The sequence below is a fragment of the Accipiter gentilis genome, chromosome 1 (assembly GCF_929443795.1).
Source record: "Accipiter gentilis chromosome 1, bAccGen1.1, whole genome shotgun sequence".
Lineage (NCBI taxonomy): Eukaryota > Metazoa > Chordata > Aves > Accipitriformes > Accipitridae > Astur > Astur gentilis.
The window spans coordinates 8,027,885-8,098,579 of NC_064880.1; the positions used below are offsets into that span (position 1 = coordinate 8,027,885).

Consider the following 70,695-nt stretch of genomic DNA (forward strand, 5'->3'; position numbering starts at 1 on the left):
AGAGGCAGGGTTAATTAATGCAGCCTCCCAAGGTCTCCTAACATGGGTGGATGCCACTGACCTTCGTAGGAAGTCCTTGAAGGCAGAAACACGAGGCCTCTAGGCAGTGACCGAGAGAAGTAATAAATACTTTTGGGAGCACTTTAAGAGAACATTAACCTGAGCTCTCCTAAACCACCATGAGCAGCAAGGCGTAAATGGTGATACTGTGGGCTGTTCCAGCATCATCTCTTATCTCCAAACACTTCAAGCGCATCTGTGACTTCATGCTCAGGACCTGCTGCCACCGAGGAGGCAGGTACGGGAGGGGTTTGTCCGTCTGGAAGCTGGTTTTGTCCGTCTGGGGCTGACAGATGATGGATGACAAGCCGTTTGAGGGGAAGAAAATACAATTACCCAAAGTAGGCTTTTGGCAGGACATGGAGACAGCAGAGTGAGGTCGGTGAAACCTGCAGAAAGGGGATGAAAGCCTGGCTGCTCACATCCAAGGCCCTGGTTTGTTTTTGGTTGCCTCCTCAGAGACGTTGTTTGTGTAGTAATTAGCGATGTAAAACATGCATCGGCCTCTTTGTTCCCATTAGGCTTGGCTACGGCTTGAAATGATGCGCAACAGTAGCCTGTGGTTAATTTTACCAAATGTTCACTTTAATTTCATTTAAGACCAGCTGTCTATAAATCTATAGTGCCTATTTATATCGTGTGCATATAAATTATATATATATATAGATATAAAATTCTGTGCTGAGGAGAACGTAACAGATAACAAGGCACTGGTAGGAGCAATGCCCTCTGGCCCCCACCCTCCAACCCTGGGGCGATGTGTGCGGTCAAGCCTGAAGGCTCAACGTTGGCTTGATGATGATGGGGCTGACCTTTGGGTGATACCTCCTTATGGATCAAACCTCCCTGCTGTGTTCCTCCAGCCTAAAATCCCCCATGTGTTGCATGTCCAGGTCAATATTAAACACCCAGTGTGTAAAGCAGCTACTTATCGGGCAGTGCACAGCTGGGAGCCTGCAGCGAACTGTGGTTTATTTGCATCCAAGCAAGCACGCCTATGTTTAAATACCTCTAAGCAAACGAGTCCACCCAACTCTTGCTTTGCTCTTCCTTGTGTCCTCAAGGCTGGGTTTACTGGTAGTATTCAAGGACAGTTTGTCTCCTTCCTTACTTACAGGGACTGGGAGGATGCCTGCTTGATGGTAGGTGTGGGTCACGTTGCCCTGGTAGTGTTGGCCCCATGCTATGTGGTTCAATGAGTGCTGGTGGCTTCTGCCACCAGCTTTCACCATCGTGTCACATCTGAGCCACCACCACTGTTGCATAAGACCCCAGCACGGATCCCTCAAACCTGTGTTTGCGCCGTCCCTCCCTCTGGCAGCACCAGGACGGCTGGGAGGATGCTGCCACGGGGTGATGGGAAGGGCTGAAGCTCCTTGGTCCCAAAGCGTGGTGAGATGTGGTCGGCCAAGAAGCGTATGTGGAAGCGCCGGCCAACACAGTGGACCAGGCTGCCCATCACGGCGCACTGGAAGCTGGATGGGTTGGGCAAGGCATAGGTGGCACACTCATACCATAGCTTGGCCTTGGCGCTGCAGCGGTAGACGCCGATGCCCATGCTGCGATGGAGGTCAAAGCGGTAGATGAAGCCGTTAGCGCTCACCATCTCAGCTGTCCTGTCCTTGCCACCACCGGCCAGGGTGACCCTCCAGCTGTCTGAGCGGGCAGTGTAACGCAGCAGCATGTAGCGCAAGGTGCCCCCCGTCACATAGATCTCCCCATCACACACCGTGGCCGTGTGGGCCACGGCAAAGGTGTCATGGGGCAGGGGTGCGGTGAAGGTCCAGCGGTCCTGCCGGGGGTTGTAGCGCTCCACCGTGTAGAGGCACTCGCCACCAATGGCGTAAAGGTGGCCATCCAAGGCCACAAGCTTGCAGTGCGGCCGTGCTTGGTTCAGGGGGCAGATCTCCCTCCAGATGCCAGTCAGGGGATCGTAGCAGAAGACACGGTTGGAGGGTCTCTGCATCTGGCCTGTGCCCTCACAGCCGGCCACCACGAAGAGGTAGTTGAACATGCTGCACATGGCGCACCCCCGGGAGACCACCTCGGGTGGCACGTGGCAGAGGTGATGCCAGCGGTCCCCTCCGTCATCGTAGTAGCACAGGCGGCTGGTCTGGAGGCCAGGCTCCTGCACGTTGATGTCTGCCACAGCCATGTACATCTTCCCCTTCATCCTCTGCTGCAGGATGAGCTCCCGCTCACCGGCGTTGAGACGGCCGTAGATGGAGGGTGTCCTCAGTACTTGCAGGTAGTTGTCACTCATCACCTTGTAGGCGGCTTCCTGGAGGTGGCTGAGCTTCTGCGCCTTGGCTGTGCAGAGGACCTCATAGCAGTTCCCCAGGTCCAGGTGGGTGGGTGGTGGCATTTGGAAGAGGCCAGCACTGGCAACCAGCCCTGGTCGGGGACTTGCAGGTGGTGTGCTGGCTGGCACCGTGACCCCAAAACCCTCCATGGGCAGCTGGAGGTGGGGGCTGTCGGCAATCTGGAGGATGCTGTCCTTGCGGCCAGGTGATGGTGGCTCAGGGGAGATCTCCAAGCTCCCCGTAGGTGGTGGAACTATGGAGGAGGTGGTGGGATCCTGTATTGCTGAGGCTGGGTCTGGCTCCTGGGTTGCAAAGCTCTGCAGTTTTTCCTTGACCTGCTCTAAGCTGCAGTGCTGGGATGTTCCCAGAGGGATGTAGGGGAGGCACCTCTTCTTCGACACGGACTGGGAGATGGACTGGACACAGTAGTCGTAGACTTTGCCTTTGAGGCCAGAGACCGGCTGCCTGGCCCCGTCCTTTGCCCGCTGCTCGGGGATGTAGTTCTCCTCCACCTGGATCTTTGCGACCGAGGAGAAAGAGTAGGAGGTGTCTGACCCTGCGCTGCTTGCTGTCATTTTTAGACCCAGGTCCGAGGTGACACTGAGGGTCTGAACCATCCCCCAGCACCCCTTGGCCTCCGGGCTCACACTTCCAACAGCCAAATCCTGCTCCATGCTTTGGGCGCATCCATCACCTGCCATCTGGGCATTAGCGATCCCTGGGGAAAGCCCGGTGCTTGGTGCGAGCATGCCCTCCTCCCTGTGGCTGCTCAGTGTTTCGGCTGCATCCCCAGGGTCATAAGAGCTCGGCTTGCTTCCTGGCTCACTTGCCTGATTACTTCCCGGCTCGCTTCCTGGCTCACTTGCCAGCTCGCTTCCCGGCTCGATTCCTGGCTTGCTTCCCGGATCACTTTCCAGCTCAATTCCTGGCTCGTTTCCTGACTTACTTCCCATCTCACTTCCCAGCTCGCTTCCCAGCTCGCTTCCCCTCCTGGCCATCCCCGCTCCGCTGTGAGTCAGCCCTGGTTTAGAAACCATCTCCTCTCCTTCCTCCTCCTCCTCCTCCTCCTCACCCCTTGGCAGACTTCGATCCCCCTGGGCGGGCATGTGCCATGTCCCACGGCTGCTTGCTTGACCGCTCGCTTCTCCATCCCTGCCATCCCTCCTCACCTCCCCACCAAACACCCTCCTCCGTCGCAGACCTGTCGCACCGTCGCCATCCCCATCCCGGGCAGCGTTTTCCCTCTGCTCTCCTCCCGTATCGGCCGGCGGGATTTTGCCCCCGGCAAGCGAGCGAGACTTATAAAACCTGTATGCCAAAGTCAGGAGGAGCAGAGCGGCGGCGGAGAGGACCAGCTTGCCGGCCAGCTGCATGTCGGACTGCCAGGGCAGGGTTACTCGCTGGGGCATTTTTCCATGCCGGGAATGCAGAGAAGCCGATTAATGATTGCCGAGCGAGCCCGGAGCGTGGAGCTGAAGGTTTGGGGCAAGGTGACTTTGAACGGGCAAAGCTGGCAGAAGGTTTCCGGACAAGCTTTGCATGTTTGGGATGGGCTGGGCTTCAGGGAAAAGGTGCAGCCCAGAGCTGGCAGCACAGAGCCGGCTTTATTAGCTTGGTAAACAGAGAGGCTCAGAGAAATGCAAAAGGAAGCACAAAGGGAGGAAAAGTATCTCCTCCAAGCAGCCTGTTGGCGTTACCTCCTTGTTTCTTTTGCTATTTAAAAGGGATCATGCAACGGAAGGGCAAAATAAGGTTTTTTTTGCCCAGGAAAGGTCCTTCATCCCTGGGTGCAGGCACAGGGAAGGGAGGGAGAAGCAGCCCGGTGCCGGGCAGACCTTTGGTCTGACACTGAGCAGCTGCTCCACGGCAGAGGCGGGTGACTAATTTGGTAGCCTTCGTTTGTGGCACGCTAGCTAATGAAGGGTGACGGGCAATAGTCCGAAAGCTTTCTGGGGTCTCTTTGAGGCCATCTTGGAAGTGGCAGGGGAATTAAAGAGCTGGTGAAAAAGGAGCTGAGGGCATTGGGAGGGGGAAAAATCCAGTACAGAAGAGCAAATAAAGGCAGGAGTAAAACTGCAGCTGGTGGCCGCTGCATTCAGACACCTGCATCTGTGTGCATGGGGAGAGGGGTGAACTAAGGAAAGTAAATAAAAGCATTCAGACCAGGAAAATATTTGGGATGGGAAGGGATGGGAGAGATGCGAGGTGTCGTTTTGAAGTGATGCACTGCTGCGCGTGGGATGTCCGTGGGAATTGGAGTCACTGTGGGGAAACCGAGGCACGCAGGATGCCAGACAGTGTTACGCTTGCGTCTTTCTCCCTCTGGAAAGATGACGGTGATGTGTCTGGTTCTGATCTGAATTTCAAAGATTTAGGGGAATTGTTGTCCCTGTTGTCCCCAAGGCAGCCAGGTCCCCACGCCTGGACCGTGGGGAGGGGGGGAAAGGAGGGGTCCTGGGGAATGGCATCCCTCCACAACCGCCACTAAGCGAGCTGAATTCAAAGGGATAAAATTAATTTCCTTTTCCCCGAGGGGAACGTCTCGCATGCTGAGATGCATAAAGAAATGAGGTCCTACGAGGCGGCAAAGAAACAGCCTAAACGTGGGTGGGGGTGGGTGGCTGCTCCTGTTTGTATGCAGGGACTTGCTCCCTGCTAGCTTGGTCCTGATCTGGTGGGATTTGCCAGAGAAATGAACCCAGGTGATGCTAAAACAACTCCTTGTATGAAGTGTGGGTGCGATGGGTCCCAGCGGCATGGGTCATGGGTACGTGTGGTAGGAGGAGGTCTTGCCGTGGGCCTTTAACGGGTGGTGGGTGCTTGTGAGCTCACACCCGGTGTCCACAGCCTCCCAAACCACCTCCTGTGCAGCGGCTGATCTTCACCAGCCGTTGCGTGAGCTCAGGCGTTGCCTTTTGTGACGGGGAGGAGCATCTGAACCTCCTTGGGGCACGTACCTCATCAGCTGCAAGTGCCGAGATGTCCCCCTGCCAACGCTGAGGCACTGAATTTCACCTGATGGCTTCGCATGGGGACTGGGGTGGTGCCGAATGGGAGGGGGGTGGTTGTATATCTGTAGCTAGACTTGCCAGGGAAGCTCGTTAGGTGGAGGACAATGTGCTAAATAGCATAATATTTTTTTATATATATACATATATATATATATATATATAAAAAAATGCTGGTCCCCATGGTGGCTTGGCAGTTGGGGACCCCTGTGCACAACCCTGCTGTGAACAGGGAGAGCCCACCAGTATTTTTTAGGGGGATGTTCAGCAAGTTGTCACCTTGTATGTGTGCAGCGTGGGGAAATGCAGCAATGAAGAGGTTGGGGGAATGAGGATATTTAGATTAAGAGCTGGACTTTGGAGCAGGGCAAACACTGGTGTGATGCATCCCTCGGACGCATCTTGAGCTTGTGCCAGGGGCCAAAGCAGCACCGGCCAAAACCCACCCCGCCGCTCCCCTCCATCCTATTTGGCATGGGGACCCAAAATCTATTACTGGGGGGCTTGGTCTGGCCAAAACCTCGGGGAAAGGGGTATCCCTCCCACCTGCAAACTCAGAGGGTCCTGAAGCCAAGGCTGGAGCTGGGGTACACAGGGATGTGCATCAAGGCTGGGCATGTGTTTCGGGGCTCAGCTAATTGGCAAAGGGTCTGGCCACCCACGCACGGCTGTGACCCCCAGGTTTCTTCATTTCTCCCTGCCACAGTTTTTAATCTGCAAGTAGATCTGCAAAGATCCTTGCGTTTGTGAGCTGGGAAGTATGAATTATGTATGTGCTTGGTGGCCCTGTGAACCCAGCCAAAGCAGTAACTGTGCCCAGTAATGAGGTGGGGGACGAAGGGCAAGCACCGAGCAAAGTCCACCATCGCTCCTGCTGGCATTCCCAGCCCCGTCGAGCCGCAGCATCCCTGGTTTCGTGTCCCCCACCCTAATATCCCAAAGGGCTGGGGGCTTGGGTGCACCACATCCTTGAGAGATGCAGAGCTGGGCTGCCAAAACCCAGACTCCAGGTGCGTGCCAGGATGAGCGTGGTTCTCCTCGTCATCAGTGGGTTTTTACGAACCTTGGGAGGGCGAAACACGGAGCGCAGGGGGACGCAAGGGCGTTTTTGGCAGGCAGCATGCTCTGCTTGCTGTTGCCTTCACAAATGGTAGGATGGAGGGACCAGAGCCTGACTGCCGAGCTTGAACTGCGGGGGATGTTGTCGGGAAGGAGGATCCCTGTGGCAAAAATGCAGGTCTGATGTATAAATGTATATATTTATCTCTGCCTTACGGTAAGGAGGATGAGGGGCAGTGTAGGGGAGCAGGGGATGCGGCCGTGGCAGCTCCGAGCAGCAGTGACGTCTCGGCACTTGTGACTCTAATTGAATGTAATTGCCTCTTCCAAATTTTGCTAAAACCTTTTCAAAGTCCCCTGAAATTAGGGAACATCGATAACGCCGTTCCTTGGGGTTTTCAGCTGGCGTCATCCCTAAGAAGCACGATTAATTTTTTACAAGCTAATCATATCTCTTAGGCAGGTTGTCAGCCGTGGATCTGTCATCTCTCATCAATAATGAAACAACCTGAGCAGCTCTTCCCCCTCCAGCCTCCTGCATTATTCACTGCCAGGTCCTCAAACAACAGGGTGTGTGGTAGGGGGGACCCAGGGATTTAATTGATGTCTTTTGTAATTACCTGTAAGAAGGGGGATGGGGATGGGGAAACAGGGCTGGTAGGTGGTGGGTGAAGGATGAAAGGGGGCAGGAGGTAAAGGCAAGGTCCAGCACGGCAGGGATGATTTTCTTTGGACCACTGCTTTGGTGGGATGGCATCTCTTTGTGTCCTGGGGCTTGCAGGGACTTTGGGAAAGCTTGCAGGATCTCTGCCCAAAATGAGGAGAGACCCCTGTGTCCCCTCACTCATCGCTTTGGTTGTGCTAGTGATGAGAAAGTCCCAGCCTATTGCCTGATCCATCACCATGCCAGCATCCCCAGGGAAAGAGCTAAGCATCCTGAAAGCACATGCTGGGGTGGATTTGGGAGCCTCAGCCATTGGATGGAGAGGTCACGTTGCTCCCAAGATGGCACCAAACAGAGCCGGGTGATGGTGGCACTGCTGCTGTAATGCTCCTCATTTCCACGGTTCCAGGCTAAAACTGCCACATTTGCATTTAAATGGAGGTTTGGGCATCTGTAAATCCTCATTTTTCGAAGCGCCTAATAGTTGTTTAATCACATTGGGATGAGGCCCCTGGAGCAGCTCCAATCCAGCGAGGAAGGCGAGAAGCATCCACACTGTGGTTGGGGGCTCTCCTGCCTGCTCGGTAGCATGGGGGTAAACTGAGTCATGCAGATTTCCCTAAAAACCAAAGGTTTCTCTAAAAAATGAAGGTTCCCTTCTCACCCAGGGAGGTGCAATGGGCTGGAGCAGTGAAAGAGGTCAGGGAGGGAGCAGGGGTTCGGGTAGCTGGTCTGAAGGGATCCGGATGCTCGGATACTGTTGCTTTGGGATGAAAGTGGAGCCGCTGATCCTCTTACATCCCAGCCAGCCCCAATCTGTCCCCCGTTTCTTCCAGCCCAAATTATAAAACCATGTGCTTTTGCATATAGGAAGAAACTCCCGAGCTGCTGCGTGTTTGTTTGTCTCCTTTGAGGCTGGGAAATTGCTTGCAGTGAGGTTGGCAACAGAGCATGGTAGGGACTGAATCTGCTTAATAATAATTAATCATAATAGTAATAATAATGCTTAGCACTCTTACGGGGCTTTGGAAAGATGAAGCGCCACACGGCTGCTGGCTAATCCTCTAGGATTAAGAGTTCCCGGAGGAAAAGGCAGGGGACTGCCCCGTCCTTGGGCTCCTCTCCCCCCTGCATCCGCTCCCCAGGGATCCTGGCCTGGGGCTGGCTGCTCTCGGGGCACCACAGGGAGGGAAAGCAGCCAAGCAAACCTCTGGCATCCTCCAGCACTGGGCAGGATTGGGGCAAAAACCACCTGTTTTTTTTGCAAAGAGCCGTCCTGCAGCAGGATCAATGCCGTACCGGGATGTGCCCGACGGCATAGGGTACCATAGGAATGGCCAGGATCTGGCTACGCTGGACCGTTATCTGTTTCCATGGTGACAGTTAGCCCAGAGGGATGGGGAGGGTGGCACAGCCCAAACGTGGGTGCAGCGCTTTAAACTTGGCTGGTGCCTCCACGCCGGCGCTGCCCGATGGGATGTGTGCTGCCCACTCATGTGTGAGCGCTGACATTTTGGGTTGGGAGCTGCCTGTCACTAAAGATTGACCGTCCAGCCCAGGACAAGTGTTATGCGTGGTGCCTGTCTTCCAGCAAAGTCGATTTGCCCCGACTGAGGTCCGGATAAGGTCGGTGATCCACAGCTTTCGGGCTCGCAGCGCCGCTGTCCGTGTGCATGCAATCTGAGTAGGGCTTGTCCCCGACATCCTTCATGCTGGGGACACGTGTGGTCCTTACCCCAGGGAGCTGAGACCTGGAGCAGCTTGATGCAGTGGGAATGATGTAAATGGATTTTTCCAGGGGAAATCTGGTGCTTGCATCATAGACGACTCCCCCCTCCAATATCTTGCAAAGCCTCTGGGTACCCCAAAACAGTGCTGAGTAACCCAGCACAAGGCAAAACATTAAGCACAGCCTTCTACCGGGGGAGATTTTTCTTTTTCCTTTTAATTAAATTGTCTGAGGAAGCCAAGACACAGACAGAAAGAGACCGAGACTGTAAATAGTATAGAAAAAAAAAAAAAGAAAGAGAGCGAGAGAACCGATTGACAGAGGTATAAATGCCGGGTGGAGCCATACGGAGGAAGAGGAGGAGGAGGAAGAGGCAGGCGAAGCTTCACGTTAGCTCCAGGATCACTGTTAGGGTGAGCGCCAAAACTAGTCTGAAGCTGCGGTGGCCGGTGAGTGAACCTAGGCAGAAGGAGAAAAGGGATGGGGAGTTCGGGGAGCCATGTCTCGCCACTTGGGTTCAAAGCAGGATGGGGTCACCACCTTTTTTGGGGGGGATCCCCTTCCTGAACTTGCTATGGAGGTTGTGCAGGGTGGGCAGCAGGTCAGGGGTGCTGTGGGGAGCATCCGCAGGGTCCCTTTTGGTGCAAGGACATCCCTGCTGCCAAGGGCAAGGGCTTGGGGCGATGCAAGGATTGATGCTTAAAGGCTTGGGGCAATGCAAGGAGAGATGTTCTCTGCATGGTCCTTCCCTCCCTGGGGAGTTTTGGGTTGAAATACTGGTGCCACCACCACTCACCGTTGGAGTCCTCTGTTCCTCTGGGAATATTGGGGTTTTCTAATGGGAAAGAAATAGCAGAGATGGTTTTATTGGGGGGGAGAGATCAGTAAGGATTTGTGGAGGGAGGGGTGACCCCCATGGTGCCGTCGTACCGAAAACGATGAGCCGGGTGTGAGTGTCAGTGGAGCCCAGGGGGTTCTGGGCGGTGCAGCGGTACATGGAGCCGTTGAGCTCAGCCGGCACCCGCTCCAGCACCAGCTCCTTGCCGTCGTGCTCGGTGCTGCCATCAAGGAGCCGGCTCCCCACCCGCGTCCAGGTGAAGAGGGGCTCAGGGAAGACTTCGTTCTGCAGGGAGATGGGGGGGCTGTGAGATGGGCATAGGGAGTGAGCAAACCCTGTCTTGCACCTGGAGCAAGGACAGGGTACAGCCGAAATGTCCAGGGGTGCACCAATGTAGGGACCATGATGCAACCCAAGGCCAACCCCATAAAGTGCTGGCAGAGACGCAAGGCTGTCCGTTGGCATGGCATCGCCCCGTGGCGATGGGGGTGGGTGGGGATGCTGACCTGGAAGCCCTGCACCAAGATCCGCACAGTGTCTCCGACGCGGGCTCTCGTCGGGGTCATCGTGATTTTCGGGCCCTTGGGAGCAACTGCAAGGGAAGGGAATGAGAAGGGATGTCAGTCGAGCGAGGGGTTCCCGGTGCCAGTGGGTGCCCTTGGCTGGGGTTAATGATGATTTGATGAACGATCGTGGCGAGGGGGTGGCATGGCGTGTGCCAGCCCGGGGGGGCTGATGGCTTCATGATTGATGGACAGGCTGATGGATGTCCAAATGACTGATAGACAGGTAGGCAAGGACCCTGCAGGCGGATGAACGGGAAGACTGTGAGATTGATAGATGACTGTAATGGAATGCATTGGTGGTGAAGGACATATGTCGTAATCAAGCCTCTCTCTGCTCAGAAACAGGGGTCAAGAGGGATCAGGTCGGTCTGAAGCCATGGAGATGGGCACCTCAGAAAAGCACCCCCAGGACAAGGTGGCCTCGGTGAGTCACGCGCAAGTGCTGTTAGCATGGGAGACAGCCACAAAGCCTTGCTGGCACAAAATACCAAGCAGAGCCCTGTAAAGAGGAGGGGACCCCTTTTCTCATGCCAGACTTGGGGTGCCCTTGCCTGGTGCATTGTGGGGAAAAGCAGCAATGCAACCAACCATGGTGGGGTGACACCATGCTGGGTCTGTCCTTTGCTCCCAGCTGGGTCGGGGTTGTGTGGGTGTCCCTCCTGGGCCACGGATGGAATGGGACAGCCCCAGGAGCTGCCTGGTCTTTGCATGGAAGGAGCCTTTTGCAGACTCAGAGGGGAAAATGGGCAGGAGGGAGATTGTGCTTTGCCAAAAGTGGGTGTATCTTTTGTATATTCAAGTGCCACCATGGATGGGACAGGCTGAGCCTGGACAGCACCCCTGCATGACACAAGGGGACAAACAGCCACCAGAAAGCACATTGGTCTGCGGTTATGGACACTAGTCCTTGGAAAAGGCATCCATGCCCCAGGATGCTCTGCATGGACACGCACCAGAGACCACGGTTGTGCACTTCGACTGCTATATCCATGCAGGATCTGGCCCTTGGGTGCTGGAGCAGGAGTGATGGGCTGCAGGTGATTACACCATGCTATAGTCTGTACCTAAATATTTTCTGGTACTGAAGCAAGTGGTTTGTCTTGGTTTCAATATGGCTTTTATTGAGAGTGTATATATATTATATAGATATATGGAGGGGGTTAATGGGACATGTGCTGTGATGGTGCCAAAAAACTGGGTGTGGATGGTGGTGGTGGGACGCCCAGTGAGGTGCATAGGCTGGAGGCATCTTAGGGGATGAGGAGGGCTGTGGATTTGTGAGGGCAGTGTGGAGTAAGCTTTGCCATTACAGATATTGGAGCTACTGGGGGCCATCAAGGTCTTGGCCTCATTAGGAGCCCCAGAGGGTAGACACCTAAGCCTGATGAGCAACAGAATGTGTGAAAATGCAAGACTTTTAGGTTATTTTTTTGGCCAGTTGTATGCTGGGAGAGAGCTTTAATGCTCGGTAGGGAGGAACGGATAATGGAGGGTCTTCTATTAGCAAGAGAGCTGCTGCCCTCCTTGTTGACTGCCAACCTCCCGTTGACCTCCACGTTGCTGCCAACCTCCCACTAATTGAGGTGGTTGATGAGCTGAAGAGACAGAGCACTAGCATTGAGAGGCTGGTGCACACCGAATCCTGCGCCAAAGACGGGTCGAAAGCCAACGAGGCAAAGCTCTCCAGGAGATGGTGCATCATTGCTGATGCAGTGAGCCAAGTGCCCTACTTGGCCAGGAGCAAAACCCAGTCTTCTCCACCCAGCTCAAGGGGAGGAAGGCTAGAGCAGCCTGCCCAGGAGGATGCCCTGAAGCTGGAGCAGCCCCAGGGGAGAGCTCAGCCTCTTCTGATGGGGAACCAGGAGAAGGTAGGGGAGAGCCAGCCTTACCTGGGGGTAAGTTGCCCAGTCAGGGTGGGAGATTGTGTAGGGCAAAAATGAGGGGCCCCCTCACTATCTAACCTGTTCACTGGCTCCCAAGGTCACCTGGGGAGCTTCTGCTCTTCTAGGGTCCTGGGTATGCTGGGAGTCAGCCCAGAGGCCCTGACTTCAATCCCACCACCCTATCAATCACAGCTGGGGCCTCGCCAGCCCCACAGTCTGCCCCTGTGCAGGGGCCAGCCTGGGCCCTTGCCAGCAATCCCTATTGGGATGAGTTGGGGTCCATGGCATGTCCTCAGGTCTCCTGGGACTGGGTATAGATGGATGGAGGCTACATCATTATGGGGTGAAATTGTCGCCCCACCTTGCCCCAACATGACCCCAGTCCAGAGGAGCTCCTCTGTCCCATCCCCTCCCAGACTTACACCCCATAGGAGGTAACACTAAGGGGCTACCACCTTCCCACCTGCCCTGCAGGCAACCAAGGCAAAGAGCCACCAAACACCAGGTCCCCCAACATACCTTCCATCCCCAGCTCTAACACCTTCCTCCCTGCTCATCCCTACACCCAGCACAGTGCTGGCTTCCCCCCAAACCAGCCCCTCCTTGTCCCCCCTGCCCTGGTCCTATGCCTCTGCCCCTATAGACAAACACCCATCCCTTTCTCACTGAGGGGACTTCTGCCAGCACAGCCCCCCACCAAAAAAAAATCCAGGGCTGTGCCCACATTACCCTGCCACTGACATTGCTGCCTTGCTGTGATATCCCAGGAACCTCAATTCCCCTCTACTAGCCCCACACATCACCCCAAATCCCCACTGCCTGAGCCTACAACCCCCTCCCAACCCCAGCCCTCTGTCAACCCAGCAAACCCACCCTATAGCATCCCCCATGGCTGGCGGGGGGGAGCCTGCACCCCCCTCTGCAGGGCCAGACCTCGCTCCCCTTTACGGGGCACCCTGAGACTATGAGGACTTGGGGGGCAGCAGCCCCACAGCCTCTTTCCTTACCTCCCCTATGCACAAGGTGGTCTGCACCCCATAGACCTCCTTGGCACCCTCCCCACAAGCACCCCTATTCCTAGCACCCAGCCCCAGCTCACCCACCCCAAACTGCCCTTGCCCTCCTGCTCCTGCACCCCCCCTCCTGCCCCACACAGCCCCTCCATGTTCTTCCTCCCCTCCAACACCCAGCAAACCCCTTCTCTTGCCTGATGGCCCTGTGGCACCCTGCTTTAGCCTGTGGGTGTCTGAAAACCCCCAAAAGAAAAGCAAAAAAGTGCAAGAAGTGGAAAAACAAAAAGTGCAAAAAAAAAGTAAAAACTAGCAAAAAAATTGCAAAGAAAGCAAAAAAAAAAGAAAAAATGCAAAAAAAAAAATTGCCAAAAAAGAGAGCAAAAAATACTTGCCCCAAAATTGAAAAAAAAGTCTGCAAGATGTAGGCAAAAAGTGCAAAATAAGCCAAGAACCGCTCCCCCCTGCCTCCCCCAAACCCGGCTGCAGTGGCTGTGCTTACCAAGCGTCACCTCGGACTGCATGGGCATGGAGAGCGCCGGGTGCTTCACCTCGCAGCTGAAAAGCGCCTCGTTGTCAATTTGGGGGTTCAGGGTCCAGGTGAGGGTGGCCCGCGCCTCCACCGTCCCATCGCTGACGGGCGCGTGCGTGTGGCGGAAATAGTAGATGGGCTCCGCCACGTGCACCCATCGTGGGAATTCCCGGCTCACCACCGTTTCAGGGATGGTTTCGGTGACGGGACCCCGCTCGGCTGCCAGCCCCCGCGGGGGGTCCGCCGTGGCCAGGGGTCGCCCACCTCCCACCTCCCCTTCGGCCGCCAGTGATTTTGGCACCTTGGTGTCATCCAGGTCACGGTGAAGGAGGTTACGGGGTGCCCAGCTCCCGGTGCCGGCCGGCGGCTCCGGCAGCGGAGTGGCCTCGATGGGCTCCCCGTCCCGCTTGAAGTACACCTGCATGGGGAAAAAAGGGACAGTGAGCCCAGCGGGGACAGCCACCACCCTGGACATCCCCAGCATCCCATCCCCTTGGGTAGCTTTGGATGGAGCTCTTTCCTAAGGTCCCTGCAGAAAGATGCTGCAGGGTAAGATTTGGGTAGCAGGCAGCTATTTGCTTTATTTTGCTTCCAAAAGCAGCACGTATATGCTATATATTTTATATATATATATTTATGTTGGCTTCATATGTATATATGAAAGATAAACCCTCCAGGGGCTCACCAGCGGTGCGGGTTTGCCACCAGAGACCACACACACCAGGGTGAAGTTCTGTGCCTGGTAGCGGCTGAAGGGTGCCGGCGTGTCAGCAGCGAGCACCGAGATGGATGTCGGAGGAGCTGCCGGGGAGCAGAGCCGGGCATTAGCATGGCATCCTCGACACCCACCCATCTCCATCCTCGTCCCCGTCCCTGTCTCTGTCCTCATCCCCGTCCCTGTCCCCATCCTCATCCCCATCTCCATTCTCATTCCCATCCTCATCCCCAACTCCATCTCCATCTCCACCCCCATCCCCATCCTCATCCCCATCCCTGTCCCCATCCCCATACTCATCTCCACCTCTACCCCTGTCCCCATCCCTTTCCCTGTCCCCATCCTCATTCCCATTCCTGGGGATGGGAAAACGAGCCAAATCCCCGCTGTCCCCCCACCCTGAGACCCCGCAGCCCTTTCCCCACCGATCCCACCCAGATGGGGTCTAGACTTACCCATCACGTTAAGGAATATGTTCCCAGAGGCCAGGACCACTTTCTCCCGCGTGGCTCGGTCGTAAATCCCCACGTGACACTCGTAGGGACCGTTGTCCGAAATGCGAACCTCGGGGAGGCTGGGGAGGAGAGACAGGACTCATTACTTGTTCCCCCTCCATCCCAACCCCGTTTTCCCAGGGGATGCAGCGGTCGGCGTTCAGATATCACAGCATCGGATGGGGTTGGCTTTTGCCAGCGACGGGGATCAATAAACTATTAATAACTGCAAAGGCTGCAGGAGAGAGCTGTGTAATGCGGTTTAGCAGCTGGAGTTTACCGGCACTGACAGCTCCTCAGGAGGGTAAGTAATTGCATTATCGAAAGGAGAAGCGTACGGGAGGTAAAGGCACCGCCGAGAGCAAAAACCCGCGAAGCATGGACATTAAATGCCTGTGAAACACCGATGTTAAAGGCGCGGCACCGGACGTTACAGGCTGCTTGGGCAATGCAACAGCTGTAGCAAAGCGTGGCGGATAAAAAGCATCAAAAGCCCAAACTCGAAGCAAACCCAGAGCATGCTTCAATTGATATATTATCTAGAGTCTTTATATAGATATGAAAAAAACCAGGAGAGGAAGAGATGTGCAAAAGGATCAGTGCTACTGGAGGTGGAAATGCTCATGCCAGCTGCAAAGGAGCCGCTTTGCTGACCGGCAGCATCCCACCCCATCGGCCGGCAGCTTTGCATCTTGCTGGCCAGCAGCATCATCCCTCACCAGCTGGCAGCATCATCCTGCCTCGACAATTGGCAGCATCCCACCTCGCTGGCCAGCAGCATCCCACCTTGCCGGCTGGCAGCATCCCACCTCGCCAGCCCGCAGCATCCCACCTCGCCGTCCGGCAGCATCCCACCTTGCTGGCTGGCAGCATCCCACCTCACCAGCCAGCAGCATCCCACCACGGCAATAAGGACGGGGGCAATTCCTGCACGGAGCACCCGGCAAGCCACCCCCCAGCAGCTTAAACCCCCCCACTTTTCTGGACAAACCCAGGCGTGCGCCTTGCAGGGCTTCCCCAGCTGGGGTGGGGGGGGGGGAAATCCTGCGCTGGTTTGCTGGATCCTTTCGGAAAGCCCCTGGCTGCCTTCCCACGCCTCCTCCTTGCTGTGTGAGCCCCCCGCCAGCACAAACAAGCCCACGTCGAAGCGAACAGTCACTTGGCAGCTCCTTTTGATTGGCTACAATGCTTTCAACTAAGCCTCCACCATCTGTTCCAGCCTCTAACTACCCACGCACAGAGTGGGAAATCATCCATACCCTTTGTTAGCAGCACGCAGGAGCAGTTTCGGTCCCCACCAGGCTGGGGACCCTCTCCATCTCAGTGGCTGCCCCTCGCTGTGAAGGACAAGCCCTTTAGGTTTGCATGCGGATTTGGGCGTAAAATGGTCCTAACTGGGTTGGTTTGATGTTTCTGTGAGCAGTAGGGACCAGAAAGAGGGGACCCCCTAGCCCTGCAAAGCTAAAATGCTGCCTGTCATGTCCTTTGCGTCCTCTAAGCATGCTGGAAATAAGGAAAAAAATTATATAGATATTCATAAAGCAGTGCCTTATTCAACAAGGGTGGGTTTTTAATCAGAGGATGGGAAAAAAATCCAGGGTTGGATATCTCCCGGCTTTGCTCTTCACATCTGAGCAGGCGGCGTTCAAAGCCGGTATGAAAAGAGGCAGCCCCGGCAGCCCTCTGCGCCGTGCAGATAAGAGCCGTGCCGCCTGGGATAACGCTCCGTGGGACGGCACCGACGTGACCGTGCCATTACAAAGATTCAAAAAAAAAAAAAAAAAAAAAAAAAAAAAGATGAAAATACAGAAGGGTAAAATGAAAGGGAGAGAAAACCCGAGTGGAAACAGCTGGGAAGCAACGGACCCATCACCAAACCCTTCCCAATGTTGCTCCTCTTCTTCACCAGAGCCCCAAATAAGGCAGGACCCCCCCACCAAAAAAAGGCATCAATCCAACAATTCCAAAAACAAGCTCTTTTCATACCCTCCGAGAAATACCTCCTTTCTCCCCAGGCATGTTGCTGTTTTCCTCTGAAAACAGCTGTGTGAAAAGACTTTTACCACGAACATCCCCGGCTCCACGGACGATTTGCCGGCGCCGTGCCGACGATTACCAATGCTTTTAAGTGCTTGGTCCTAGGGCGGTGAAATTTTCTGCTTGCAAATTCTATTAGTTCTACAATATGTGGTGAAAGGGAGAAAAACGGAGAGTTTTGAGCCAAAAAAAGCAGCTGCTTTGCCTCGCCGGGACGGTGCAATGTCCTTGTCCCTTGCTCAAGGGATGCTTGTGGTCGGGATGTCTCGCTCCGTGCACAGGGGGATGTTTTATTCTGGTTTAATTCCCCGACTTTCCCAGTGCTCCCTGCTAGAGGTGAGCAACAGCCAAATTCAGTGCCGAGTGAAACCGCTGGGTTTATGGCAGGAAAGCAAGGCTGTTGAGTTAGGGAATGTGTAATCCGTTTGTGAGGTTGCCAAAACGTCCTCCAAACAATAATTAGTCGTGTCAGAAATTTGTACAACAACCGAGTGAGTGGCTGAGCGGAGCCCGTGCTACGTGGGGAAGCAAAACTTGAGAAGCAGAGCAGCCCCTGAGCATCTCCTGAACTGCCCCCTGAGCAACCTCTGATCATCGCCTGAGCAGCCTCTGAGCATCCCCTGACCCTCCTGAGCATCCTCTGAGTATCCTCTGAACATCCCTCTGAGAAACTTCTGATCACCACCTGAGCAACCTCTGAGCATCCTCCTGAGCATCCCCTGACCCTCCTGAGCATCCTCTGAGCATTCCCTGAACATCCCTCTGAGCAACCTCTGATCAACGCCTGAGCATCCTCTGAGCATTCCCTGAACATCCCTCTGAGCAACCTCTGATTATCGCCTGAGCATCCTCTGAGCATTCCCTGAACATCCCTCTGAGTAACCTCTGATCATCACCTGAGCATCCCCTTGAGCATCCTCAGCATCACCTGAGCATCCTCTGAGCATCTTCTGAACATCTCCTGAACAACCTCTGAGCATCTCCTGAGCCTCCCCTGAGCAAGCCCTGTGCACCCTCCTGAGCAACTCTTGAGCATCCTGAGCAACCCCTGAGCATCCCAAGCAACCGCTGACCCTACTGAGCATCCTCGGAGCATTCCACCATGCAATCTCTGAGCATCCCAAACATCTCCAGAGCCTCCCTGGAGGAGCAAGCTCTGTGCATTCTCCTCAGCAACCCTTGAGCATCCTCTGAGCAACCCTTGAGCAACCTCTGATCATCCCTCCAGCCCTGTTTTCCTGCTTCTTCTCCACTCTATATTCACATTTAAACCCATGCAGCCATCTAACATAATTGCTCTTGCTTATAATAAAAAATAGCTCTGACTGTAGCAGAAAAAACCAGCACACACCCCCCCCCCCCAAATTCAAATTCCAAAGAATTAGAAAGAATTTCACCCTTGTACACATGCTTATCCGATGGGATGCCAAGCCCTTTCCAACCTGTACGTGGATATTTGCAGGTGCAAAGCATCATATCACCTCGAGGAAACGACTGTATTTTCCCCACCATACACAGAATTTTTATTACCCCACACTGGGAAAAATGAGCTTTGAAATCCGATTGGCGAATTCTAATTTGAAAAGGAAACAAAGAAAAAAAATCTTGAAAAATAAATACTTCACACCAGCCTCTTTGCCTTGAATTAAGCCTCTCCCTGACATTTTTTTCAGGCTCCAGTTTTGTTTTTATAACACCAGCAATAAAGCAAGTGTGTAATTAGTAATAAAGCTGACACTCCTGCAAGTGATTTCGCACTTGGAAGAAAAGCAAAGACAAGCTTCCACACTGCCTGTTTTTTTTATATATATATTTTTTAATTTTTTTTTTTTTTCCCATGCCTTGTTTTTCTTTGCCCATTTTCACCCAGAAATCTCCAGTGATGTCACCTTTTCCCTAGGGACAAGCAGGACCTTAGGGACAGACCTCAGATATTTGGTGTCGGCGCATTAAGGGACAATAATTGCAATACAATGAATCCCCAACGACAGCCAAAGAGAACACGCCGAGTATCGCCATAATACCCTCAACTGCCCCCAAATGGGGGAAAAATTCCTAAAAATAGGCATTAAAAAGCAGCTGGCATGCCAAAGGAGGCAATATTGGGGTGACTTACCGCACAGTGGACTGGTAGACCAGATCCTCCCTCTTCCGATAATTTTCCATGTGCGAGAAATTGGTGGAGAACATGGCATCGAAGGTGAAGATCTTCTGCTTGATGGTGCCACCATCAGTGACCTGCAAAAAAAACCCCCATATATGAGATGACCATGGTCACTTTTGCAAATGCACGAGCAGCTTTGTACCTACTTTTTAATTTTAAAAGTATTTTTATTTTTAATACTTCTATTTGCTATCTTTTAATTTGCAATCTTTTTATTTGCAATATTTTAATTAAGATTTAAAACTATTATTTATTTATTATGACCCTGCTGAGGCTAAGAGAAAAACCCGCGTGTTTCTGCCCAGTTTTTGTATCACCAACTCCTATGTCCAGCCGCTCACTGGGGTTGTAATTTTTAAGTGGAAGAAGGCTCTTTTTAGGATTGGGGAGGACTTGTTTGTTCCCTGTGTCCCCCTGTGCCTTCAGATTTATCTCCCTCTCTTGCGAGGAGCAAAGTTTAGTACAAAATTAAGGAGGAAAAGGCAGAGGAAAGAATGCAGAGGGGTGATGGGCATTTTGGGGCTAGAACAGCTCAGATTGATCCATCAAAGGGTTAGAATAGTCTTTTTTTAACAAGGCCTGGCACAGGAGAAGGGGATTTTGGGGATTAACTCCCCCCCTAAACCAGCATCTCTAGGGAGGACACCCCACTCTTCTCACCTAGCACTTCTCCCCCACTTGGGCTAAACTCAACTTTCACTCCAAATTTTCTCTTTTCCTCCTTTTTTTTTAATGGCAAAAAGGAAAGGGAAAAAAAAAAAAAAAAAAAAAAAGCTGTCACTAAAACCACCTCTTCAAATTTATTTGCCAAGGCTGAGGCTTTTATTGCAAAGAAAATACATGCTGGCACAGACGCGGGATAAAGAACTGCAAGAAGAATTATTGGAGTTGTAAATCTCCGGCCTTGGGAACGAGGGGAAGTTTTCAAGGACGCGTTCGATTTTTCCCGACTTTTATTTACGCCCTGGGGTGGGTTTGGGAAGAAACCTTGCAGCTGTTCCCGGATCGAGAAGCTCTTCATGTATCATCTCCAAGGGTTTTCTTAGGATTATTTTGGGGGATGCAACAGAGTGGTTGCTGCAAGGAGGGATGCTCAGGGGAAAGGGGTGGGGAGCGGTGGAGGTGATACCCATGGATGCAGCCACAGGAGTTCCCCAGCACATCTGGACAGATACGGGCAAAGCAGGAAAGCACCAAATTAGATCTGAGGATGGGAATGGGGAAATTGCAACTCAAAGCATCTCTCGTGCTGCTGCTCACCCGGACCTGTCACATTCCCCTGAGGATGCACGGCAAGGGAAGATGCCGCAACCCGGTCGCATCCTCAGGGGATTACAGGCAGTTAATAGGCTCCTATGAAAAGGCGCATAGAAAATAGTCTCTCTCCAGGGATTAGACCTACTTTCAGCCTTTTATCTGTGCCCTGGGGTCAATTTTTTTGGAGAGGAGCTACATCTAAAGTTGCTGGTGAACCCACGGGGGTGCGGGAGCAGCCAAGCCCAATGTTTCTTGTTGGGGAAAAAAAGGATGATAATTTGGCAGCATCCAACAGTGATTGCCCCAAATTATGTGCCCACACCAAGGAGTGGGAGGAAAAAAGGATGGGAGGAGAGGAAAAGGCATGTTTAAGGCACCAGAGCCAAGTTCAGGCCACCCGAGGCTGCCTGCTGCATTATTTATAAACCCCAGTAAAAATCTTATTCCTGACAAAAACCCGGTGATTGCCACTGCGTGGGGAGACATTAACCTCCTGCTCCTTCCCGCTGTCGCAGAGACAGCCGCCCTCCTGCTTCTCCCCCCGTCGCTCTCACCTCACCGGCAACCCGGCAGTTTGCTGTCCCCAAAATACGCTGGCACCATTAATATTGCTGGAGCCTCTCGCCGGGGTGCTCGGAGAGTTAGATAAGCATCGGGGAGTGATGGATGGGGGACCGAGGGGAGAGGAGGAGAGGGCTTTTGGAGGACAAAGTGGGTTGTAAAGGGACAGGAGGTCTCCGTAGCACCTTGGGACATGGGGCGTCATGGTCCAGAGTCTTTCAAGCACCCTCATCCTGGGGCTGAATTTACACCATTTCCTCCAAGGAAACGCAACGAGCACTTGCTACAGCAGGAGGGAAAATACCCTAAAGGGGCTGCAAGGGGTGACTGCAATGCTTAGCGTGCTTTGGTGGGGTAGCACTGGCGTTTGCAGCATCCCCAGGCTGTGTCCAAGGCTATGTTGCAGCCGCTGGGAGAAAGGCATCATGCTGGAAACCCCCTTTTAAAACTTTTTTTCTGCCCCTCTCCCCAGCTTGCTCGAGTATCTGCATTTAGCTCAGCTGGCTGAAATCCTTCTTCCCACCTGAGCTTGCTGGACTTCTCAGTCCTGCCTTGCTCAGAGCCACTCAAAACATCACCACCAGCAAATCTGGCTTCCCAAAATAGAGAGTAGTTGATTTATTTGTCGAAACCTGGATGGGTTGATCCCAAAATGAGCACCATGACCCACCTCCATCCCCTTAAATGGCAGCACCCATGCTGGTACTCCCCTCTCCAGCATTACTAAACCACATGCACAATCAAATCGATATCACAAAAGGGTCGCACAATTTTGGGAGGCACAGCCCAGGCTCCCCGCTGCCTCCCCGGAGCCGGAGCTATGCCCTTGCCCAGCAGTAATAGAGAGTTCAATAAACTGTGCTGATCCTTGTGACCTTCTCTCCCCGCCTGAGCATGAGGAATTAAAAGAGTTCCCTATACTGACATTTAAATTATCATCTCTGAAGCACCGAGACAACCCAGCCAGCGTGTAGATGAATGGCACGAGTCAGACCTCTCGCAGTTACTGGCCCAAGATCTCTCCATCAGCGGCTTTGCTCAGATTTTAGAGAATTTCTCTGCAGCCGTAAACCTCAAGATTTTTCCCTAAAGGGGAGCAGGTTTATAAATCAGAGGCACAACCTGCTGTGAATTCAGTTGGCTTGAAAATTTGGAGGGGGCTGCAAATTTCTGGGAGAAGCTTTCCATGAGCGAGAGGTAAAAAGTAGCATCCTGGTGCCTCCAGCCCTGCTCCTCCTGAGCATCCCCAAACCAGCATCCCCAAATTTGCCAGGGCTCTGGGCTTTCCCAGCAGCATCATACGGCGTAGGAAGGGCTCGCAACAGCCTCAGCACATCGAGTGCCCTTCGCTTGGCTCCTCCAGCCCATCTTCCCCCCTCCCCTGGAGCCGATGCTGCTGCGAGCAATGACTTTATCACTGTCACCAGCAACATTTCCAGCTCGGAGCCACCACGGGAGACGCCGGCCGGAGCTGTAACGTCTCATTTCTCCTAATGGGCAGTGGCAGAGGAAGCCCCCGCAGGGACTGTGCTTTGTCACCATCGATCAGGCAGCTCCGAGCGGCGCCAACATCTGTAATGCATCGGTCTCTACTTGCCATGGCCACAGGTTTTGGAGCCCCGGGGTCTTCGCTGGGCAGGGACCGGCCTGATGAGCCCCTCGATGGAGCAAAATGCTTTGCGATCCCCATGCACCGAGCTGGGGATGTTAGAAACAAGAGCTGTTGCACGAAGGATGGGGAGAACGGCTTGCAAATGGGGTGAGGGGGTCTGCGGGGTCATGGTGTACATCCCCTTGCCTGCAAAGGCCACGTTAATGGGTGCTATGGAGAGAAGTGCTCATGCATGGGTGCTACGGAAAGCAATGCCTGTGCACCATAAGTGCTATGGAGAGAAATGCCTGTGTATGATGGGTGCTACAATGAGCTGTGCCTGTACACCATGGGTGCTACAGAAAGCAATACCCACGCACCATGGGTGCTATGGAGAGCAGTGCCTGTGTATGATCGGTGCTACAGAGAGCAATGCCTGTGCACTATGGGTGCTACAGAGAGCAATGCCTGTGCACCATGGGTGCTACAGAGAGCAATGCCTGCGTATCATGGGTGCTACGGAGAGCAATGTGTGTGCACCATGGGTGCTATGGACAGCAATGCCCGTGCAAGGGCGCTGTAGACAGCAATGCCAGCCCTGGCTCTGAGTTATTCTCCTTCTTGCTAATTAGACTGAGTGCCAAACTCTAATTAATTGAGGCAGAGCCACTCCCCCCTGGACCCGAGGGCTCCCCTTCATCCCTAGCTCTCACTGCCAGACATCCCCAGGCCAAGCCCCTGGTCTCTGCCGGGCAGAGGGACGGCAAGTGTGGGAGCGCTGCTCTCCGCCGGGGAATCATGCCTGGCCCTCGCCTGCCACCAAAAATCTGCAAAACACTTTTTTGCAATTACCATCATCTCATCCGAGCCCCCGGCTGTGTGTACAGGCTGGCTGCTGCCGGCTGCCTGCGTCCCCCGCCGCTGCCAGATGTCTGTACAGAGCCAGAACAGACACTCAGAGGATTTTCCCTCCCTCTCCCGCTTCTGTATTATTTTTTTTTAGAGCTCTGCACTGCTGCAAAAAGTAATTTTCTTCCTCCCCAGCCCTTGCTGCGGCGTGGCAGTGACCATACTAATCAGGTCTCGAGCACGACCCCTGAGACGTCTGCGATGGGAGCCAGCTAACAGCTTGACAGCTCCGTGTCTTCCCGGACTCATTACAAGCTCGTTTGCAAGGATGCCACCACCCTCGTCTCCTGCAAGGATTTTTGGGCACTTGCCTAATGTACAAGGGGTTTGGGCCCATGTTTGCACATGTTCTCAGGCAAATCACACCTTCTGGAGATGAATTTACCGTGGAGGGGGGCGGTTGGATATTAATTAACACCTCTGCAGATGGTGCATGTTCCTGTTTACATGCTGAAAAAGCCCCTTTGTTCATCCCAGGTCTCCTCGAGTCTTCTGCATTTGAAGTGACCTGGAGTGGTGGCTCATGCCGAGAGGTTTCCCGACTCGAGAAAACATTGTCCCTTGCTGCCAACCCTGCTTGCCGTCCCTTGGCCATGGGGGTCCCACGGGTATTGCTGGAGAGAGGGTCTGGGAGGGGGTGCCGGCTTGCAGCACGGTGCTTCTTGGTGGGGTTTTACCTGCCTTAACCATGGCAAGAAGCCCCTTTACGCCTCACAGCCTTCAGCCTCGGTGTGTGCACACCCCGACAGGTTGTGCACCCATCCCATGGGTTATGCAGGCACCCAACAGGTTATGCACCCACCCTGATGGGTTATACATGCTTTCAACAAGTTATGCATCCCATACCCCGACGGGTTATGCACGCACCCGACAAGTTATGCATGCGCCCTGATGGGTTATGCACACTCCCGATGAGTTATGCATGCATCCCATGGGTTATGCACGCACCCTGATGCGTTATGTACACTCGTGATGAGTTATGCACGCACCCTGATGGGTTATGTACACTCCTGATGAGTTATGCATGCATCCCATGGGTTATGCATGCTCCCGACAGGTTATGTATGCTCCTGACAGCTTATGCACATACTTCGATGGGTTATGCATGCACCCTGATGGGTTATGTACGCTTCTGATGAGTCATGCACACCTGACAAGTTATGCATGCACCTCAATGGGTTATGCACACACTCCATGGGTTATGCATGCTCCTGACGGGTTATGCACACTCCTGATGAGTTATGCACCCACCCCACGGGTTATGCACACTCCTGATGGGTTATGCACGCTCCTGATGGGTTGTGCACACATCCTGACAGGTTATGTACGCAGCCTATGGGTTATGCGTGCTCCCCAGTGGGTTAAGCACCTACTCCATGGTTTTGCATGCTCCTGACAGGTTAGGTATGCACGCCATGAGTCATGCATGCACCCCGATGGGTTATGCATGCTCCTGACAGGTTATGCACACACCTTGATGGGTTATGCACGCTCCAGATGAGTTACACACACACTCCACGGGTTACGCACCCACCCTATGCTCTACACCAAACTGCTGCTATCGAGTTTGCTGCCGCACACCCTCTCTTTTGCATTCTGCCCCCACCTCCCCTGCCCCGCAACCCAATGTGTGCCCCTGGAGCAGATCTGCATCCTTAAACTCAACGAGCTTGCTCTGCTCCCTGTAAAATAAAGCAAGGGAAACGGGAGCCCCAGCGAGTCCCCACACCACCCTGCTCTGCTGCTCCGGTGCCATGCACAAAGATGCTGTTAGGGTGATTTACAAATGGTATTAACTCCGCAGCCCCAGCATCTCCACCCCTGCTTGCCTGAGACCATCCGTCACCTCCTGCATGGGCGACCTGTGACTGGGGGTTGGGGCAGCTGCAAAAGTCCATGAGCGAGACAAGATGGGGGGGAAATGGGGAAACCCCCCTAAAAACAGAAGGGAATTTGGGAAATCCTGAGATGCTCTATGAAAAACCCAACTTTCTGATTGTGGGAAGCTTCCTGGGAAAAGTGAAAAAGGGAAGGGGGAGTAAAAAACCCAGAATAAAAGGATATTCCCTGTGATAAATATTAAAGCTGGGTTATTTTTTCCCCTCCCACTGTCTCTGTGGTTTCTTGGAGCGTAATTTGCTCGGCCACCCTGGCGCGTCACCCTCTCGCCGAGGGTTCCAGCATCCCTCTGCGCAGGGGGGATTATGCAAATCCAGCCCCAGCTCGCGAGAAAGTGGGTTAATCCAATATTACCGAGTGGAAAAGGGAAGGAAAAACCTGGTGGAGGTGGCAGTGCCGGTGGAAGGACCACTGTGCAAAAAGCCTCTTCACCAAAATAAGGGGGAGATGAAGCCAATTGCAAGCCACAATTTAGGTTCGGGGCAGTTTTTGGTTTATACTTTGATATTTCTCTGCTTGCATCCCCTACACACCTAAATACACATATTTATAACAAACAACAGCCAGGACTTAATGGAAATACTCCTGCATATGCACCACACTTCAGCAACTGAATATATATCAGTCCAGAGAGCACCTTTTCCTATTTATAAATCTGCCTGGATGCAAAGAAGAGCTTTAAGGCAGAGGTGCTCCTTGTTCAGGGAGCAGAAACAGGACGGTAAAGCCAAGAAAAAATGTCTTACAGCAAAGGGCAGCCACTTCAACTGAGGCCACCGGCCCAATTACCTCTTTCTTTGCCTCTTCCGCGAGTAAACGTGCAAGCAAAGAGCTGAGTTTTTTCCCCATCCTGGAAAACTTCTAAGTTTCTCTGCTCAAACCTCCATGGGGGTTTTATTTGTGTTTGGCAGCTTATCCTGAAGTTCCCCAGAGAAAGCCAGAAATACTGCTCTGGACCGTTATATCTGAGGCTGGATCCAGGCTCGGTGCAGATGGGAGTGATGTTGGTAGGGGGGGAAGCTACAGGCTCCAAATCCCCCCTCCCCAAATAAAACTACATGCTGTAAGTCTTGCTTTGCTCCAGATCAGCATCCCACATCCATGAGTATTTTGGGGACAGGAACAGGAAGGGGGAAGATTTTGGGCAGAGGCTTGAAGAGCCCAATGTGGAGAGCCCAGCACTGCTCCCCAGGCCCTGAACACCCTCAATTTTACATAATTTCCCATGTAGCATGAAAACCACCCACTTTTTTTGCATCGTTTCACACCTAGCAGGCAAATCCTCTTTGCACAGCAGTGTTGACCTGAGCCCCCAGCTCCCGAACCCTCGTGCAAAGCCCCCGGCACCAAACTGAGCCTGCCAACTCCAAATCCAGCTGGAAAACATAACAAAACACCTGGAGAAAGCCTCACGGAGCCCTCAGGATGATTGCAAAGCTATTTTACATCTCTTCCCCCACCCCAGTTTTCAAAGGCCAGCCTGCCTGCCTGCTTCACCAAATCGATATGCCCATCAGCGAGAGCACCGTCTGCCTTTCTCTCCGCCATCCAGCTTTGACCTTCTGTTGTACAGGAGCAAACCAGCCAGGTGGCTTCATGTCCCCATCCCCAAGGACAGGGAGGAGGCACCAGTGTCACTTACCCGGTACCAGACGATCTCCCGCATCTTCCCATCTGTCTTGAAGTTGCATTTCAGGGTGACGGCATCTCCCACCACCACGGGTGGCAGCGGCTCAATGCTGACTGTCAGGTAGGCTGGAAAAGTTAAAAAAAGGAGAAGAGATGTGAGCTACCAGGGAAGGATGGGGCAGGGAGTTGAAGTACTGTTCTCAGATGGTTTTGTGGTATTAATAGCTCTGCTGTGGGGAGCAAATGCTGCATCCCACATAGGGATAATGCATGGGCAAGCCCATCAGTGTGGCATCTTGCCCCCTTGCAGCGATGAATTTTGGCTGCTCCCAATGCACCAAAAAAGGAAAAACTGGGGAAAATCCTTCCTGACCTTAGTTACCAGCTTATGGCACCAAAATGCAAGGACTGACCGTTTCACTGCTCTTCTCCCCAGCTTTGCAAAACTGCCCACATTTGCCCAAATAAACCCTGGGCACTCAGATTTTAAGGCTCGCCTTGGTCCACGCAAAAAGCCTTGATCCCACCGGCCACCTTTCCTACCTGCAAACTCAAGCCCATCCTTCCTATGAAGATATTGGCTTTGACTGTCTACAACCCACATTGGTTCTCTCCCCACTGCAGACCAAGTTTCTCTGCCCCATGCTTGCTTTAAAGCCCTCTAAATTACTCATTTCTTATGGGAACGGGTCCAACAGATTAATCAGAGGATGTGCAAAGCCCAACCTGTGGTTTTACAGCCCAGCCTTGGCCAACAGCCTGCTTCTTCCCCATCTCCCCCATAGCTGGATGCAGGAATTGTCCTGTAGCAGAGGGAAAATCAGAGCATGGGCGGTTCCGTCTGGCTGTTTTCTCCCCATTTCCCCTCGATTTTCTGCAAAACTATTGCAGGAGCACGGAGCAGCCAGGGTCAGAAGGGCAGGCAATTGCATTTCTATTTTATTTTCCTCTATTTCCTCTGGCTGCTGGAAGATGTCAGATTGACAGCCTGCTAGATCCGAGCCTTTCTTTAGCATGCTTGCCCTGACCGGACCCGTTTGACAGCGTTTCCAACCAGGGCATCCCAAAACAGCCCTTAACTCACTGCAAAAGTTTTTTTTTTTTTTTTTTTTTTAATTACCGCTTGCATCAGGTGGAAAAGCAATGCTGAAAAACTCCAGAGCGCCTGGGAAACAGGAGCAAGTTTGGAAATGGGGCTGCAGAAACTGAGAGTCCTTTGCAGAAGATCCCCCCCAAAGAGGGGAAGGTGATTTTATATGTCCCACAGCCAGCGATTCGAGGCTCGCATCACTTGTAAAACAAGTTACCGGTGTTTTTGCAATAAATCTCAACCACGACCTGTGGGAGAGCACGCTGCACGCACACGTGCCTGCTGCAACAGCAAGGCAGCATGGCCCGGCATATTGAGCACGGGGCTCTAAAATTCAAGAAACCCTCTTTGCGCTGCTTTTTGGAGGGGCTGCAAAAGCAAATTTGCTGCTGCAATCAACTGGATGCAAGGAAATTTGGAAAAAAGTGGATTTTTTTGGGATGGGGGTGAGTACTGGAGAGTGCTTTGCAGCATTGCGCAGCAGGTGCCTGGGAGACAGCAGCACCGAGCAGGGACGGGGGCTCAGTTAAGGGCTGTTTTCAGCCCTGAAATGGTGCACGGCAAAATGGGTTTTAATATTGCATCTTTGCAACCCCAGCCCAACGCCTCTCTCCTTGCTGATGGCGACCCAAATCCTCGCCAGCAGCCGTGCTTGTTTGGGGCCGGCTTCTATCCAGCCTCTCTCCTCGCCTGGACAGGGTTTATTTTAGCACGCTAAAGCGGGGATTAATTCCTTGCGGCTGCCAACGCAGCACGCGGTCCCCTCAAAATTGGGGCTTTGCAGATGTAGAGAGGCGGCAATGGGAGAGGGAGGAGGAGGAAGAGGAGGGATGCAAGGAAGGTCAGGCGAGGTCTTGCAGCCGGTGCCCCGATTCCTCCCGGTTTGCTTTTGACATTTCCAAAAGAAAGATGAGCAACAGGCACAAAAGCAAAGGGAGGGGGATGAGCAAATGTTTTGCAGCACGGTGGCATCTGCCCAGAGGAAATCAGGGACGGATTCGCACTGGGAACGGAGGCTCCACACGAGCGGAAGAGCTCTGTCTCTTCATCAACCAGCATTGGGAGCCTCTGGGTGAGATTACATCCCCCTCCTGCCCTGGGCGCAGATCAACGGGGTGATTAAATAAAGCCGGCGGCAGAACGGATGGGTGACAAAGACAGAGTTAAGATTGCATTTTCCCTCGTGCCCATGAATTATTGAGATACAGGGGTTCCTGGCTTGTAATTGCAGCATCTCCAGATGGTTTTCCTTCCCTCTTGCCACAGCATTGCCTTTCAGACCCTGTGCATGGCAATGGGAAGCTGGAGTATCTCCATCCCAGTCCAGCCAGGTGTTTTGGTGGTGCTTAGACCATCTGGTGACGGTTGGTGGCTTTTTAAATAAAAAATGGCCAAGCTTGGGGTAAGCCCAGCCACCTACCTCCACTCGTGCAGTAAATGCATTGGCCCAAGCATTTCCCCAAGCAACCCCCCCTGCAAACACATCCCCAACCTGCATCTTCTAGATGGCTCAAAAAAAGCCAAAATGGGCCTTTTTTTTTTTTTCTTTTTTTTTTTTTCCCCCCCTCTGCTCCCTTTACATGCTGCAAAACCGCTTGGAGATGGCAATGGGGCTGCAGCCCACCAGCTCCCACCTCTACACCCAATAATTCAGGCTCAGCTGTGCTGGGAGAACAGCTGCTCCTTAAAAATACTGGAGTGTAACCACAGGATGCTCCTGCACTTCTCCTGAGCAGATCCTGCATGGCAAACCTGAAGCTTTGGAGCTCCATGATTTATTGCGCCGGTGCCAGGGGGTGGGACAGGGACCACACAGAGAGCTGATGCTGGAGCTCCAGCAATGCCTGGAAGGGGAGGGAAGGCAAAACCCTACCTGCTGGAAGAGCATCAGTTGCCTGAATTCAGAGCAAAATCACCCCAGAAGATGGGGAAAAGAAGGAGGGAAAGAGCACGAGCGAGAGCAGAGAGAAACAGATGCATGTCTCCAGAGGAGCCAGCCCCCAAAATGCTAAGGATGTATGTAGAGGAGGGGGAAAAGCAGGGAAAATAAAGCCAGGTGCTGAAAAATAAAGCAGGAATCCAGATGGAGCCATCCAAAACCCACTGTTTTGCTGTGGCTGACATGCGCATCTCATCCCTCGTCCCTCCCTTCCCTTTGCTTTCCGACAGCGGAGGACGGCGAAGTGTCACCAGTCCTCAAAATCCCTGGTTTGGTCCCTTTTTTTGATTTACTGGGGAGAAGAAACCAGCGGTGACAGGTATTACTGAATTTTAAGGACTATTAAAACAGGGCTGAGCATCAGATTTGCACCTCCAAAGGAGGAGCTGAGCCCAACATAACATCTCCATCACCCTCTGTGTTATCAGCATCCCAAAGGCAACTCTGAACCCCAAGGCTCCTCTCCTTCCCCTTTGCTCTTTTTAAATAAGACATATTTCATAGCAAAAGCTGTGCCGGGCCACCCTCTGATTAGATTCTCACCTATGGAAATTCAGCCTTCTGATTAGATCGCATCCCTGGGGAGAAATGAGTATTTTTGCTAGCGAGCGGTGGGAATTCTTGTGACATCCAGATTAAGGGGAAAAAAAAACAAAGGGAGGGGGAAGGGAGAGATAAATGAAATGTCCTTTTAAATCAGGAGTGACACATTAATAAAAGGAGCACATTGTAACATGTTCAGCGCTTTCAATTACAAAATAGCTGCGAGGGAGGAGGCAGGTTTCATCCTGGCCATGCAAGCGGAGGATGCGGCTGGATGCTTCCACCGAGACACTGGCAGAAAGCCCCATGTCTGCCCCGTTCGAGCATCCCATCGGGGAGTTTTGCATGCAAGAGCAGCCAGTCACCTCATGGAAATCTCTCGGGATGCAGCACGTGTGGCTGAATCCCCCCAAATAGGCTGAGCTCCCCCCTGTCCTGTTGAGGAGGGGGAGGGAGCGAGCGGCTGGGTGGGCAGCTGGCAGCCACCCAAGGGCAACCCACCACAGCACCCTTGAAAACCTCGGGGCGATGGAACCTTTCGGCATGTCCCAGCACTGCAAAGCAACCCCTCCGCCTCTTCCCCACATGCCTGATACTTTTTAACCTACATCTAAATTAAATATTAATTTATTAATATCAACATGCACTCCCCTTCCCTGATTTCTCACCTCCCTGCGCTTCCCAAAAAGCTAACCTCAAACCAATGATGGACTTTACCCCTTCGGGACATGTCCCCAGGGTTCAACTTGTTCCCATCCTTGCATTTAGAGATGGTCATTTGGAGCAGCAATAGGGTTTCCGGGGAGCGGAGCGGAGCAATGCTGTGGGATGGAGCTGGAGGAGAGGACACGTGGGGATGCAGCTGCCCCATCTGCTCTGCCGTGTCCCCCTCATCCTTCAGGTGCTGACACGGCCCCGCCGGCGGAGGCGAAAGGAGAGATAATATTAACACATCATCATTTTCATCAGGCTGTGATTAGCAGGGCTCATACATAATTCACACCAATTCCTCCACCGCTTTCCGGCACACTCTTTTCCAAGCCGGGTGAGGATGGTATTTTGGGGTGCAAATACAAGGAGGGAGGGGGGGAAAGGAACCAGGACCCCCTAATCGGCGTGGGGCTGATTTTCACCATTTTTGTAGGATTTAAGGCATTTGCTGCTTGAGGAGGCACTTTGCCCCTCACGAGGGAGCTGACTGGGATGTTAAAGGATTACAAATCACCCCCCAAAAAAGCAGGGAGCGATCCTGCTCCCCATTCTCAATGCAAGGAAGATGATGGCTGGCACGAGGGAAGTGCAAGGGTTCACGGCCGTGCGTGAAGCCCCAGGGACAGGGATGTCACCTGCCACATGCCGGGGCTGAGGAGCATTAAGCAAACGCGCTTTGACTTGCAGCACTTTGCAACATCTTGTTCATTAAAGATTAAACACCAGCAGTTGTTCCCGTTCCTGTGAGCACAGCAAATACCTTCTCCCTCCCTTCTCAGCTCCGGCGATGCCTTATTTATGATATTCCAGGACAATTTACAATTATAATGTATTGCTGCCTCTCCTTGCTAACCCGGGAGGGCTGCAAGGGGCAAGAACCGGCAAAGGATTCGCATCTGTCCCAATCCAGAGTGGCCAAATTTTGCTGAATCTTGAGCTTTTCCTCCTGGAAAGCTGCTGCACTGAATTTTTTCTTTTTTTTTTTTTTTTTTTTTTTTTTTTTAAATGGAGGAATAAGTGTTTTAACACAGGTTTAACAACAGAGAGGGGAATGGGATGTGACAGCTGGACTCAGCATAGCGCTTCTAAAGGAGATGGTCCTTTTGCAAAGGAAAAAATGGTTTAGGGGGAGTCCGTTTGTGTTTCTAAAAGCATGAACCGCTTGAGTTTTGCTTGAATTTTCAGCTTTTCCTTCAAGAAAACCAAAAGCCAAGTGCCAGCAGGGCTGAGCATCCCCAAACCCACTGCTCCCCACCCAAAAATTGTGCTGGCTTTTGCCAAACGGAACTGTTTCATGAAATAAAACCATGAAACTCGGCATCACCCACCACGAGCAAGAGCCCTGCTGGTAGAAAGCAAATTGTATTAATACTGTGTAAATAGGATATTAACAGACAGACCAAACAATTAAGAGCCGGTAATTAAAATTCATCTTCCTTCACACCGCGGCGTATTAAAGTACAAACATTTAATTAGATGCCTCTTACCTCACCCATTTGCATAAGTGGGAGGAAGCACTTTGCAGCTGTACCTCTAATTATTCTTTATGGGGGTTGCTGGACCAAACCAGCCCCTAAATCCTTAGGTATTGCACAGACACAGAGAAGACATATAGAATATATAGGGAGAATGTATAGAATATGCTTTGGTCCATTTTTCTCTAACTAAATAGGATGCAATAGGCGCATTGAACCTGACAGACCCTATGGATGCGTCTTGTTAGCTCTTTGTAATGTAAATCAATAATTTTAATCAATACATTGATTGAGCGTAGCCGTTTTGGCCTTTCAACCCCTTTTAAATCAAGATTAACTGAGAAAACCACTTCATTGGGACTGCTGGGGACAGACAGACCCTAAGGGATCTGCTTCAATTAGGATTTCATGATCAAAATGTGTCAAAACTACAAAATGATGAAGGTTTACTGGTCAAATTTCATCACCATGTCCTAATCCAAAGTTTTTTATAAGGCAAATGTATAATGCAAAAAACCAAACCCAACTCTCAATGATTTCAATGCTGGTGCCAAAATCCAGTTGGGGCGGGACTTTTGAACACTGTCCACAGATTTTCTTTTTTCCTTAAATCCTGGATTTCTCCTGGAAAAAATATCCTAGCCAAAAAGAAAAAGAAATAACGCCTGATTTTGTGTCATGCCATGGTACCCAACATCACTTGCGTGCAGCCTTCTCAGCATCACGGAGAGCATCTTCAACACTGCGCAATCATGTAAGGGCTTCCGAAAGAGTTATGTCGATGTATCTTAAGAAAAATCAATTTTTAGACCAGTTTTGTCCTCATTATGAACACTATAGTCATTTTTATGTTCTTAAGGGCAGAGTTTGGCTCTTATGTACCAGCACCTATAGCTAAGTGCTGGTATGGTGCAGCAATACCGTAGGCTGCAGAGAAACAAGGAGCAAGGCTCAAAAAGGATCATGCTGGGCTACAAACATGTTAAAAATGCTTTGGCTCAATGGGGTTTTCATGCACATCAGTGCAACCTCAGCACTGTAAATGACCTTGGACAAAGAAAGGGAGAGTTTAGGCCACTTTGGGCATGCAAATGCAATAGGCAATTTGGGTCGTGGGAGCCTTGGGATGCTGCGGTGTCTCCTTCTCCCTCTCCAATGCCCATCTCCTGCCTCTTCCCCATCTCCTTCCAGCATTTCTACCCTTCCCTCTCCCATTTCCTTCTATCACTGCTCAAGCACCAGCTTTAGCCACCACCAAGTACCAGCTAATAAAATAGATGTAAACAGCAGGTTTTTACAAGCTCATCACCACCTTTGGTGCATGTCTCCTGACAAACAAATCCACGGCAGATAGAGCCATCCATATCAGCTACGTGGCTTGGGCACGGACTGAAACAAAACCCACTTTAACGTCTTCATCGTGCCTTTTCTAAGCGAAGGCTCATCGGCAAGGCTGTTCCAGCTCACCGGAGCACGAGATGAGAAAGCCTGTTTCTAGCTCAGCTTCTTTTACTTGCGGTGCCAAGTTAGCGCTTGTACTACATCTCCGTCAAGGCGTTTGCCCGAAATCCTTGGGAAATCAGTTGTTCCAGCAAAAAGATGGAAGTTTTGAGGCAAAACGGCCAGCACAAGCCCATGCCCTGCTACAAACACCTGGGATGACCTTGGATGCATCATTTGGATGCTCAGTGAATCACTCAACCTAAAAATCAGGCTATTTCCCAGAGAGAAACTCAGAGATGCAACGCTGGTGGCATAAATCCTGAAGTCACAAAGCCAAGAGATGCATCCTGCCTACTCCAAGAAATGTGAGCCACCACAAAGCCAAACCCACCAACTACAAATCAGGACATGGTGGAGAAGTGCCGGTTTGGGGGTGAATGCAAGAAAAAGGAGGTTTGGAGGGAAGCAACAGGCACTGGACAACTGGAAGCACTAGGATTTGGGGGGTACCTTAGTGGGATGAATGAGAAAGATCCTTCATTTGGGTAATATTTCAACACCCCCAAGGCTAAAGACTGACGTTACCCCTAGATGGGCATTTCTCTACATGTACATACATGGAGAAAGACCAGAGACCCAACCAAAACCAACAGCCACTTGGGAAACATCCATCCAGCCCTAAAACCCCATAAATCGTCCCCCCAAAAGAGTCGTCAACATGAAGAAGATGGGTCTCCCCACCCCACGCAGATTATCAGCAGGGTTGTGCTTGCTGCATTGATAAGCCTCCTTGATATACTGTATTTTATTAGCTGCTACCAGACCCACCCTGCACAGCCTGCAAAGCCATGTACATAAATTATAGACTGAATATTTATCTCCCGCTGCCGCACAGACGTGAAGTATGTTTAGCAGCATTTACTCTAGTGTAGTAAAGTTTTATTTATAATTTCTCCCCCCCACACTGCCGGCATGCTCAGCTCATCGCCGTAAAGCCAACAGCTTTTGATGCACACCTCCAACTCCTAACGATGCTGGGGGGGGGGGGGGGAAGGAGTATATTTTACTACCGCATCTTCACACTACTGATATTGCCATTAAAATATAATGCTTTAGCGCAGCGCTGAAGCACCCGGCTGCGGTTTATAGCTGCTAAAATTGGTGGCCATGACCTGTGATGGGTCGTTGGGTTTTGGTTTTTGGAAGGGGAGGATGTTTGTCATCATTACGTTGCTCATCGATCTTGTTCCTTTATCCCCATTTACAGGTTATTTAAGGATTTGGCCATCCAGCATGCTTTTGGGGGTTTCCAGAGTCCTAAATGATGTCTTGTCCCAGGAGAGGAGGGAAACCGAGTCTGGCAGAGCCAAATTCCCCCCAAAACCCAGTGGCATCGCTGAGTCAGAGCAATGGCTTTGCCAGCGCCTCTTGGCCTCTCCCCAGCTGTGCAAGCAGCAGCCGATGCCAAAATGAAGCCCAAAACACCCCTGGGTCAACCAGGACCTCAGATGCCCCATTTTTAAAATGGAGATCGTGCTCTTCATTTGCATGTATGCATATATGCAAATAGGGTCTGATTGCCTGCAACGCAGCCTGCCATTTGCGCTGTTTGAAAAACCCCGTACCAGCTATTTAAGGCAGAGTCCTCTAAACCAATTGCACCCCAATTTTATTCCCATCCCATGAGCTAAAGCCAACAGATTTTGGCAAAACAAGGTGCAACGGGTGGGAGATGCCATCCATCCCCATGCATGCTGCATTGCACTGGCTCTAAGCACTCATCCCTCCCCTGTCGCCCCAAATTTTCCTTTCTCCAATTAAGCAAACCCAGTTCCTGCAGGTTTTCTCACTCTCCTGCAGGTTTCCTCCACGGCAGTTGGGTTTTCCATAAAGCTTTCCACCCAAAACTGCTGCCTCAACTGCAGCCTCAACTGCAGAGCAATAATTCCCTCCTGCATGCCACTTCTGCTAATAACTCCCAGGAGAGATTTGCTTTCCCCTTTTTCTAGTAGTGCCTCAATGCAGGTCCTAATTAACCTCCAGACCTGCTAAAAAAACCCTATTCTTTCTTATTTTACCCCATTATTGCTTTACCAGCTCTCCCACATGCTGCACTATGGACAACTCCTCCAAGCGCAGTAATTGCATGTATTTCCACAGAGACTTGCAGCGGGGTCTTGTCTTTCCCCAGCAAATCCTGAGCTCACCAGAGGACGAATTTTCCTACAATCCCACTTTTGCAGAGCAGGAGCGATGACCAGCCACTGAATTCAATGCAATGCCTCTGGGATGGTGCAGCATCCCTCCCAAAAACCTTGCAATGGAGCATGGTGCCTCCTCAACACCTGGGCCTGATATGGGTTGATGCTCAGGGCCAGGATGCCCAGGTAGCCTGCAAACTTAGCAGCCTCCCTGGGCTTGCACAAGCAAAAAATTCACACCCCGTCTGCTTTTTCATTATTTTTAATCAAGCAGCATCACGGCAAGGGTGGTGGGATCTGCTAATCTCCACTTGCTGCACAGCAAAACCCTCCCCAAGCAGATGCGGAGTTTAATCCGGAATTAAGTGTGGCAGGAGAAGGAGATACCATATCATAATCCTGCATTGCAAAGGACTGGAAATGTTATTTCCTCCCCCCCCGCAGCAAATATCCAGACCCCCTTTTCAAGGAGCAGACTCATCTTTCTGTCTCAACACAGAAGAGATTCCTCATCAGCCGGATCCCTTCTGGCATCTCTCCCCATGCTGGCATCAGGAAGATGCAACATCTGGATGCTGGGCCCAAGCATGGAGGATTACAGAAAACCTCACCTGGGATCAAGGATCTCATCTCCAGTCAGCGCTGAAAGTACCGCCCAGCAAAAAAAAAAACACCCCGGAGATGCAATTCAGGAGTAAAAAAGCAAGTTATTTATACCCAGTCTGGTTTGTGAGAGCCCCAAACCCAAGTTGATGGATTAGATACAGATGTTGAAACTTGGGAAAAAAAGATGCTGAGCCCTTGACAGAGCCCCATCCGCTTCCTGGGTGAACTCGGGAGGGATCTGCTGGCAGCAGCCGACAGCTTTGCCGCTGCTTCACCCTCCATCGGGGTGAGGATTACACCACATTTTGTGGTGTTAATCTAGCCTGGAATATAATCCCAGCCAGGGCTAATTAGCGGAGCTGAAAGCAGCAGGGAGCTGCTCGAAGGATGTCTTTTGGAATGAATCCTACTCTGTGCCTCAGTTTCCCCACTTGAAAAGGAGAAAGCAAGACCCTTTACAAACCCACCTGAGATCCAGAAAAAATCCCATCCCAGAGTAATGCTACTTCTCTGAAAAATAAGCACGGTTTTGAATTTTCCCATCTGAAACCCCACAATCCTCCCTAAACCTTCTCTTCCAGATTTAGCAGGAAATACATAGGTTTGGGGTGGGCAGAAGGGGGAAAAATAATTAATTTCACTGAAAAATGAGGATGAGGATTTAGGTTTAGATGCTGCTGTTGGGTTTCCCACCAAGTTAAGAGTTCCAGCAAGGTGTCGGCGGGGTTTTGCTGTGCCAAGGTGGCCAAGGTGGCCCAGAAGAAGTAGGCGACCGTGACCCAGATGATGAATTTGCTTTTTTAGTTCTCTATTTGCAGGAAATCCAATTATCCCATATTTTTGATTGGTGACAAACGAGGTAGCCATCGATTCTCCCCCTCCCTCCCCAGGTGTCTGCTGTGAGCAATCTCTGCCCGCACCATCGATTCCTGTACCGTGTAACGGGAAAGGGATTATTATTATTAATTTTTTTTTTTCCTTCTGAACAACTTCTTCAAAGACACAACCTCGGGCAGAGATGCCAAGTGCTACAAAATCCACTTTTTTTTTCAATTTAGGGAGTGATGCACAGCTTTTTACCCCAAAAATGACCTCGGGGGAGCCTGGGGCAGCCAGATCGGCACCATCATTAGCCGAGTTGGGTGCTAAAAAGCAGCCAAAGCCCCCCTGCTGCTTTCCTCCGCTGCTGCAAACCCCTCTGTGCCCCCATGGGGTGCGCTCTGGAGGCAGCTGGTGTCTTCTCCTGGTTGTATATGGGGGTAGGGGAGGGAGGGAGGGAGGGATGGAGAGAGGGATGGATGGTGGGATGGAAGGAGTGACAGAGGGAGGGATGGAGGACTGAAGAAAGGGAGGCATGGAAGAATAGATGGAGGGATGGAAGGATGAAGGGAGGGATAGACAGAGAGAGAGGGATGGTGGAATAGAGGGAGGGTTGTAGGGAGCAACAGAGGTATGGGTGGAGGGAAGGATGGAGGAATGAAGGGTGGGATGGAGGGACAGACAGACTGACAGCTGGGTTGATAGAACAGACACCTACATACCTTACAAGACATCTGACACAACCTACAGGGGCTTCCAGCTCTGGGCTTTGGCACTGGTCCAGAGACACCTCTCCCAGGCACCAATTTGGCTGAGGCGAGGGGCGGCTGCATCCCAACCTCACCGTCATCCCCTGGCACGGGCTTTTTGCCCTTTCCCTCAGTACTTCCCCCCTGACTCAGCTTCCCTCCACCACCTTTTCTCCTCCACCTCCACTGCCCCTCTTGCCATTACAAAGCAGGATTGCTAATTTGAAGCTACCCTCTTCTCCCCGATTTACGCTCCGTGATTAATAATCCCTTTGCTCTCCCAGTAATGCCGCGCCACTAATAAGATTAAAAAATATCTCCCTCTTACAGCACCGATTCATAACGCTGATTTACCGTTACTTCGCCACTCTCACGGAGAGGATGCACACGGCTGTTACCTTAATCCCTATCCATCTCCGCACCGTTGAGAAATAACTGCTAATGAATACCTTTCTGTCTCCCAACTGCTTCCAGATATGCCCGGCTATCAATATTTGTCTGGCTTTTTGCCGCTGATCTCAAAGGCTGATACAGCAACCTCCTAGCCCTGCTCGCTACTTTACCTCTGCAGAGGGGATGTTGGCATTTTGGGGGGTCTTTCCCCCCAGAACGGTGACATCCTGGAGATCCTCCCACCCTGGGCTTGATCGCCTTGAGCTGGAGCAAAGCAGAAAGATGGGGGAGGCTTTTCTGAGCATCTTTTCACAGGGATGTGCTCATCTTCATCCATGACTCAAATCCTTCCATGGGGTGACATCTCCCCATGACTCCACTTTCCCGCATTCATCCCTATTCCTGCATCCATCAGCTGTTTCTGCAGCATGACTCCACATCCCCAAACCCATTTGGATACAGAGCATCCTTAGATAAACCAAACAGTCATATTTTTTACCCTGTTGCATATTCTCCTCCTCTGTCAGGAGACCCTGGACTGGCCCTACAGCCAACCCAAGCAGTTGGATGCTTTGGGAACAACAGCGACGGCAGCAAGAGCTTGGGAAGGAGGGGAAAAAAAAAACCAGCAGAGCCTCTGATCTGATGAATGTGGCAGGGGAGGCCGATGCTCTGCTTTTAATAAAACATAACGAAGCGTAGGATCATAAAATATTTCCTTTAATTCAGTGCTCCCGCGAGGATGGGTAATAGAGGCTGGGTAATGCGGTAGGCTTTCCTCACAGCTTGCTGGGGGGGGCGGGGAGAGCACTGCTGGGGTTGTTAAACATGCCATTTGCAAGCAAGCCTGTAAGTGCTGTCCTTCCTGCCCCCATCCCATTTTGGGGGGCAGAAAGAGGAGGGGCTGTGCACACCGCCATAGAGCCAAAGCACATCCCTCCTGCTGCGCGTTATGGGGGGTCCCCAGCTCGCAGAGCCGCATCACTTCACCCCACTGGGACGGGTTTTCCGGGGTGGAAAAAGGGCAAAAAGCAAATCAAGGAGGGATGCTCAACTCCCATCCTCATCGAGCACACGGGTGTCTGAGCACATGCATGTTGCATACATATAAAAATATATATATACACACACACATACATCTCCAAGGCGGTGTGGCACAAGTGATTAACATTCCCACGTTAAAAATCTCTCTGCATCTGCTTTGTCCTACAGCCGGCACTAAATATAACCATTCAATATGCTCTCTCCCTTCACCAGAGAGATAACATTGTTTAAATAAGCCCTTTCAATTTTAAAAAGTCGAGTTGTTTTCTCACGGCGGGGAGCTTTTAGCAGCTCAGGAGGCGGAGGAGGGTGGTCCATGCAAACACACACAGAGGCACGAGCATCCCTAATATCCATGTGCCCCAATCCTGCCCCCTCCAAATCATTTCCCACCATGAAGTTGCCCAGATGTGTTTTCCCACTCCAAAAAAAAAAAAAATTAAAGACACATTTCTAGGAGCAGAAGGGTTTAATTTGGAAACCGGGCTTGCCTGTGCTTCCTTGAGCATCACTCTGCTCCCACGCCGCTACTATAATTACAGCAGCGTAAATTCACTCCGTCAGGAGGAAACCCAACTATCTCCAGCCAGTTTGCATACATCAACTGCCTGCAAAGAACTTCCTTAGAGAAGCAAAAAAGAAAAAAAAAAAAAAAGCGGTAATAACGCAACAAGACACAAATATAGCTTAAAAAGAGCCACCTCAGCCAGCACGTATGGAAAATATCTCATTATCAAGTTGTAAGGGGTAGATAGTCCAAGCGAAGACGAAGCGCTGGAAGTTCTTCTCCATGAATGATGGTCTGTCTGGAAGCCAAACCAGCGGCATTATCACCCAGCCTTATTCCTGCTGGTGATACATCTTTTGCAGCCTTTCTGGAGCAAAATCTACCCATTACATGGTGCTTCTCCATCAGCAGATCTAGTCTGTTATTCATCTTACATGGAAAAAAATGCATCCCCAGCAGCTTGCTGTATATATTTTGGGGTGCTGGGCGAGGCGAAGTTGCCCAAACCCTCCCACCCTGCTCTGAGTCACCACGTCCTTCTGCAATACAATTTGGCAGGTATATCTTTAGGAGAAAAGAAAGAAAATCAGCCAAATTCAACCACCAGCTCGTGGGATGTTCTCAGTGCTGCAAGTGGGGCATGGGGGTGGGATGGCAAAGCCTGGGCATGTGGTCCCCCCTCTTCTAATAGCTTATGCAGAAGCTAAATCTGCAGGGAATAGGGTTTTTCTGGGCTTAAAAATACAAGAAAGATGCTTGATGGAGCAGAAAACGTATCTCAGTTCATGGTACATCAAGGGACTGCCTGAATTCAGGCTGGAAATCTTCCTAAGCACAACTTAGAGCCAAGCTTTGAAGCCTGCTCTCTGGAGGTGCAAAGCTGGGATGGAAATCTAAATCACTTGGTCATCAAAATCCGCTCCCAGACCATTTCCAACCAAACCAAGGAATTTCTTTTTTTTTCAGAAGGAAAGATGCAGCCAACAGCCAACTTGTCATGAAGAAGGTGCTCTTCCCTATGAGAAGGCTTGCTGGGGTACAGGGAGCTCGGCTCGCCCACAACCCCGCCACCTCAAAATTGGGGTGACTCTGGTGCTTTTGGTGATACCTGCTGAGCTGGAGCCTTTTTCTCCTCCTGCTGCTGTTACGGCCCATTTCAGCCCCACTGCAAGGAGCCAGCAGCTCCCAAAGCCATCTCTCAGTGCCCGTGACGATGACAACTGCCAGCCGAAATCACCCCTTTCATCATCTTCCTCTTTTCAGGCATTATCAGCACCAAGGGCAAAACACACCGTGGGGACCAGCCGGGTGTCCTCCCCAGCACAAGCACCATCAAAAGCAACGTTGCTACCAGCAAATCCAGGGTTATCCATGAAACCTATCCCCAAAAAGAGCATTTCCACAGATGGCAGTCCACCTAGGAGCAAACCCAAGTGCCACCTACCATGTCCCCCCTGCATCCCACCCATCACTTTGCTCCCTTGGGGAGAACCAACCCCCCATCACAGAGCAACTCTGCGTCACTCCAGCCCATCCCCGTTGTGGCAGCTCCCTTTGCAAAGAAACAAATAGGTATAAACACATGTGCAAAGAAGGTGCATCCCAACGGAGGGTTCTCCAGCTCCCATTTTCCTTGTCCTGGCCAGATAGGATGCAGCATCAGGATTTATCTACAAGCACAGGGAGGCGGAGCGGGGCTGGAATAACCGCTGCTAATCCCCTTTGCCCTCCCCTCTGAAGTATATTGTTGAAGGCATTATATAAATGGGAAATTATAGAGAGGTTTGGGCAGGAGACGAACTAAATCCCTGCCTCTCCTGCTCTGTTTTGCAATGCCTCCGAGACACCCAGTCTTTCAGCCAAGAAGGATTTTGCACACAGAGATGTGCTCCCAGCACCAGAAGAGACGAAACGTGTGGTCTGGAGGCTGGGAAGGGCTCAGTGATGCCACGTTTCCACCTCCACACCGTTGGGTTGTAACATCCCTCTGCTGGGAAATGTGGTTTTTCCTGATGTTCCCCAAACCTCCTTGGAGTCGAGGACTAAACCCCTGCAAAGCTAGCCGCCAAAATCCCCCTGAGGTGGTCTCCAGAAGGCAGGGCTTTGCTGTGGACTTGGTCCAGCGCTGGAAAAAACCTCCTTCCCTGCTTCAAACTTCCCTCGTTGGGGCTGTCAGGACCCTATTTATTAATGATAGTTTTGCTTCTAGCTAATACAAGCACTAATTGCATTTCAAAGTATTGGCTCCAGCACTGGCTTCTGCTGCAAACACACGTGTACCCCAGGTTATCAAACCCTGCAAGATCGCAGGGATGCAGCAAGGAGGGTCACCCCAAAAGGGCTTGAGCTCACCCCACTAGACAAGGATATCAAGGAGGGCTCTGACACAGTGTTTAGGGGTATGACCCCCATTTCTCAGCCAGCTGAGAGTGGAAACAAGCAGGGCACGCACCTTCTCTGCTCCAAATGGCTTTGCAGACCTTAAACCCCTACTTTTATATAGTAACTCCATAGAGGGAACCACAGTGGTGGGTTGTTGTTCCTGCACTTTGCTGTGAGCCCGCCTGCCCTTGGCACTCACGGTGAATCCAGTCCCAAAAGCGCTGAAAACAAGCCCGTGATTGACAGTTTATTTTAGGAAGGAGAGGGGAAAAGTGGGAAAGAGATAATGCTGGGGAGAGATAATGTGAGCGCCAGTCATTAGTTAAAAACAAGCCCATCAGTACTCCAAGTGCCTCGGCAGAAAGCAAACAAAAGGGCAAAGAGAGCAGCTTGGCAAGGGAACAAAACCAGCCACATCAGCTGCATCCTCCCCGCTCAGCTCTTCGCAGCGGGATTTACGAGCCGGGAAGTTTGCAAGGCGAGCGCTGCACCTCCTGCCTTCAAAAAATAGGGGCTTGGGGTCTCCTTCCCTTGCTTTTCCTCTTTGCCAATGTCTGAGCAAAGAGCCTGACTTGGTGTCACCGAAATCAAGGTTTTCTCTGAAAATAGGGGAAAACCCCCAAAGCACTGGGGAAATCCCATCACTGGCGGGTCCCAAGCAGGGTGATGCTTTGTCCTCCCTGTATGCGGTCCCAGGCAAGTCCTGGCATCTCCATCCTTGCCGGGATGAGGTTTCGGCTCCATCCCTACCTCCTTGGAAGGCTTTTCCCTCAGCAAGTGCTGCAGGAGCCTTAGCATGATCCTGGCCCCTGTCTCAGCCTCATTCCCAAGTCATTAGCACATCTGGATTAAATAAAACCTGCTCTTATCCCGAAACCGTGGAGAGCTTTTTGTCAGCAGATCTTAAAGCACTTGGCAAAAGGAGCAAGGTGAGAGCCGCAAGCGTTCCCAGTCAAGGATTTCCTGACAAAAAAGACCATTTCTGCAAGGCCAACCAGGAAAAAAAGGCAGGTGGGGCAGGTGAAGCCCTGCACCGTATCCACAGGAAGGGGAGGCTTGTGAGAACGTGGTTAACATCATGTCTGGATGCTCCATAAAAACCCATCGATGCAGGAGCCGAGCTGCATTTCCCTGTCGCTCAAGCCTGGATGCAACGCCAGGGTAGACCTTGCCTGGAAGTGCTTGGAGGTATCAGAGAGGCCACAGGGCATATAAAAGAGCTTTGATGTATTTAGCATATAGTAGATAGCACCTTGCATTTAGTACATTGCATACAGCATGTAGCACACTGCATATAGCAGGGGCTGCTTAGCTCAAGGCTCTTAGAAGCAAATCCAGGACCTGTAACACAAGTCTTCATTTCAGAAGAGGGGAGTGACATCCCTGGCTGGAACCCTACAGCATCCCTAAGCTTTTTTGGGGGCATGCTAATAATAACAAGGGATTACTTGTTGCAGCAAGGGAATTTGGGGGGTAAATACCCCCAAACTCTGACATATGGGGGAGCTTTGGAAATGCTCGGGGACAGCCAGGGACCAGACATGATTTAATGCATGAGGGTTTCTGCAGAGAAATGAAGCCTGGAATCTGCACCCCAAAGATGCTTATTAGCTTGGAAAGGTACAAGGCGAGGGGAAGATCCTTGTCTGTGTTAAAGCTTTTTTTAAAGAGCTCTGAATTCAAACTGGCAGCTCTAAACCGCTACAAAACGCAGCTGGTGGGAAGAGGAAAAATTGGGCTAATTGGGGAAGGGCAATTAGCACGGTTAGGAGGATTTTCAGAAGGGGCTTCAGCCGCCTGCATGGCCTGGATTTACCCGGAGAGCAAAGCAGGGGCTTCACAGAAATGCAGAATTCATGGAAATAGTAGGAAAGGATTAAAAAAAAAAAAGAGGTGACCCTAAGCTGGATGCAAGATTTGCAAGGGAAAAGCATGAGTAGAAAAGGATGGAGGGAGCACGGGATGGCTTTCCAGGTCAGTGCCGTGCATTCACAGGTGAATTAGAGCAGGTTTTGCTCCCACGTGGTGCAGAGGATGCTCCTCCTTTCCCCTCGTCCCCCACCCCCAGCATGCAAACTCCCACCAAACCCCTCTTTCCTTCAAATGAGCTCAGCAGAGATGCGAGCAGGTGGCTCCCATCACCCCGGCAAAAAGCCGTATGTTGTTATTTTCCTACGGAAAGGAGAAAAAGGAGCTTTTCCAGGCTTGCAAAGAGGAGCTGCCCCGGGGGTTGCTGGCAAGCTGGGAAAATCCCTGTGAGGAAAAGCCTTGGGGGCTCCCTGGGAATGGAGAGGGGGGGAGAAATTCAGCTTGCTGATAAAAATGATAAATATAAAGGGATTTTTTCCAAGCTGTTTTTTGGCTTGGAGAAGTGACACAGGGATATCCCTAAGGGCAGGTCCCTGCAAAGCCCAGTCCCAGCAAACCTGCCCTTTGGGGGCAAAGCCCAGAAAACCCATAAGCAGCTTCAAATAAGGAGCTACACTTGAATTTTCCCCGTTTTTTCCCATCGGAGGAGGTGCTGGGGAGGGAATACAGAAGCTAAGGCAAACCGCTCAGATAAAGACCATAGAAATATCTCGCCGAGATCAAAACTCGACATATTTAGCCCTCCCTTTCATGTTTGCAAAACACAGCTCTGATTTTACACGGCTGTAAAACAAACCCCGATGAACATTTTATGGGAACATATTTCAGGCGACAAGCTGAGCGCTGGCTAATCAGCCAGCCCTGATTTTGGCGGTGCCAAAAAGCCATCACCCTGCTTGCAGATGGGGCTTTCCAGCTTTCCAAAACCGGGGGGGGGCCCTGGGGCTACAGCTCCATCATTATCTGTGGTCCAGCCGCTCGCCTCCTCCGCATGCCCTCATTTTTTCATCTTGACGGCTCCTTAACCCACTTAGCCCTGCCCTAGGCTGCTTTTTCTGGCCAAGGTAAGGGATTGAGCTCTTTATAAGGAAAAAAGCTGTACTAAAGGGGTGATGCTTCCCAGAAGGATGTATAACACATCGGGAAAGATCCAGCTGACCTACCGCGCAGTGAGGAAGTAAGCGGTTTCGTTCGGGTAAATAAAAGGGCTTTTCATTACGAGGTGATGGATGGAAAACCCCAAAATGCTCCCACGAAGGCACAGATGTTTTGCAGGACGAGAAGCGCTTCTGATGGATTCCCTGTGCTCTTCTCCGTGCCAGCAGCAGGACCTTGCTGCTCCTCCTGGATGCGGCAATGATGGGGCAGCTGCCCGCCGAGCCGGCACCGTGCGATATATAAGGTGACAATAAAAATAGGCGAGATTCCCCCCAAAATGGCTTTGGAGACATATGGCCAGATGCCAAAGGCGAACGCACTTGTAGGGAAGAGCAGTGGGAGTCTGCATGTTGGGCACGTGCCCCCCTGCATCTTCCCAGGCGACGTGGCTGGATCCTGCTCGAAATGTCAGGAGAGAGGCGCCAGGATGGGAAGGGGATGGACCTCTGTGGGCATGTCCTCCCTTGCCGCCACAACGCTGGCAGCTCCAGCCAAGGATGCCGTCAGCCACGGAAAAGCCATCTGCCCACCGAATTTCGGGAGCAGTGCTCGGCCTCCACAGCCTCATGCTGCCCAGAGCAAAGGGAGGCATCAGGGCAGGCGCACCCACCTCAAAAACAGGCTTTTTGCAATGATTTTTAGCTGTTTGCTGAAAAAGCAGATCATAAACTGGCTTTTTTGGGACAGTATTTCTCTGCCAAGGGCTAGGAGATACTTAAAGCAGCTGATCCTCAGGATATGGGAAAGCAGCAATGTCCCAGCGTGGTTTTAAGAGCCAAAGCCCAGCTCATGGATGTCTAAACCCAAGCGCTGCCCATCAAACCTGCCCACCAGACCCTACTGAACACCGGGATCTTCCTCCCACATCGCTTTATAACCCACAAACTCTCCCCGGGGCCACCAGCTTCCTCTAGACCCACTGCAAAACAACTTTGACCTCTTCCCCCCCCGGCCCAGAATACACATTTCAAACAAAGATTTATCCATACCCGCTCGCCCGCTCTCACAAATCAGCCACAGAAGCCCAATCGCCCAATTTGCAGCGATAAAAAATAGGAGAAAGGGAGGAAAAATGATCCACGCGCCAGTGACGGACAGCTTGCCGCTGGGGAAAAGCCAGGGGGACACGTTGTTCCTTGAAAATTATCTCCCCGCGACCTTAAAACCGTGGCGGAGGTGGAGAGGAGATCCAGGTGGAAGGCAGAACTGGATTTGGCACAAGTTTCCCCCACCCTGAGCCACGCAGGTTTTATTATCGACCGCGTGTTTGGCAACACAATGCCGGTGGGATGCTCGGGATGCACGGAGCAAACCAGGGAAGGGGTAAAAGAGCAGCAGCCGCAGCCCGGCAGCACATAAAACCCATCAGGGAGATGGCAAGAGAGAGATGCAGGAGATGCACGATGCCTTCCCAACCCTGATTCAGCCAAATTCAAGCCAGGTTCTGGTTAAGCTCAGTGGTCCGTGGTCCCCCAAGGGATGATTTTGGAGCTGCTCGCGATGCCGGGAAAGAATCGACTCCTTTGTGTCAACCTCTCCCCGCTCAACCCCGCAGAACGCGGCCGTCGCTCCCCCTCCCCGCGCCCTGCAGCAGCTGACGGCGGCTTTCCGGAGAGGAAAAAGTACATTATAAATTAAAAAAAAAAAAAAAAAAAAAGGAGATATCTAGCAAGCTCTGCTCGTCCCTGCATTGCCCAGTGATCGGCAAAGCCTCTCAGACTCCAGAGAGCAGCTGGGTCTCGCTGTGCTCATTAAAGAGCGTCCACCTTAGACCCCACAGTGGGTGATTTGGGGGGGGGACACGGGACACACGCGCGGGGAAAAGGGGGAAAGAAAAGGGAGATTGCCTTCAAATGCACAAGAAATTAAATTGCAGAGCTCCTCCCAGCCTCCGGGACACAAAGAGGGGAAAGTTTCCTGCCCCGTTAATTTTCATTTCCTGGGAGCCCCACTTTTGGGGCACGGGGGGGCTTTATTAAAACCTCTGCAGAGCAAAGCAGGGAGTCAAGATGTTAATTTAGGAGCTCAGCCAGCTGCAACCCCCTCCCCCGGGATGGCAGGAATTTGGGGGGCTGCTTCTCCCTCCTGGGTAACCCTCCCTCCCATCTGTAGGGTTTGGGGCACCCCCTGCATGCCCAAAGGGCAGGGTGGGCTGGGGTACCCCTGGATGCTGCGACCCCCCCCCCCCCAAAAGCTGTAGGTCATGGGGGTCCCCAGGGCACAGACCCCCCTGTACGGAGCGAGTGGAGCCGGGGCTGGGATTTGGAGCCGGAGCCCCTCTACGGAGCAGTAGGGAAGGGGGATACAGGTCCCCCCGCAGTGATGCTGGCTCAGGGGTGAAGGATGAGCACACCCCCCCCCCCCCTTTTTCTCACCCTGCTCCCCAGCACCAGCACCCAATTACCGAGTCCAAAGCAGGTGCCTTATTAACGACTCTCTTATTAATGGCTGCCCCATTACCGGGTCTGACACCAGTACCCTATTAATGGTTGAAAACCAGTTCCCCGTTCGGGGGGGGGGGGGAGGGTACCCCATTCAAACAGGGTGCCTCCAGACCCCCCCCCCCCATCACCCCCCAAAGCCTCAGAAAGGGTGTGCGGAGCCCAGAACCCCCTCATGCTTCCCGGGGTGCAAGTGGGCACCCCCCATTTATTTCAGCAGCTGGGATGGGGGGGGGGGGGGGTCCCCTGTCCCCGGGGGGGGGGGGGGGGTGGAAGGAAGATGACACTCACCCAGTACCAGGTCGAGGAGGTCCCAGAGCAGCAGGCAGAGGAGCAGGGGGCTCATCGTCCGCATGATGCCCGCGGGGGGGGCAGCCCCATGGGGCTCACCGGTGCCCCTACCCTGAGGGGCAGGCGGGCATCACGGCGACTTTGAGGAGGGGGGGGGGGGGGTGGTGTTGGAAGGAAAGGCTCAGCCCGGTTCCGTATCCCACCCCCCCCCACCCCACCCCCCAAAAAAAAAAAAAAAAAAGCTCCTCGCTCCGCACCCGCCGCGCTGCCGCCCTAAGCCGATTTATTGCAGCGGGAGCGGAGTGAGCTGGCGGTTGCCCCCCCCGTCGTCGTCGTCCCCCCCCCCCCCGCCCCAATCCCGGTGGCTGAGCCCGCCCCGGTCCGGCCCCCGGGAGGTGCTGGAGGGGGCGGGAGCAGCTGTGAGGGGATGCGGGGGGGGGGGGGGGGGGATGCGGGATGGAGAAGGGGGTGTACGAGGAGGGGAGGGGGGGCAGGATGGGTTGAGCGGTATGGGGGGGGGCGTGGGGTATCGGGGGGGTGATGGGGTGCGGGAGGAGGGGGGCGGTGTGTGTGTGGGGGGGTGCAGGAAGGGGTGCGAGGCGTTTTGGAGGGTGCGGGAGGGGGAGAGAGGTTTTTGGGGGGTGCACAGGAAGGGGGGGCAGGGGGAGGGTGCTGGGTGCAGGCAGGGATGGGGGGTTCAGGCAGGAGGAGAAGGGATGCAGGCAGGGATGTGGGGTACAGGCAGGGATGTGGGGTGCAGGCAGGGATGTGGGATGCAAGAGGGGGAGGGATGCAGGCAGGGATGTGGGGTACAGGCAGGGATGTGGGGTGCAGGCAGGAGGGGGAGGGATGCAGGCAGGGATGTGGGGTGCAGGCAGGGAGGTGGGGTGCAGGAGGGGGAGGGATGCAGGCAGGGAGGTGGGGTGCAAGAGGGGGAGGGATGCAGGCAGGGATGTGGGGTGCAGGCAGGGATGTGGGGTGCAGGAGGGGGAGGGATGCAGGCAGGGATGTGGGGTGCAGGCAGGGATGTGGGGTGCGAGAGGGGGAGGGATGCAGGCAGGGATGTGGGGTGCAGGCAGGGATGTGGGGTGCAGGCAGGAGGGGGAGGGATGCAGGCAGGGATGTGGGGTGCAGGCAGGGAGGTGGGGTGCAGGAGGGGGAGGGATGCAGGCAGGGATGTGGGGTGCAGGCAGGGATGTGGGGTGCAGGCCGGGGGGAGCAGAGTGCAGGCGCAGGGAACCAGAGGGAGCCCTGGGACAGCAGTTTCCATCTCACCCCAATTTCTTCAGCAATCCCCCTCTCCCTGCAGCCCCCAGCAGCAGGATCCAGCCCCAGAGCGATTCGGTTGCCCCCAAAATCACATGCCAGCCAGGGATGTATATCCCTCCATGCCCCTGCTTCGCAGATGACCTTGTTTTCCTCCAACTCCCCAGATTTAATTAGTTCCCGGACATAGGGGAAGATGCAAATATTATTTAGGAAGAGCCCAGGTAGGGAGCAGGATGGCCGGGGGCTTGCAGACAGCCATGGCTGAAGAAGAGATTAGGGGGCTGGAGGAAGATTTTCCTTGAGGTTGGAGGCCTCTTTCTGTCTCTATTCCACCTTAGAAGCAGCACTTCCCTAAAACACACCTCTTCTTGCAAAATCAACATTTTTGCAATTGCTCTTGATTTTTTTCCGGTCCTGTGTGGTCACCCTGTCTCCCCAATGCCTTTTCTTACAGCCCTCAAGCCCAGCTTAACCATACCGCTTCCCAAAATCACACAAACATCCATCATTTCCAGCAGCACAAAGCCAGCCCCATGTAAAAAACCCAAAACAGCATCCTCTTTTGGGGCTTATATTTGCAAAAAAAACATCAGGGCAAAAGGTTTCCCTAGGATGGGATGGGGATGGGAAACAGTCCCTGTACTGAGACTTCGGCACAACCAGTGCCACCAGTCTGATGAAAATCGGTGGGTTATGGCCCGTTTCTTAAATAACCACCCTGAAAGCAATCAGGCTCTGCATAGATCAGCGCAAAAAAAAAAAAAAAAAAAATATTAAATAAAATCAATCAACTGCTGAAATTCCTTTGAGCGAGCTGGATTTTCTCTCCCTTCTCCCTCTGCCTTTCATCTGCTGGGAAAAGGCACAGTTCGTTCTTGCAAGGAGATGTCTGGAAATCACATCTCTATTTGATCGCGGATTTGATAGACCCCCCCTGAGAGACATCGCCTTTTCTTTACTCTGCTGGGAATATAATTGACAGGGGTAAGAAGAACCGGCACTCGCGGGGCCGTATCCCAGCAAACCCAGCGGACCCTAAAAAAGCTTCAGCCTAACTAGCCGGCCCCGAGGTAAAACTGAGTTCAGCCAAGCCAAGCGCGCTGCTGTTGTTTTAAAGCCGGTCTGCTGGGTTAACAGCCCGCGCTCGACCCAAATGGTGCTGTCAGCTTCTGTAAGTGCCGCTGTTCCGAGATGCCTCCGCTGAGATGTGTTTTTTTCCTTTTCTTGCTTTGGCATGCTGAGTTGCAAACCCCTGGCTCCATCACTCACCATCCCCTTTTTCACTCCCAAACTAAGCAAACTGGAATATTACTATTTTGCTTTGGAGGTGCAGGGAGCAATTTTTTTCCACTCTCGGATGCAGTAACCCATAGGTAAGGTGCATAAAGAGGTGAAGATTTTAGGCTGGGAAGTGGAGAAGGGTTGTCCAGAGAAGAAGGAGGTTTAACAGCTGCGCTCTCAGATATCTCCTGCAAAATAAAAACTAAAATAATAATAATAAAAAAAATCCCATGCCTTTTCAACCTGAATTTTAGCCCCTCGCAACTCTGGCTTTGCCATTTAGCTACACAACCTTCCCTCCAGAGCAAAAGGGATGACCCGGTGGGAGAAGCATAAACTAAATATCCCGAAACATTTAGAGCAGGACTTGTTTTCCCATGGCAAAGCGTCTTTGGCAGCCTCCAGATTTAGTATTTGAGCGCAGGGAAACGCAGAGAGAGGCGCACAGGCCATCAGCCGGATCCCAGGACATTGAAGGAGACAGTAAGTGATGTAAATTGTTGGATAAAAATATTGCCGTTTGTATTGGGTGTCTGGCTTGGTTGGGTTTCGCCTGGGTTTTAATTTCGTGTGAATACAGCGGCTGGTAAAAGCTACTCGGTTGACAGCCCCAGGGGCTTCAGTCCCCTGGAAAGGCATGAAATGAGCCGAGGCGATGGGGAGTGATGCTCCTTTCCTGGCTAAATGAAGCCATCCAGACTGTGAGGGGGGTTATTCCATACTTTTTTAATAAATAAGGGTTTTCCCACAGTTGCACCCCATTGCCAAAGGCTGGACTGCTTCCTCCAGGCATCATGCCCTAAAAAATAATCACTGTTTTGGGACGGAGCTGTCGTCCTCCTGTCCTTCCCATCCTCGTGAGGGATGGATCCAGCCTGGAAAACTAGGTCCAAAGCCTCATCCCCGACATCCTTTGGGAGCAGCTTAAATCCAGGGCAGAGTATTGCAGGCAAGTCTCCTCCATCTGTCCTTGGTGACCCTGATTTGGCACAAAAAAGGCTCCAAAAGGTAAAATTTCTCAGCTCCTCTCTCCTGACCCTTCCAGAAGAAGCCCGAGTACTAATTAGCCGAGTAATAACGTGGTGACGATGTGATTCCTCATTAGCTTTTGAGAGATTCCCAGCTACATGACTGATATGCATCTACAAGAAAATTAACTTGGGCGCGAGGGCTCCGTAATCAAGATTAATGAGGAAACAGGGAAAGAGCAGCACGTGGCTCCCCCCTGCCCTTCGGTGAGCACTTCCCAAAATGGGGTGAATCCCAAATTGGGGGGTAGCTTCTCAGGAAAGCGAGTTGGTGGAGAAAGTCCCCATTAAGCCTGGAATAACCCAAATTTTTCCTGTAAGTGGGAAATCTCTATGTAACGCATTCAGGTTCTCAACTAGTCCCTAATGCCCGGCTCCTGCACCACCCCTAGTGCTGGAAAATGTTTGCTCAGAGCTGAAATAAGAAGTTAACTTCTGCAATACAGGGTGACACAGAAAGCGCTCATCTCTGGTCCTCCATCTGCAAAACGCCGTTGATTATGAGCTAAAGTGACATTGATTCATCCCAAGAGCATCGACATCCCTTGGCGACCCAGCGCCCGGTCTCGGCCGCATCCTGCAGTCCTATTGCAAAACCGTCGGAGGGAGAGGAGATATTTCCCATGTTGCCTGGAGAGCAAAACCTCTCCTTCTCCCATCCGCTTTCCTCTTATCAAAGTTGTGGCACAAGGCGTAATTAGCCACAGAACGTTCCCATTAGCTTTATCCTTGGCTAATTACCCCATGGGAAAACATACCCCTCTACAATGTTCCCAAATCCCTGTTCACCCCATTTTGCATCCCTCCATTGCTTGAAACCTGGGGCAAAATTAAATGAAGTCACAGGTGCCCAACTTCAAATAATCCACTTTTCTCCTCGCAAGAAGCTTTCCATCAAAAATAGAAACACCAGCAGTAAAAAGCAAAAAAGCCATCATTGTGGGATGACCCAACATGCCTCATTTAACCCAAAACATTTTCCTACGCCGTAGTAGCCTGAGGTCTGGCTTTTCCCACCCACAACATCCATTCTTCTACAATAAAACCTCATTGTAAAATGAAAGAACCGTGTTTCCAAAATGCAGCTTTTCTGGCATTCCTGCCAGAAGTTTTTCTTAGCAAAGCAGCTGGAGCCAAAGCGCTGTTTCCCTCGTTAAAAAATCTCATGTTATTTATTTTTAGCGTATCATTGAGTGCTGAATGCCCTCAACCGAGCCTGCTCCGGCCAGGTAATGCGAAGCATCCAAGCCCTGTGATGCAGGAGGGAATTAAAGCAATTTTTTCAATGCTGTTCTCCTCTTTTGACAAGCGGAGCGGTGGAAAACCACGAGGAGCAAAAGAGCATCATCTTGTTAGCAAGGGGCTTTTCATAGCATGCACGCTGTAATTAATAAACTATAATTAATATGCTCTGGCATCAACACAGAAGGGCAGGAGCAAACCCCAGAGCCCCTGAACCCACGGCCTAAATGTGCATAAATGTGCTTTTATCCTCAAATCTCTCAAAATGAAGGTATTTTTCGACCCAGCCTCTTGTTTCAGCTCCACCACTCATTGACTAATTCCCAGGGCTGGTGTTTGGGGCCATAATTATTCCATTATTATTTATAATAATAATTATAAATCCATGCCGGTGGCTAAAACATTTTAAAAGTCCTTATTTCATTCATCTAGGCACCAAAATGGGATCCTATAGCTAAATATATGGTCAAACAAGAGGGAGAAACATCCCTTCTGTATGGGCAAAATTCGGAATATAAGTCCCCATATGTTCAGCCTTGTCCTTCATCCAAGACCATAAGTCAATTTTAAGGCTGGATTTGCTGTTTTGCACCAAAATGAAGATGTGGGGGAGTGAAAAAAAAACCTTATTTTTTAAAAACACTGCAGTATTTCATGCCTGTAAGTCACTCAGGGAGGGGTTTGGGGCTTGAATGTCATGTTTTTAGAAAAATGGGGAGTATTTTGAAAGGATTAGTGTGGCCTTTCTCTCCCTCTCCACAAATGGAGAGTTTCAGTTTTTCAGCTGAAAAGAACATTTTGTTACAGAAATCCCTTCACTTCTGCCTTAAAAAGAACCAATATTGAAACATTTCAGCTGCCTTTGAGACCAAACATCTCAGCTGCTCACATTTTTCCCCCAAACCCACGATTTTCCAGAAACTTTAATATTTTCTTTCCATCCTAGAACAACCCTTCTCCCCCAGATTTGGCCCCAAAATTATTTGCTGTGTTTGGGGGCTGTGCTTTGCCCAGCGTACCCAATGCTCCAAGTTGGAAGGGAAAAAAAATTGCTTTAACACCAAGCACCACCTGAAATATTTTGCTTTTTTAATAGGATGCTCATCGCCAAAACACCTCGATCAGCCCACAGCCCTAAATTCCCTCCAAACACCTCCAAAAAACATCTCCCATCGCTAAATGAATCCTCCTAGGAGCTATATAAATATAAAAGTGCACATGCACAGATATATATATACACATATAAGACGTTCGAGAGGACGTCTTCGCAGCTGTATAAATAGGCTGATGACAGCCACGGGATGGATATAAATAAGATTAAAAGTTGCAGGCACCCTTTCCCTGGCATTTTTTCCACCTCCATCCCCACACATCTTGCAGAGGGGACAGAAAATGCCGTTCTCCAGCCTCCCCCAAACCCCATTTTTGCACTAAACCAATGCTGTTTGCACACTGATGGGATAAACAGCCTCAAAACCTGCTCAGGACTAGCCTCATGGCTTTTATTTTGCTTAGGCTGCTGGGGATTACATGCATTCTCATCCTGACTGAACTAATTGCCACCAAACAATGCTAGAGACAGACAAAAATGCTCCTTTTTTCCCCTTTTCCCCCTATAATCCCAGTTCAAAAAAAAACCCCAATCAGGGCCCCTGAGCCTTGAAAATGGGTTAAAAAAAATATTAAGCAACAACTTTAGGATCTTTTTCTGATGCTAGCAGCCATGCTGAATGCTCGTTTCAGCTTTTTCCCTCTATGGGATGGGTAGAAAAAAAGAAAATCGCTATAAAAATGAGCAAGTGGAGAAATCAGGCCTGAGAGTGGCCATCGCCCACCTCCCACATCGTCCCTCCATGGCTGGGATGAGGGGACAGGGGACCATACCGTGGGGTGATCCCCAAAACCCTGCTGGCTTTTGGGGCATCTCAACCCTACGGTGGCCAATGGCTGGGGCACGGCACAGGTGTCACTGTGGCCTGGCCATCCTGTTGGCTCCATCCCTCTTTCAACCCTTGCAAATTTGGGGCAAGCCCTCTCTCAGCACAAGCTGGGTTTCCCTTGCAGTGACCAAACCCAGAGCAACACCATCTGCTCCATCAACAGGTTGCAAGAAAACCACCCCAAAAGCTCAGTTTTGCGAAAAGAGCTGGCATGCGTCCCTTCCAGTGAACGAATAACGGGAGGTTTGCAATGGAGCATCCCTCCTTGAACAACTAACGGGGAGTTTGAAACAGAGCATCCCTCAGTTGAACAAATGATGGGGTGTTTGCAAAGGAGCATCACCTCGGTGAACAAATAACGGGGGGTTTGCAAAGGAGCATCCCTCTGTTGAACAAATAACGGGGGGTTTGCAAAGGAGCATCACCTCAATGAACAAATAACGGGGGGGGTGCAGTGGAGCATCACCTTGACGAAGAAATAACGGGGAGTTTGCAATGGAGCATCCTCTCAGCAAACAAATAACAGGGGTTTGCAATGGAGCATCCCTCCATTGAACAAATAATGGGGAGTTTGCAATGAAGCATCCCCCCCAGCAAACAAATAACAGCAGGTTTTCAACAGAGCATCCCTCCATTGAACAAATAATGGGGGGCTTGCAATGGGGCATCACCTCAGTGAACAAATAACGCAGTGTTCACCAGCAATATCTGACACAAGGAGTGAGGAGAGGGAGGGAATACCCCCCTGAGCCAAGCTCGTCGCCGTCTTTAGCGACTGGAACAAATCCGAAGTGTCGACCGAGACCGTGTTAAGCATTCAGGGAGACAAATGCCAGGCTTGGGAATAAAGATCGGCTGCTCCCGTTTATTTCCATAAGGCAATAATAACCCGCGCCTTCGCTTTATGAAGTCGAATTTGTTACGGCGGATGAGCTGTAAAAAATTGTGGAGTTGGCGGGGGGTGGGGGGGGAGAAAAAAAATAGAGGCTATAAATAAATTTGTAATTTTAACATGCATTACCATGTAATTGAGAGTGTAAAGGATGGAGCTGGTGCTGGGTTGGAGCTACCTACAGCCTCCCATGGGTTTTTTTGGCCGAGCTACGAGCCTCTGGGGATGGATCCTGTTCGAGTCTGATGGTGGTTTTGGCAGGGCATGGAGGAGCCCAGAAAAGAGCAGGAAAAGGGATAAATAATATTTCCCGGTTGCAGCAAGGCACAGTGAGTGATTAGCAAGAAAGAAGAGCCAAACAGTCGAGCCTCAAAGCTCCTGCACTGATGAGGAAGGTGGATTTGGGATTTAAGCATAAATATCTATAACGTGGGGGCTGAGGAATAATTGCAAATTTATCCTTGATATGCATTAAGGGCTCCAGGGGAGCAGTCTGCACTCAGATGGGTGCCAGGGGATTGATTTCTGCTTGGGAAGAAGGGCTTGAAGCGATGGCATGGGGCTGTTGGGGATGAAATGGGACCAGGACATGGATGCAGCATCCTTTGGGATGAAGGCATTGCAAGGGAGGAGGGATGGTGGGTCCCAAGCGTTTGCAAAACCCCAGCCTGGTTCTGCAGAGCTGGCACTTGGCAGCTGTTAAACAAAAATAAATCTGCTCGTCTCAATGGTCAGGGCCACTTTCATGGGGGAAATTTTTGGTGCACAGCCAGAAAAACCCAACACTGAACCTCAAGCAGCAACGGAAGACAGACACCCACAGACAGAGGGACAACTGTCTTTTAAAAGCAGAGGGCAGGTTCCCCCGGGCTTCAGGGCTGCTGCACATGGCCATAAGGCGCTGGATTTTAATATATTTTGCTAAAATATATTTCGGGATCATCTCCCCCATTGCGTCTTTGCTTACACGGCCGCACCTTGGGGTGGCTTGCTTTGCAAATGGGGTGAGCGGTGACTTGGGGAGCACATGCACCTCCCTCCCTCCACACTGTCCACCTTCCTACTACTTATTTTTTTTCCAGTATTTTATAGAGCGTTTTTCCCTTCGGGTAGCAATAATGCCAGGGTCAGCAGAACCCAGCCCCGCTACCATCTCGAGCACGGAGATCTCTGTTATTTATTTACCGATGCCCGTCGTTATCGCTCAATTGCAAAAGGCTGTCAGGTCTTTTTTGTGTCTGGTGCCTTGCTCATCCATGCCTGAGCTCGCTTGTATTTCAGGAGACTGATCTGGGACTTATCCAACACAGGTTGGGAGTTGATGGGATGTTAATAGGACAACATGTATATATTTTTGCACAGAAATGTCACTTAATAAAAGGGCTAAGTCTTGGGGAATAAGGTGGGTTCGTACCCTGAGTGGTGTTCCCTCCCCAAACGCGGACCGAGGAGGGATGCTGATGGCAGCGGGAGCCTTTCCAGCTCTGCCTACGTCCCCTTTCGACCTCAGATCCTCCATGGATGCCCTAAACCTTGGGAAAAGCTAAGCCTGGGAAGGCAGGGCTCACTGGGACCTAGCCAAATGCGATGAGACAGGTCCCCTCCAGCCCTCGCCCGTCTCCCTGGCATGGCAGGAGCAGGGGGGGGGTGGCTGGCTCCTACCTCCCCCCTCCCCATTTCCCTGCCAGTAGCAAGGCAAATACATCCCCGATACATTTGCAGAGGGATTTCCAAGGCGGAGGGGCTCATCTCAAGGCAATCCTGGCTGGCATTGGGGCGAGCGGCTTTTCAACACTTCTCATTGCCCAATTCCACGGGAGCAAACAGCAGCCGACGTCTGTTTAAACAGAGATGCCGTCGGGTGCATCGCCTGGCTGTTTACACTCCTGCAAAAGCAATATCACCCAAGCCTCTCTCAGCTGTCATCTCGTTTCACATCTCATCCTTGCCTTCTAAATTCTCTTTGCATCCCCTATTACAAAGTTTGCTTCCCTTTTCAGTACACCTCCTAGCACCCATAACCTGAAGGGATTGCCCCAGCCACCCAGCCTAACCTTTCCCAGGGGGAAAATTGCATTTTTCCCAACAAATTCACTGCAATTCCTATGCACCTCTGCTCCAAGTCACCCTCTGTATTAAAACCACCGGGGCGGACCTACATCAGCTGCATCGTCCAGACCTTTCTCCTGCTCACTCGCTTCCAGCATCCATGTACCTGCTTTGCTTCCACGCAGCTTTACTTCCCCAGCCCATAAATCTGCAGGTCTGAAGCAACTATAAATTTTTTACCTATTGTCAAGGGAGCTCTTACAATGTCTGTATCACCTTGGGCACATAAGATGTTTCGTGGAGCGGGAAACATCCATCCATCTCAGAAGAAAGCGTGTGTTTTCTGCTCTAGATGCTGACTTTAAGCACTGTCCATCACCCAGCAAGAAATATAGATAACAGGCAACACACGCCGATGCAAAGAGGTGAAATTTGGGCACCGGGGAAATTTTCAGCCAAGTTTTCCATTTATTTCCACACATTTGAGTCCTCTTTCCAAAGGTGTAAATGGGATTTGCTTGTTTGCGTGCTCCCCCCCCCGCCCCAGCAGCAATGTATTTGCTTTCTGCCTTGGAAGAAAGGTGGATTATTGTCCTGGTTTCAGCTGGGATAGAGTTAACTGTCTTCCTAGTAGCTGGTACAGTGCTATGTTTTGAGTTCAGTATGCGATGAATGTTGATAACACTGATGTTTTCAGTTGTTGCTAAGTAATGTTTAGACTATAGTTAAGGATTTTTCAGCTTTTCATGCCCAGCCAGCGAGAAAGCTGGAGGGGCACAAGAAGTTGGCACAGGACGCAACCAGGGCACCTGACCCAAACTGGCCAACGGTGTATTCCATACCATGGGACGTCACATCTAGTTTAGGAACCAGGAAGGGGGGGGCGGGGAATCGCTGCTCGGGGACTGGCGGGGTGTCGGTCGGCGGGTGGTGAGCTATTGCCCTGCGCGTCATTTGTACATTCCAATCCTTTTATTACTACTGTTGTCATTTTATTAGTGTTATCATTATCATTATTATTAGTTTCTTCTTTTCTGTTCTATTAAACCGTTCTTATCTCAACCCAGGAGTTTTACTTTTTTTTCCCGATTTTCTCCCCCATCCCGCTGGGGGGGGGGGAGTGAGTGAGCGGCTGCGTGGTGCTTAGTTGCTGGCTGGGGTTAAACCACGACAATTATACAAGCTCTCCCTGGCATAATCTCTCCAAGCAGCTGGGTAAGCAAGCGCTATTGCAAGCAGGAGAGCAAAAAAGCCCTCAGTTTTGACCCAAATTGAAGACATGTAGGTTGATTCCTTGACATCCAGATAAGCAAGACAAGCCCATGATGGGGCTTGTAGCATCGCTTTAGTGCATGCCTTCCCAGTTGTGAGGGATGGGTGAGGGGAAGGGAAAGGATGCTTTTTGGCTCAAAAGCCTCGAGACAGGGGTTTTGAGACGACTGACTGAGCTGGCCCCAAATTTCAGATTTTGGGCACAAGGAGGGATAAGAAGCAGTCACACGAGATGGGTTTCCTTAGGGGAAATGGATTAAAACAAGTTGTCCAACAATCCTGCTTGGGACCTGCTAAATACCTCCTGGGATGGCTCATTGCTTACTGAGACTGAAGCAAAAATGAAAATAAAAGTAAGCTTTTTGGGGCAAGCCCAAGGGGACTCAGTAGTTCATTGCTGCCGCACCAGAATAGAGGAATTGCTGCCAAATTTGGGGAAAAAAACCAACCAACAAACCATCCTCCCACCCCAGGGGCTGCCCATTGCCTTTGCCCGCGGCAGATGCAAAAGCAGCCGGAGGATGAGCTCAGATGGAAAGCATCCGTGTGGCAGGCGTCAAAAATTCAGCGAGATGAATCACGCTCTGATCTCCAAGAGCATCTCGTCACCGCAGGTGCTCTCCTTCTTCATTAAGGCCATGTTAAGCAATGCATTTTGAGCACAGCACAGGTCTTTCGAGCTTAAAAACATGACCCCGAGTGCTTTCCGCACCACCCATCTACACCTGCTCCGATTCCAGACGACTCCTTTGGGAGCACTGGGGATGGTTTCGCTGCTCAAGGTTTAGTGAAAAGGGGGAAATTAGGGAGAAAAAGCAAGATCCTTACTCTTCGAGCACCCCTGCCTATTTTACCTTCAATATTTTTTAACATACTCCTCTGTGGTGGGTTTCCCCTTCCTCCCATCACTGCTTCACCTCCCAGCATCGTGGGCGAGATGTAGCAATGCGGCTTGTGTATCCTACTAAAAGATATTTAATAAATATGCAAATCACTCCCCGCATCTCCTCAGGCAGGTGAGGTGCGTGAATAGGCTGTAGTTAAGTATTAAATCCATCCACTGCCAAGTACCTGGAGAAGAGCAGAATAAACCAGAGCTGAAGTTTGCATGGAAACAGAGTAAAGGAATGCATCTGACAGCAGCAGGGAAGCTTTGCTTATTGAAAAACAAATCCAATACACCGTACTATAGCACCCACTGGTCCAGATTTAAGTGAGCTGGAAGAAAAAACAGCTAAAGCCACAGCACATAGTCTCATTATGGATCAGATGCGTGAAAATTTCCTTTTATCAAATCAAGTTTTTCCCATTGGGTTTTTGCAGTATTTCTCAGTCCCTGACTCCTCTTCCAGGACCACCAGCACCCAATTTCTCATCTTTACCCTATTCTGTATTTCCCAGGCCCGTAATACACTTCCTACCAGGCTCTTCTCTTGGATAAATAAGTCCAATCTTCACGATCGCTCTTCAGAGACGAGTTTTGCCAAGGCAGGCAGACTTTATAAATGCTTCCCCCAAGGAATAAATCACTATTTTTCCCCCAGGCTAGCCAAAATAAATACAATACTGAGCAAACCTCATGATTGGAACAGGCAGGCAAGTACACGTCAGTGTCTTATCACTCCATGCTCTTGAGCACGCTGTGGTTTTCCCCTATTTCTCACCCCAAAACTCCCAGACCCAAGGAAAGTTGTCATCCATGTAGACGGCAGGAATAGGAGCACAGCTCAGATTTGAAGCCAGACCATCAATTTACAGGGTTATCCCATACAACATTAAAACCAGTTACCACGCTTGGTATTTTTGCCCTCTAAATCACTAGATTTGGACAAGGGTTGTAAGAAAACACTTCCACCAATGCCACATGAATGCTGGACTTTCTAGCCTGTGAACTTCGCAAGCATGGTCCAAATGCCTTTTTATTCCCCCTTTCTTTGAAAGCAGCAAGCTTTTCCCTTGCCAGCTACCTGCCTGCATGCAAAACCCTGCCAGATGGGCTGTCGCTGCCTGCAGCCAGCTCCTGCCCATCCCTGCCGGAGCTGGAGAGCAGACCCATGTGGCCATGCTCCTGCCTATAGGAGCTCCTGATCCTATAGGAGCAAACCCTAAAAAAACCCCCACCAAATCCTCTAGAAAATCATAGAGGCAGTGATGCTTTGTACAGGGATGGAAACATGTCCATGCATTGGGGCTAGCAGCGATTTGGGAGAAGCCACATTCTGCATCAGATGGGGTGAGGACCCTAAAAATGACCTTAAAAAAGAGCCAGACCTTTCAAGAGAGAAAGAACGACGCTGTCAAGACAGAAGGTGTTTGGTCAATTGGATGCACAACTCAGTATCAGCTCAAGTTGTGCTGCTGGCAGCCAAATATTGCAAGTGAAAATGTATAGAGCTGACCTTAAATGATGCAAAAGAGCAGCCAGGGCCCGTGCATCTCCCCCACCAACTGGAGGAACAAGCAGTATTTTTATTTATTTTTTTTTCAGAGCAAAAGAAAAAAGTTATTTTTCATAAAAATTGTTTCCAAAAAAATGTAATGAATAATGATTTTGGCTCTGCTTCGAGGTTTCGCTCCTCCGCTGGCCCCGGTGAAATGGGAGCAGGAGCACCATTTTCCCCGGCGCTTTTGAGCAAACCCAGTATTAATAAATCAAAGCCAACCACTGCAACCTCCCATGAAGCAATGAGAAGGCAGAAGGGAAAGAGCACAACCCAGCTCACACGGGGAAAAAGCCAAGAGGGGATGGGAGCCAGTTGTTTTGCTTGAGCTCGAGGCGATAGCCAAGAGAGTATTCTGCTTTTTAAGGTTTTTTCGAGCCTTTCAGAGGAAACCTTGCCCTCCTCGAGCAGTTTTACAACAAGCATCATGCTCAGCACCTATCTCAATTCCGGGCACATCCACAACCCTGCCCAGCACACGACTATTTTCTTTGGAGACCTGACCTTGGTCTGTAATGGGCAGTTTTATGAGGAGGAAAAGCACCTCGAGGAATTTGCAGAAAACTGACTTTTAGCAAGGAGGTATCTCACTTTCCTTTTGCTTTCTCTATTTATGAGCTCTTTGGAGATTTGGCTAGACATCTGCTCGCAAAGGGGCAGCTTTTAGGGATGTTGCAACATGATGGCGAACAAAGAGTCACCGGCAACATCTGACCCAGATCCTTTCTCCTCCTTTACACCAGCAATGTGATCCTTTCAAAATAAACCTTCTCTCAAGAGGATTTCCAGCTAAAGAAGTAGTGGGAGGGGAAATGTAACTACTGCTGGAAGAGGTGAGGATGAAAGACGGAGCAAAAAGCAAGAGAGAAGCAGTTGAATTTTAATGATATTTACTTTATTTGGAAGGGAGGGTGTGTGGGGGGGCAAACCCAAAACCTTAGGCATTTGCATCAAAGTGCCTGGCTGTAACAGTGCCAGAAGGCGGTTGGAAAAAGGCCACGAAAGGAGCTGCCCTTTTGCATTTCGGTTCCGTGCATGAGTTATGGTGCGATTCCCGAGGACGCTGGGCTTATCGCTCCCGATAAGCCTCTTTTTATAGGTCTGGCAGCGAGATGCGAGAAAGCAGTAATTAAATTTTCACACAGAAGAAGGTTTCTGCTTTGCACCCGTGTTGGGAGAAGTCAGCAGAAAATGTCAGGGTGGGCCAACAACATGGGGATTGCAATTGTATTCAGGGCGAGGCAATAATACTAGAAAAACGTAACACTTTACAGCTCAAAAGGCAAGTGCAAACCTGGGAGCACCTCCCCCCCCAGTATTAATCCAACTGCCACCTTTTTACCCACTAAACATGCACAGACAGCCTGAGAAGTTCACAAGTGGTGCAAACTCAACCTATATATGCCAAGCAGAGAGACTTGTAGCTAGGTAGTAAAGCAAACTCATGCCTGGAAATTGGCTTGGAGATGTGGGTAGACCCAAAATGACCTTGAAAATGGGTCTGTTTAAGATTTCCAACCCCTCTAGAGAAGCTACATGGGCAAGCAATGGGACATGGTGGCCTAGATGCTTCAAGAAGCTCTCCCTATAGTCAACCCACCAAAGCCACTACTTGAATGAGCCTCCACCAATACGTGACACTGCCAAATTTCGTGGGTGACCTCCACTGAGTTACTGTCATGGTTGGTCCAGGTCCAGCCACCCCACGTCCCAGGGGAAACGCCTTTCCCCAAGGCACGAGATGAAAAAGAGTTTACCAAACACGGCGAAGCCCACACGAGAAGAGCAGCATCTCCTCTCAGGATGAAACCCAACCCTGACAAACGCCCATTAGTTCCAAAGAGATGAAAAGCTGGGGACAAAAAGGGGTAATAAGCTATTTTTAGGTGGAAGATGCCATGTGATGCCCTACTTAGGCATGTGCTTCATCAGCCAGAGGAAAGGACTTGACTCGTGTCTTCTTTATGAGGTCTTTTTCTCCATTCTGCTGAGTGCTTGGCTGTCTCGAAGCTCCAGACTTCCAGTCGTTAGATGCAGTTATCTCTATGCAATTTAATTAAAGTCTAGTGTTTAATGACACAATGTGCTGCTAATTATTTTTCACTCGTTGTCAGGAGGCTTTTTTTTTTAGTGGTTGCAAAGCAAAATTTAATTACGGCAAAGAAAACACGGGGGTACTATCTTGAGGGCTTTTGGAAACAAAGAGCTTTGGGTGGGCAAGTGGAGCATCCAGCTCTGCTCAATGAGGACTAAGAAAAAGAAATATTGTCTAGGGCAAAGCACCACCACATAGAAACAAGAAATGGGGACCCGAGGGACACCCCTGGCTTGGTCCACTCTTACTTTGCCAACACTGTCATGGAGAGCCATGAAAAAGCCAGCGTGTGGATGCATCCTAAATTTCTGTATCATCTAGGAGACATGGTCTATGGATGTGCCATACCAAGGCAGCAAGCAGGAGTTCTGGGGCAAGGTAGACTCTACGGGACACAAGCAGTTTGGGTCACCCCAACTCATAGCATGAAAACAGGAGACAGATGGAGTTTGTTCATTCAGGACGGGGCTCCTTGGATCAACACCGTAAAATACTGACTTATCGCCTTAAAATAACTTCCCACACAGCAAGTCAAGTCCCTCTTTCAAGCTGTCATTTCTGGGGGTACAATCTGCTTGCATCTCAATCCATTTCTTCTTCCAAACCAAATTATTCCCCTGTTGGAGCCTTCATCATTCGTAGGCTACCAAACACCGGCAATTTTAGCACTCTGCAGTTTTGCCTCGTCAGCAGAAGAGGGATTTGGGAATCCTGTTTTCCCCTCCCTGCCTCCAAGCTTTTGTCTGCTGGGAGATTTCCCCTCTTTAAGCCTCAGTTTCCCTGTAAAGTCGAGATAATGACGCACATTTATTTTGCAAATTGCTTTGATCTCTACTGTTGAAGGGTGTTCTGCAAGACTTAATTACATGTGTCACCACCAGCCTTTGCTGCACACATTAAAGTCTCTTAAGCTGCCTAGTAATGCAGAGGAGATCTGTGCAGAGAGAATTAAATGCGCAATATGCTCATCCGAGAGCAGAGTTTTGCAGTTTTGAAGAGGGCTGGTGAAGTTTCACAGCTGATAAGTAGCTTTGAGAAACTCCCCGCCATTTTTGCATATATTATTATGGTTTTTCCCTTCGATATTAAAATATCTCTGTTCGGCACCACACTTAAGAGTTGGCAGTGGGTCTAGAAGCAAGAGTTCCTTTTAGCAAAACACAGGCAGATCCCATTTTGCTGCAAATAAGCCCAACTTTTGAAAGTTAAACCCCCACTGGAAATTGTTATTTTCTTGAGATCTTTGAAACGCCTACATGTTCAAATGGCACAAGCGGCACATGGTGACACCCAATAATTACAGCTGGTCAAAACACGGAATTTCAATCCCAGGAGAAATTCTGACATCCTGAAATTTGCAGGTTTCTTCCAGCTGACAGAGAAGATATCACTGCAAAACTGCCCACGGATGTGTGGGGGGGTTCTGGTTTGGAGCAGCATCTCCAGAAAAGTCTGGGTGATGTTACAAAACACTTTTTGCAGAGCTTTAATATTTTGTTAGCGCATGATGTGATAGTGGTTGAGACATTAGAAGTGTTGCAAAAGCATAAAATATTCATTAAATACCCCCAAACCTGGATGATTGAGGGGAAGAGCCTGCAACAAGTCAAGCTGGATGATGCATTTCCCCAGCAGCGCGACCTTGACAAGATGAATATTTAAAAGACATCCAAGATCATTTGCATCCTTCTGCCCACGACTTTCCTCCTCATCAGCCATCTGCTACCCTTGAAGGGCTCATGCTCTTTGGGGGAAGCTTTAGTTTCCAAGGCTGGAAACAGCTAGAGGAGCTGGAACGAAAGCAACAAAAAGTCCAGGAGGAATTTGGAGGTCAAGGATGGAGCCAACCCAGTGTGCTCCAAACACCCTTTTCCTAAGGGCTTGCCGCAGCCTTTGCACGCACGATAGCAAAGACAAAGAGAAAAGGAGGAAAAAGGCCCAAAATGGAAAAAAAAAAAAAAAAAAAAAAAAAAGGAAAAATGAGGAAGGGAAGAGAGGAGCAAAATGCTTCCCAGGGAAAAGAATCCCATCCCCGGTTCCCACCAGCATGGCAGTGGACAGGTTAGTAAGCAGCAGTGGCAAAGGCTGGGCAAGAGCCGCCGGTGCAATTATTTTGAGGAGAGGAGTGTGGCTTGAGAAACTCATTGCCATCCTTTGTGGATCTTTAATGAACCTTTAAACACGCCAAAAAAAAAAAAAAAAACCAAAAAAACAAAGAGGAAGGGAAGTGAAAAGCTCTCATTAAGGATTTTGGCAGATCTGATTAGTGGTTTTAGAGCCCTAAACAACCGTTTAATTGGTAAATCTTCCGGCAGCCAAGGAAAAGAAAGGGCCGGGCACAAAAGCGGAGTGTTTCCTCTGTGTTGTTGGAGAACTGCTCCCTTCCTTCCTGGGGAGAGGGCAGGGCTGGGCGATGGCACTGCCAAGAAAAATCCAATATCCAGCAGAAACTCACCTCTTCATCCTTTAATCCTGCTCTCTCTACAAGCGTTGCATCAACTTTGCATTTCTCCATCTCGCCCAGCTGAGATGCTTCATGTTGCCATAATAGAAAGGGCATCGAGCTGCAAGCAGGAACCCTACCTAAAAGCAGATTTTTACTGCTTGGGGTAATTTGGGCTGATGCTAAAGGCTGTGGCCACATCCCCAGCCACATCTGCAAACGACCGATCACAGCTCATTTCATGTCTTGTTTCCAGCCCTGAGAAACTTCACAATAAAGTACAGTAATAAAAAACCCAAACAGAAATAACTAACCCACAGCCCCATGGGCTGGGAGGATGGTCAGTACAAAGCCATCCTTCTGCCCATCTCCATTTGGAGATCACCGGCGCCTTTCTTCTTCTCTTAAGCTTTGGTAACCCGGAGAAAGCAAACTTCTCCAAGGCAGCTGAGCAAATCCCTCGTGCTGTGAGTCATCTGGCAACCCAATTTAGCTGCTCTCCCCCACGCCCACTGTGTACCCCAGAACATGGCAAGCTCGCCCCATTTCTCTATGACTCAGGATCGCTCAATGTTTCAACGCTCCCTTTGCAACTCAACTTTGCTGGCAGCAAAAGCAAAAAAAAAAAAAGAAAAAAGGCAGCAGCAGCAAGCCAGGGTGGTGGTTTTGTTCCCTGGAAAAGTGGGGTTTGCAAGGGTGTTCCCTGTCCCCCACTGCCTCCCCCCCCAAATCACTGCAAGGCTGCAACAGCATCCCATGCAGAGGGAACCCTTGCAGCGGGGTTTTCATGCTGCCTCCCACACAGCTCAAGCACTGCCAGCTTTGACCTTTTATTTCCCCGATTCATCATCCTCTTTGCTATTTCAGCTTCGTTTCACCATCTCCATCCTTCACAACCCTATTCCCAGCTCAGGCTGTGCCTCCCTGTGAAAGAGATGCCATCGTAGCAATTAAAGTCATCTTTAGATTGGATGCTGCTTGCGCCAACATCACTAAAACCCGGGTACCCACAGGTTCGCTGCTGGACCGCGGCCGATGGGAGCAGCAGCAAAGCACTGCGGCCGAGCATCACTCCGTCTTCCTACTCCTCCGCTTGCCCTGGAAATATTTCCATGCAAACTGTGCTCTAGGGAATTTGGGAACCCCAGCCCCTCCCCACCTCCTGTGACTTCAGTGGCTTGCTGCCTGCCTTCGCTGGAGTCCGTAACGTTGCGCCAGGGATTAATTTGGCCTCGTGCCTTCATTTCCATCCTTGGCCTTGAACGTCCTTTGAGCTCCTCTTAAAAAGAGATTGATTAATATGAAATTACTCAAAATCCTTTTAGCCAGTGCCAGTTTTGACACCGAGAAGGAAAGGCTAGGATGACAGTGCCCAAGTCAAACATTTGCCAAATTAATTCCTCTGCTAGAAATTGTTTCGGATTTTGAGTATTTTTTTTAAAATCCATCATCCAGTAATTCTCTAATTAGCTCGGCATTGCTTGAGTGAGGACACACCAATCTGATTTATGAGGAGGGAAAATATTTTAGGTAAATGCCTTTTTACACGCATCCCAACACGAAAGGGAAGAAAAAAACCCAACCGTGTGCAGGACACCTCTGAAACCTAAGAAATGCCTCTTAAACTGCAAGAGAGCACGGAGTTAGAGGGAATTTGGTCTTGGGTATCTGAAGGCAGGCAGGGATGGGGTGCAGGCAGGATGGGCAGCAGTGCTGGCGCCTGCTGGCTTCTGGCCACAGCCTTGGGAAATCGCATTAGGGCCGTCGGTGCTGCGCCACTGCTTCTCCGCAGAACTGCTGTTAATGCATTAATGCTCCATTTAGGATCAGGGCCCATCGATCTCTCATCTCCAAATAACTAATTCAAGCCCTGGGTTAATATAATTTCTCTACACTTGGAAATCTTCCTGTTACTGGCAGCGCTCTGCTCCCCCATCCATGTGATGAACGTATCGGGGCTCAGCACCCCCTCTCCCCTCCAGGTCTGCATCGCTGCCCTGTACTCCTGGCAGAGCATCATCACTGCCAAGGGTTTGATGCTGCAAAAATCGAAACCTCAAAACCAGAGAGCCCAAACCACAGCTCCTGAGGATGCTGACTCAGCGGGACACCTCTTCCCTGCAACGCTTGCTCTCAATTTTGCTCAGGTTAATTAAAGGCGGGAGAAGATCCTGTCTTTGGTGGTCTCAAATTTACAGTAACATAAGAACCACCATTGCCCCAGCACAAATTAGTTGCTTTGCTCTTGCAAACCCCCCCAAACCCCAAATTTCCTGCAAAGTAACTCCCCCTTCTGCTTTTCCACGTTGGCACTGTTAACCCTACCCCTTGTTCTGGCTTTGCTGGGGACCAATTGGGATGGATCATTCCACGCCAGAGAAAGCCAACCCTATCCCACGACATGCACTAAATTAGCAGAAATCTCCCCAAAACTCTTGCTTGCAGCATCCCTGCTGCTCACTGCATGCAGAGGAGCTTCCCACTCCCCCAGCAATTCCTTTTCACTGGTGGGTGAAGCTGTTCCCAACTTATCAAGTACTTTGGCACACAAGGTGTTATATAACCCCACAATATTAAGATTTTTTTCAGCCCTCTTGGGATGCCTATAAATGAAGAAAAGAGGGGAGGTGGCAATAATCCCATTGCAACCTGGTGATGGATATATCTACCCCCTGCACCCACGTGTAGCTAAAACTCCCTGGAGGAAGAGAAAGGGGATCCATGTCCATGCTTGGCTTGAATTCAGCCCAGCATCTAAGAAAAAAAAAAAAAAAAAAAGCCCCCCAGGATTTCAGTGCCATGGACCTGGTAAGGAGCAGCCCCCCAAAACTCTGCAACCTTGGGGTCAGCTGCCTTTGTGCTCCCCAAGGTGGAATGCCCACCCCACTCAGGAACTGAATCTGATGATGAGCACAGAAAAAACCCCTCCCCATCCCTTCCAAATCCTTCTTCCAGAGTCAAAAAGCTGCTCTTCAAACCCCAAAAGCCTCTTTCTGAACCCCAAACCACCCCAAACATTTGCATGCAAGTTGGTGGAGAGGTCACAAGAGAGAATGGGTGGATTTAGGGGAGAAAAGCAGATGGATTTGGCCTTGGGGAGGGTAAGGGGAGCTGGGAGGAGGATCCTAAGGAAAGCTTCGAAGCTAAATTCTGCATAAATTAGGGCTGAGCCGAACCAAGTCCACAGGGACACGTTCAGATATTGCTCTGCAGCATGTGCCTTCATCCCGGACAGCAAAATTGCATTTATCTTGCCCCTCCTCTTTGCATTTCTTTGGGATTCATTAATTTGAGGTTGAAATCCGTAAATGGCCTTTTTCTCCCCCCCCCCCCCAACCCTTCCTGTCTCTTCCTAAACCACTTTAATTTCCCAACAAGATTTATTCTGGCTACTTTCACTCCTGTTACTGATGATCCTGGGTCAGGAATTGTCGCCAGAGGATTTGTTCTCCTTTCATTGCTCCACAAGCACAACGGACAAAAGGGGCTGGTAGAGGCAAAGAAATCCTTCAGCCTTTAAAAAAAAATCCCATCTTTCCGCAAATTCTCAATGCTGCCCCACCACCGAGACCTCGGAGGTGATTGCAGTCATCCACCACACAACGATTTTCCCAATTTTGCCCCAATATCTGCTTTTGCATGTTATTTCTGGTGATGGGAGAGTAGAAAAAGCTGCTACTGGGTGGCAATTTGGGGTAAAAATTCACATTTTAAAGGCAAAACATTAAGGCAAAGAGGGGGTTCAAACACAGGCAGGCCTGGAAAATCCTATTAATAGAGACTCAACCTTGTCTTTAATGACATTGATAAAAAAAGGATGTGGAAAAAACATATAGGCAACAGAGAAATTAGTTGGGGGTGGGGTGGGATGGGGTGTGTAAATGTTGTGTATTCCCCAAACTTTGGGATAAACTTGTCCCCATGTCATGAAATGCCACTGGTTTCTGCTTCCTAAAGCCCAGCTTTGCCTTGGGAGGATGGGACTGGGGGAGCGGTTTCTCTGCAGGATATTGATAAATGCTACTGCCCCGAATCAGAGGGGGAATATTTTTTTTATATATATTTTATATATATATATAAAATCTCCAAAAAGCTGAAAGCTTAAAAAAAATAAAAATCTATTCAATCAATGCATCTCACTGCAGCTTTAAGCATTTCATGTTTCCCTTCTCC

At 50.9% G+C, this 70,695-nt stretch overlaps 2 protein-coding genes across 2 annotated transcripts; both read right to left on the reverse strand.

Annotated features, from left to right (window-relative positions):
• Nucleotides 1–661: 661 nt before the first annotated feature.
• Nucleotides 662–5,408, reverse strand: KLHDC7A (kelch domain containing 7A). The gene has a single exon (XM_049812647.1). It carries the CDS (start codon nucleotides 3,770–3,772, stop codon nucleotides 1,346–1,348), a length of 2,427 nt encoding a protein of 808 aa, XP_049668604.1. The 5' UTR covers nucleotides 3,773–5,408; the 3' UTR covers nucleotides 662–1,345.
• A 3,371-nt stretch (nucleotides 5,409–8,779) lies between these two features.
• Nucleotides 8,780–48,784, reverse strand: IGSF21 (immunoglobin superfamily member 21). Its single transcript, XM_049811772.1, has 10 exons — nucleotides 48,571–48,784; nucleotides 26,922–27,034; nucleotides 19,015–19,136; nucleotides 14,823–14,941; nucleotides 14,338–14,453; nucleotides 13,623–14,070; nucleotides 10,168–10,253; nucleotides 9,754–9,946; nucleotides 9,620–9,658; nucleotides 8,780–9,282 (listed from the first exon to the last, which is right to left on the reverse strand). Exons 1-10 carry the CDS (start codon nucleotides 48,632–48,634, stop codon nucleotides 9,209–9,211), a joined length of 1,374 nt encoding a protein of 457 aa, XP_049667729.1. The 5' UTR covers nucleotides 48,635–48,784; the 3' UTR covers nucleotides 8,780–9,208.
• Nucleotides 48,785–70,695: the final 21,911 nt, after the last annotated feature.

Excerpts from the sequence above, each read along its gene's own strand:
- KLHDC7A (XM_049812647.1), bottom strand. The coding sequence starts at position 3,772 with ATGCCCCAGCGAGTAACCCTGCCCTGGCAGTCCGACATGCAGCTGGCC.
- IGSF21 (XM_049811772.1), bottom strand. The coding sequence starts at position 48,634 with ATGCGGACGATGAGCCCCCTGCTCCTCTGCCTGCTGCTCTGGGACCTC. Across the intron at positions 14,071-14,337 it reads GTGGCAAACCCGCACCGCTG|GTGTACTTCAAGCGGGACGG; the intron begins GTGAGCCCCTGG and ends TTCCCCATGCAG. Across the intron at positions 9,283-9,619 it reads AGGAACAGAGGACTCCAACG|GTTCACTCACCGGCCACCGC; the intron begins GTGAGTGGTGGT and ends CCTTCTGCCTAG.